Below are 72,089 nucleotides of genomic sequence, written 5' to 3' on the forward strand. Positions count from 1 at the left end.
CCTGGATGACCGGATCGGTCTTGGATGGGAATGGTCGGGTATTGGAGGAGTTGATCTGGACCGTGTGGACTGGATTTGGGGCGGGTATGGGCTGGTTTTTGGGCCAGGTTTGGCTGTGTTTGGATCTGGGGCTTGGCCAAATTGGCCCAACTAAATTTTCCTCTTCTTATTCTTTTTTTTCCAATTTTCCTTTTCAACAATAAAACTAAAAATCCTAATAAAAATTATAAAATCGACAATTAACTAAAAATATTAACTCTTAATAATAGCTATCACATGAAATTTAAACATCGAAAAAAGTTAAAATCACACAATTCAGACATTAAATGTAAAAATGCAAAGTACATATTTTTTATGATTTTTCCATTTTGTAAAACAAACTTGATTGTTTAATTAATTCCTAAATTGTAAAATTAAATCCTAAATGCACATGCAACACATATTTTTGTATTTTTCTTAATTAAAGTAGAAATAAACATGCACAGACAAAATACAAATAAATCACAAACAACACAAAACCATTTTATTTTGAATTTTTGGGAGTAGTTTTCATAGGGCAAAAATCACGTGCTCACACACGAGACGGTACCTTGTTGTGATTCTTGTTTTTTATCTCATATTGCAAAGAGTTATTGGTGGGAATACTTCTTGTTGTTTTGTTCTTCTTTATTCCATCGATTATTGTCCATATATGATCATTGTGGTTCTTTTCAATCGCTTCTTTTATGTTATCTCTATACTTAAGATCCTTTCATTAGTCTGTGTTATTAAATTGCTTCATATTACTTATTTCTCCATTTTTCATTATTTCTTGTTATTATGTTTTCATTCTGTTTATTATGTCCTAGTAAGTATTTTGACCTGGGCTCGTCACTACTCTATCGAGATTAGGCTTGATACTTACTGGGTACCATTGTGGTGTACTCATACTACGCTTCTGCACTCTTGTTGTGCAGATCGAGGTACGTCTGCTCGTGGTGGACATTAGGGATCGATTGTTAGCTGCTTTCTGGAGACTTCAAGATAAACTTGCTCGGCGTCCGTAGGCCTCAGAGTCACCTTCCCTTATCGTTCTTTTTCTGTTGTATCTTCCATTCAGACAGAGTTGTAATAGACATAATAATTTATTTAGTAGAGCGTAATGACTTAGTTCCACCAGTTTTGAAAAGGTTGTGATTCTGTTTTGGAAGTCTATATGAGTTTTGTTAGTTCTATTTTAATTTTTTGTGTTGATTATTCTTATTAAGTTATTATTAAATGTTAGGCTTATCTAGTTTTAGAGACTAGATAACATCACGACATCCTACGGAAGGAAACTGGGGTCGTGACACTTATGGCATACGAAGTCAGAAAGTATGCAAAATGGGTATGCTCATGATTAATTGTTGGTACCAAACATAGTCATATATGATTAGTTTCTTATGCTCCATCATGATGCGGTCTCTTGAGTTGTGTGGTTGAAATAATAAAGTTTAGATTACTCAAGGACGAGCAAAATTTTAAGTGTGGGTAGTGATGTTGGGCATATTTTGCATATGTTTTGATGTTATTTACTCTACTTTTTTTGTTTTCTAATTGTATTATATATTGTATATTCCAAACTTAGCTTGGGTATTGAGCTTTAAACTTATTTGAGCATCTATATATAAATATAATTGAGGGGCATAAGAGAGGTGATGTGGCACCATTCTCTGTTCAATAAAACTATTTATTCTTTTTATCCTTTTTTGATTTTTTTCTGTTTAAAATATTTTATTTCCATGTTAAAGAATATTTTATGTTAGGGCAGTTGAGCCGTTAAGAGTTACAATGGCTGAATATAATGAGGTAAAGATTAATTCCAGAATGAATAAATTGAACAAAACAGATAGATTCTTATGCATCTGAAGCCAATCAATGTCCATAAAGTACCCTTAAATGCGGTGTCAATGGAGAAGAGTATTCTTCAGCTTTTTCTCATATTCCCTGCCACCCTAAAGAAGCTTCATGTGATCTCTTTTGACTGCATATTGTATCCATTTTGTTTGAGTTTCTTTTATACTTTATTGTTATATTTTTAATCAACTTGAAGTTTTCCGACAATACATAAGTCGGTGCTAAATCTGTAGCGAACTTCCCGGCTGGTTTAAGAGATATATTGACAAAGAAAACGTCGGGGGTGTATTGACAAAGAAAGAAAAAGAAGGTAGCGATAATACAATAATAGAGAGATAGACAGCAAATCTGCTTAAAGAGATTGCAAATCTGCTTATAGAGATTCTGTTGTTGATCGGTTTGAATAAGTCTGCATAATGATATGATTATGAGACTTTGTACTTTGTTGTGTGGATATATAAACAATATTCCCAATTTGGCAAGATGGAATCGCTGGTATGGTTCATTATTTAATTTATAGATTATTAGCTCCATCAGATATTTTAGTTCGTAAAGTATACCTATGCTGGAGCAGGCATGGAGGATCATGGCTTTGCTTACTTTGAGCGCGCTAAAGAAGATTGAAATCAATTCTTAAGTGTCTTCATATCTATAGCAGGGAAATAATTATAATATCACAACTACAGTTTCTGATATCCTTTCTCATGCTGTTAAATTCCTTTTCAATGAGCTTGGTCAAATTCATCAATTTATTTGTCTTGGTGAGATTATCAATATCCTTTAAGTAATTTATAAAAGTTCATAAAATGTGAATGGAAAATGACTATCTGCTATATTCCTCCTTTTGTTTAGCGAAGCAAGATCGATGCAACTTTGTAAGTGGTGTGTATGCAGTATGCTTCCCATTCTTCTGCTTTAGGACACAATGAATGTTCATTTAAAGAAAATAATGACGTCAAGCATCAACTATGGCTCATGCTGATTAAAAATTATTTTTTTTAGAATTTTGGCGGGAATAAATATGATTTTAACCAGATTTTTTGAAGAAAGAATATAATGACAATTACTAAAAATACATTTAACTTTATTTCGTTGGTTATAAGTATTTATTACTTTAGAACGGGAATATACGTATGCAATTACATTTATCAAAATAAACTTTTTTACATTAACATGTTTCTATTCTTGGTAAGAATAAATATCTTTTTCCTTTTGGAGTTGGATAACATGAAAGATGATTGGACTATGGGATTCTATCAATACAAAGAAAAATAGGGCAACAAGTATTAGAGTGTTACTCATATATTTTCCTTTATCATGTCTAAATTTATAATTAAAAAAGTCATTTTGTAAGTTCACTAAATTCTTTTACCATCGCGTAAAGCGCGAACCATTTAACTAGTTAATTAATAATGTAGGTATATTGGAGAAAGAAGGCGGAATTTTGGAGCAAAAAGAATGAATTTCAAATCATCACATAATGATTACTTGGTGAGTAATCATTACATGATGATTAGTTGGCTAATAAGTTTATAAGCAGATTGGAAATTAGGCAGCAAGCGAGGAAATGAAGGTGAAGAATGTTCTAGTTCCAGGGCTGCGTTACCCCTCCCTCCTATGTTGTCTTTAGGTTAAAATCCCTGATCACTTAAAGCTACCTCGTGAGCCAACGAGATCTTCTCTACAATAATGAGTTCACTAACAAAAGCGCCTTTTTTCTCAATTATTTTTGTAGGGAGAATCAAACTAATTCTTCGAACTAGAGAGAATTTTATAGAAAAAGTTAAAAATCTCATATCCCATAAATAAAGGTAGGTCGGAATTGGTGAAAATTAGAAGGATTTTAGACTTTCGGAATAATAGCAATTAAATTAAAGCAGGCATTGAACGAGAGGAAAGAGACCGGCCTTAGGCCTCTTCAGCTAATAGATGCATCAAAGACCGTTGCCAGTTACTATTATTCGCAAACAAGCCATTGCTAGGAGTGAAATACCCTCGATCGGCTTGGGGCTAAAAGCCCTAATGAATAATTGTCCTAAGATTTCCTACTTAATCTGGTACTTTCTTCTTCCCCAAAAACAGGAAGGTTTTGTCCGGATTCCTTACTATCTTGAATTTTTTCTATTTTACCCGGAACAAGGTTATTTTGGCCCTACACGGTCCCGACTCGTATAAAATGCCTTCTAAACCTAATTTGACGGATATCTAGCATATTTTGGGGGAAAAGAACGTAGACCACATTGGGAGGAGACTTCTAATTAGTTTTTCTCTCTTCTCTTCTCTTCCTTTAATCTCATAGTTTATTAGTTCTAGGGTTGTGGGTGCTACATGAACGTTGTAGTTTGAAACTTGAATTATTCTTATTATTTTATATTGTATTATTTATGCAATCATGTGCTTAATTATTTGATTGTTTGATCACTAATTGAATACTATCTATAGATCTAAGATTGAACCATGAGTTTGATATTCAACGTGTTGCGAGTTTGATATTCAACATGTTATTGAGGAAGCATCCTGGTATTGTTGTTACACATGCTACAAAAGGAAGAAGATATGTAACAAGTACAATTGTTTCACTCTGAGTTTTAGATTCAATTGCATGATCTTCCTACGGGTTACATGTTTGAGGCAATTGCTAAATAAATTGACACTTTTATTGGGTCCTTCTTAGTTATGATGCTCGGAAAATTACTGAAAGACATAATGTTTTATGCGAATAAGGGTTCGGAATGATATTCGAGAGCCGTTGAAATGTTCTAAGAATATTTCTAGGCGTGGAGAAAATATTGCTACTATCACTAATTTTTTATAAAATACTGCTATTGTTTTACCTTATTTCTGGTTGTTTGCGACATGGAGATAGCACTTGTGAGACTAATTTCATGTTACCATAGGACAAGATAGTTAAAAATTAGAGGTCTTCGCTCATGGCATAGCTCCAAAGTAGAGGGTGCAGGCGATAGTGCCATGGTTAGATGAAGATGATGCAGATAAATGTTGCTGTATTGATCCTTCCTTTTCTTTTCTTGATAAAATTTTCAATTGTGCTCGGGTCATCAAGGATTAGAGCAAAGGGTGATCATAACTCTGGGAAAAAATTGAAAGAATTCTATGATCATCGTAAGAGTATTCATCCTAGGTATGATTTGATAACATAGAAGTAGTTAGTAAACTGAAAAATAATTTTAATGATGTCTTGCTACAAGAGAAATCTTTTTTGAAGAAGAGAGCTAAAAATTTCGGGCTATAATTTGCTGATAATAATGCCATATTCTTCCATATCCAAATATTAAAGCACAGGAGGAGAAATCAAATAGATTCCTTAAAAGATGAAAGCGGGCACTTAACTAGTAACTCAAAAAGATAATATTCACGCGTTGATTGTCAATTATTACTCTAATTTATTTGACTCAAGCTCCAAGAATTATGCGCTAGTGATTAGCATGGCGAGTAGAAGGATTTTAGGTGATGATAACAATTTGTTATTGGCTCTATTTTCTCATGAGGAGTTTCACAAAACTGTTTTTCATATGCATTCAGATAAGCCGCCACAGCCTGATGGTATAAATCCTAATTTTGGTATTTGACTGGGCATGAGTTTTCGGAGGCTTGCAGGTACCTGATTAAAAAAAAATCTTTTCCCGCCTCACTACATGAAACCATTATTGTCTTATACCAAAAAAGCAGGATAGTTCAACTCTTAAGACTTGCATCTTATTGCATTAAGTAATATTTTATACAAATTTATTATTAAAGTACTTGCTAATATGCTGAAGTCTCTATTTTCAAGAATTACCTCGTTAACTCAGTCAGCTTTTGTGCCTGGACAGTTAATTTCCGACAATGTGTTAATAGCTTTTGAAGTAATTCATCACATGAAATGTCAGAGGTGGGGTGACAAAGATGAGATGGATCTGAAAATTGGTATTAACAAGGCTTATGATAGAGTAGACTCGGGATTTTTTAAACTATCATGTTAAAGTTGAATTTTGATCCAAATTCGGTTCACCTTATTATAATTTGCATGACTTCTGTGAGTTATAAAATTTCTTTTAATGGGGAGGAGATTGAGATGATTATTCCAAGGAGAATCCTTAGGCAAGTTGATTATTTATCTCCTCACCTATTTATTGTTTGTACGAAAAGATTGTCCGAATTATTTATTTTGTTATACAGAAAGTTCAGGTGTTATCCATGATAGTCGGATCTGCAGAAGAGCTCTTAGTGTATCTCATCTTCTGCTTTCAAATAATTTTGTTTCTTCTTCCGTGCTACAAACAGGAAAAGTGATAATATTAATAATATTTTATCTATTTATGAGAAAGCTTCGGAAGTTGAATTTTGATAAACTTGAAGTTTTTTCAGTACTAATGTGAGGAAAGATGCATAACTTGCTTTATCTACTGAATTATAGTTTTTTTTACCCCAATGATCATAACATTTATTCGAGCTTACCTTCACCAATTGGTAGGATTAAGACTCTAGTTTTTTCTTTTCTTAGACATGGTGAGGAACACGTTTTTTTGTTGGGATATTTTTTTTCTAGGGCAAGAAAAGAGGTTTTAATTAAGTCAGTGGCTCAAGCTATTCCTTCATCATGGTTGTGTTCCTTACTCCACCCTCTTTATGTGATGACCTGAAGAAAATTATAAACTCTTTCTGGTGGGGTTCAAAGATTGGGAAGCAAAGAAAGATGCATTGGCTGTCCTGACAGCGCTTTTATAGGGAAAAAAAGATTTGAGGTATGAGTTTTCGTAACTTGCACTGTTTTAATATCGCTCTACTTGGGAATAAGTGTTGGAGATTTCTCACTATCCCGAAAGATCTTCTTTGTCAAGTCCTTAAAGCTAAATATTTTCATTTAGAGAATTTTCATGAGCCCAATTAGACCAGAATTCTAGTTACTTGTGAAAAATCATATTGCATTCTAAGGAGCTATTGCAAAATGTATCAGGTGGAGAGTGAGAAATGATAAAAAAATAAATTAGTATTAGTAATGACCCTTGGCCGCTTTAGATGATAAATTTTTTCCCAAAATCATTCTATGCGGAAACTCAAAATATGCAAGTCAAAGATCTGTTTTGTGAAACTAGCAGAAGGTAGGATTAAGATAACATTTTTTCTATATTTGACATAGAGGAGCAAAAATAATTTGCAGTATTTCGTTTAGTGTAAGAGGTGAGGTTGATCGCTTAATTTGGCATTTTATAAAAAAAAAGACGATCTTATATGATTAAATCAGGTTATCAAATTTGTTATTCTCTCTCGAGCTTTTGACCTTTGTTGGTATTTGTTGACGGGAAGAAACTTTGGCACTTGAAGTTACCTCCAAAGATATTATTTGAAGGTTTGCCCTTAGTGGTTCAAGACACCCTTTCGCTTGCGTAAGCAACGACCCCTAGCGTCCAGAGCAAGCGCTTTTAGTATTCCCGACCGCCTGCCTTTCGGCCTTAGCGTTCCAAATAACCAGTAGTGTGACCGATCTGTGTTCAAAACAATCGATGAGGCTAGCGACGACTCGTGGTTTGCTCGAAGTATTCTGCCTACTATTTACTAATTTTGCCTACTAAGTCCAATTTACTAGCTATATGATTAATCCTATTGATATTACTAACTTGAGTGTCGAAATACTCGAATCTGATCAGCATATTATTTATTTAGCAAAAGATGCAACGTCATATAATTGCATCAATTGGACATTGGCTACACTCCAATTAAAGGGATGAAGTTATGTCAAATACTTTTGGAATCATAAAAATAATAATATCGGGACACCTCTTTTTGGCATCTCAAAATCCTCTTGTTAGTAGGCATTTGGACATAAAAATTAGTAGTATGACTTTTTGAAAAAAGTAAGAGTTAAGTTCAAAAATAGTATTTGAAATTTGAAATTATGTTTGAACATGTATGTCATCGAAAAAATATTGCAGTTTGTGTTCAAAAAACTCATCTTAGAAAATCTCAAAATACTTAGCAAATTTCATGGACAAACAAGTTTCAAAATAATTTGAAAAAAAAGAAAGAAAAATAATCTACGGATAAACGGGTCCTAGTCTCCAACGTTTTTTAAGAAATAGTCAAATAGGGAAAGAAAAAAATCTTATCGAAAGGAACCGACTAATGCCTACATATTTTGCATGCTGAACTATTAGCCTATTTGCTGGACTAGAACTAGCTTTATAAAAAAAAATTATTTTCTCTAATTGTGGAGCATATACTTAAGTATTAGGCAATTTATTTTCTATAGCTACTACTTTCTGCTGATACATTGTTAATGTAGCAGTTTTCTTCTTGACGCCGTTGGCATTGATATCTTCCATATCTTTAGGGAGATAAATGATATAGGAGACAAACTTGCACAATATGGAAGAAGTTCTATTCCGCTCAATTTGAAAGAATACATTGTCATATTCCGCTCAACTTGCATAAAGACTACGCTGAATTAACTATTGATAGGCTATCAATTACAATTATCACATTCAATTATTTGTAATAACCACATTTTAGATTCCTAGTTTCCCGTTTCTAAGCAAGAAAATAAAATAAAAATTAATGTAAATAAAAATAGCAGATGCATTTTTGATTATGGTTGTTATAATATGGCCAGCTTGCAAATTTAAAAGAATCATATCGCACATACTCAAATAACTTGTACAAAACTGCCACTTTTACTTTCTGTATTCAGAAATACAATGGTCTCCAATAATTTTCGAGAAATAACCAACTAGGAATATACAAAAGTATTGTCTAAAAAAACAAACTAAATACTCCAAAAATAAAAGAATTTTCAAGATAATGAGTATTATAATATAAACTTACTCATATTGGATATTCACATAAAACCATACCAACTCATCATAATTGAGTGATTTATGGAATATATTTCAACTAATCATAATTAAATTAAAGATTCTATCACCATCTGGCAAATTCATAACGGACACATACCTCAAATAGCTGGAAGTGCAATATAAAAAAGCCAGTACAAAACTGCCACATTTCACCTCTCTTTGTTCCTCTATTTCTCTCATTTCTCTTTCCCTTGGCTTTTTTCCCTCTCGCTTTCCGTCCCCATTTTCCGCACAAAACTCAACACAGCCCTAAATCTCAAATTCCACTTGAAACGCCATTTCCACTGTAAGAAGTAAGAACTAATACCTTTCACCGCAAATCTCTCTCTTTATATTCAAATCATTCTTTTCCTTTTTGCGTTCTGTTTTATCTTACATTTTTTGTAATTTCTTTTGGCGATTTCTTTGTTTTTGTTTTTTCAGGTAAAATCAATAAGCATTTAGGGTTTTGAACACCAAATTCGCTGATAACGAATCAAAATCAAATCCTTCTTCGGGAAATTCTCAGGTTAGTTGTTGAATTCCACCAATTTATAGTAAAATGGTTAAATATTTTTTCACTCATTTTGAATTTTTTAAAATTGTGTTCTGCCTTCTTATTGCATATGCTGATGATACATGTATATGTTAGGTGTATGGGCATGTGTACGTGTAATATATACTTAGTATGTTTGTTCGTACCTATGCATTATTTTTTTCCTCTCCAATTTTCGGTGGTTGATTTTTGTGATGTCAGCTTCATGTTATTTTAATGTTGAATTATCCTCTCCTAAAAACTAATTTATTTGTGGAAATTTGACTTTAGTTTATTTCACCTTATATTCCTAATGTGGATAGTATTTTATACTTAGTTTTTCTTTTTTCTCTTTTCTAATGTGGATAGTATTTCACCTTATTTTATATTCCTAATGTGGATAGTATTTTATACTTAGTTTTTCTTTTTTCTCTTTTCAGGTTGTTGTTACGTTTGTAAATTTAATTCAATTTGAGGTAAAAGGTTAACTTTTTTTTACTGCTTTTGAATCTTTTTTGATTGCCTTTTTCTGGTTTATGATATTTCTGACTGCGTATGCAGATGATACATGAATATAGTGTATGTGTGTGTGTGTAGATAGATAGACATATATAACGTGTTACTTCAATTCATGTTCCATAATGTGTAGTAGTTAAAACTTGTCATCTCATCTTTTTCCTTTCTGGTTTTTTTTCAGTTATGGTGAATGGTCAGGTTCTCTGATAAGGCTCCTTGGCTCTTGAGGAGTGGAATATACTAGCCTGCCTCAGTCTGTAACTAATTTTTGTAGTAAACTGGAGCTCATTTCACTATGTCGGGATTCAATCGCAATGGAGTCAATTTGATCAACTGCTTCTTTCATTTTTCTGAATGGCATCCACTTGAATAGCAAAGTCAACAGGGGCTTGAAGCCCATATCAAAATTTTCCCTTTTAAGAGTATCATACTACTTTTACCTTTCTTTATAATCAAGGATCATACTGCTTTTATCTTTGGATTGGTATGTGAATTGAGTTGCATATTGATTTGTAACAAGATGCATGCTAATTTTCAGGTGTGGGGATCAAATTGTTATCGGGTTGTATAGTGTAGTCATTACAACTTTCTGTAGTTTCTTGATGTTTGTGAAGGGGCATTCTGTTGCTAAAGTGACAGAAATGGGGTGCTGTGGGTGTTTTGGGTTCTGTTTTGCTAGGAAACCAAAGAGGGTGGGAAGGCCCAATTTGGGATTGTCAAATAACTGTTCTCAGGAGTCTTTGCTATATGAAGAGGGGGAGGAAGAAGATGGTTGCTCCTACAATGGTGATGTAACTGATACTGGTATTGGGGATGATGGTGAGTATCGCTGCCCAGTCAAACGCTCTGAAGAGATTCTCATGTACAGAGCTCAAAATGGGTTGGTTTGCAGGGAGATCCCTGTCAAGGAAACCCACAAAGTCATACGGGATGAGGTAATAGGAGAATATAAGATCTTTTTAACACTTACGGCAAACAAAGTATCCGTGTATAGCTGGAAAATGGAAATGTTTGAACCTTCATTTAATTTAATAGACGTGAAAATGATGGTTACTAATCCCCTCCACTCGATGCTTCCACTTCAGCTCAGCTTCCATCGAGCTATAGATGAGTAGGTTTGGCTGTCCTGATAGGTGCTTTTTTTCTCCCCTAAAGTCAGGACTAAGAGGCCTTCTTGTTTTTCTTTCTAAGACATTCATATATTAAAGCTTCTCCTTTTGGGAAATTCCTCCGATAATTGATGTGAAGCATATCTTTTTACTCATACAAAAAAATCAAGCCCAGAACAGACAAATGAACATATTAATTTTTAACATCTTAAGATATCTGATAGGAGAAATATACTTCCCTGATAGCATATGCTTACCTATTAAAAAAGGTAAACCAGAGCAGGCATTTTAATTTTTAATATCTCCAAAGATGTCTGGTTGGAGAAATATACTTACTTATGTTGCTATTAACTTGTTTTTGATAAGAAAAGGTTGAGTTCTTGCTAGTGCACCCACAACACCTTTTAATTTGCTATTAATTTTTTGTAATATACATTTGTATGTTGAGCCAACTGAAGTGGCATGCTCTATTGCATGGTTATCCTTTTATGCAGCTATTTTATCGCATTATTTATCTTCTCTTGTACAAATGCAATTATTGAAGTGGCACGCTCTATAAGCTTTGTATGGTCAACCTTCTATGCAGCTTTTCTAAAAAGAAAAAGCGGTTGACCTTCTATGCAGCTATTTTGTAACATTACTTTTCCTGGTGTTACTCATGGATGTAATTGTTCCAGGATGAAGATGGGAAAAAGATGGTTAATGAGTATGTACGTGAATATAAGATTGGTTCTGGTAGCTATGGAAAAGTGGTGAGCTGATTGCTACTGGTGTTATGTTACCATTTTTAATTGAAGGAATTTCGGTTAAATATCTTGTCACCTTGCAATGACAGGTTCTATATCGGAGCCGTACTGACGGAAAACATTATGCCATTAAGGTAACATTATACGATATTTCAATTTAGTAACAAGAAGTAAATTTTTATGATTTCATCTTATTTGGCTGTTGATACATGACTTAGCTTAAAGCATGCATTTCCTTTACCTGCACTCTTGATCTTATGTACAACTTCTGTTCTCATGTGTAAATCAGATTGCTTTAAACATAGAATTTGAGGTTTAAAATTTAATATGCCTTTTTGTTACAGTTCTCTTTAATGGGTTGCTAGATTCATGATGAAATTTGTTAAGTTATACTAGAGAATACTCACCATCAAAGTCAGGTCATTTTCATCCTTTCATTGATCGCTGGGAGGGAGGGATTAATTAACTATTTTATCCATGACCACTAGTTCTATTAGTAATTATTGTTGTGGAAGAATAGATGGAAAAAGGATAAGAAGTGAACTATTTTGTATGAATAGGTGGTTTTAGAATAATGACTGTTTGTCATTGATATTGGCTTAGTTGGTCTCTCAAATAGTGGTAAGTGCTTTCAGTAATTTATGCAGGCCTTTCGCAAGTCTCATTTATTAAAATTGCGTGTGGCACCTTCAGAAACTGCTATGTCAGATGTTCTTCGTGAGGTACATGCTCTGTTCTTCCATTGAATTTTTGTTACACCTACTTTTGGGTTATCGCCAAACTTTATTCTGTAATTCGGCTATACAATGTTGAACGTGAATCTCTTGCAAATTTAGGTAAAGTGGTAAACAATATTCCATTGTGAAAATAGAAGAGGAGATTAATTTTTTGTATAATTTCTTCAGTTATATGAACACACAAATTTGTATAATCTTTAGTTATGATATAATCATTAACATCTTCCACAATTTTTAATTGCTCTATAGCATATTTGTTAAGGATAGCCCATTAAACAACAACAACATACCCGGTGTATTCTCACAAGTGGGGTATGGGGAGGGTAAAGTGTACGTAGACCTTACCCCTGCCCTTAAAAGGCAGAGAGGCTGTTTCCGGAAGACCCTCGGCTCAGGAATGAGAGAGGGGAGGGGCAATAACAAGCAAACCGATCAGACAACCAAAGCAAAAAAAATACAAACCTAGCAAAAGGTAATGCAATCAGAAAACCGAAACACAAAACCAAGGATATCATTCAATGTTTTTAATGTTTATCCCGGCTTTCAGCAACCTTACTAAACTCAAGGGGGTGAAGTAGTTTGAGTGTGCTTATATTGAAATCAGGAAACACTACCAAAAGCACTGAAATAGTAAACTACCCCCTAAATAGCAATCAATCACAGGAAAGAAAAACTATGTTTGACCCCCCCTCCCCAAAGTGGTCGAACTGCTTGCACACGTGATAATGAATCTATCCTTGATCACTATAAAGAAGTATAGTGATACAATTCTCCATACCATCATTAGCGTAGTTTGACCGAAGAAAAAGTGGTCGCAGTGACTAGTTGTTCAATGCTTGGAGACGGGTCTCAATGCGCAAATTCTAATACGATGATGAAAGGAAGAAGTCCTCCCTGAAACAGTGATCGGAAATTCAATGTTCAAAAGAGGGATTTAATACCCAAACTCTAGTGCCATGAAGAAAATGAAGAGGAAAACTTTTAGAAACATTGACCAGAATTCTTATTTAGAGGAGGGACTTAGTATCAGGAATCTGATACATTGAGAAAAAACAAAAGAAGTTTTGAAAATGTTTTGCTTGAAACATCGCTTGAAGAAAGCCCCCAAGGAGGTGGCCTAGCGGTCGAAGAGTTAAGAGTGATAATTTTGGGAACCAAGTTTCAAATCCCAGCAGAGTCGATACTAGGTGAATTCTTTTGATTTGCCTAAGCTTTGGTGAACGACATCTATGCTGGCAGGAGGTAGCAGGTATCTGGTAGATTAGTTGAGGTACCTGCAAGTTGTTGTCCCAAAATAAAAAGTTGTTAGAAGAATAAATGTGATAGTCGTCAGAAGAGATAGAGATGGTGCTGATAGAATGATCACTATGGAGTGGCTCTATATTATCGGAGTGGTAATTAACAAGTGGCGAAGTTAAACAATTACTAAAAAGAAAAGTGGTTCTTCTAGAATGCTCACTTGAAAGATGCAAGAATAGTAAACTTATTTAGAATCAGAAAAGTTTGGGCTTGGTAAGCGATGGAAGGTCACCTATCAGTAGGCAGAAGCTCCTTATGTCTCTATCAAGATTGTAGATTCTCTGATATCATAAAAAGTGAAGAAAAGAAAATTCTCTTGTTAAAATTGGCTGACTAAAGACATACACGGGGCTCTATTTATTTTAAATAAGTACGGCATAGATACTTATAGGAGATCTTAGTTATATGAACTATGAGGTAAGAAATGTTTTTCTAATTCTTGGAATTCTTAATAATGAGTAGTGACCTAGTCATTAATGATAAATTCAACTGTTGTATGTCTACATTCTGCATAATATTCTTAATTTTTTCTGATAACAAGTGATATTTACACAATCTTGATGATTCTCTTGACTTTGAACCTTGGCCATAGATGAACTTGAAAATTTTGACTGTTCTACTCTATCCTTAGGCTTCTCAGTTTGATTTATCAATAAAGAACAAAAATGACTCCTCACTGTGTAAGATTTGGTAGTATTAGTCTTTATATTTGTTAAGAATGTCTGATTACTTTTGTTTTACTGTGTGCCAACTAAGTTTGAGATGGATTGATGGATTGCCCTATGTCACTCCTGTTTTATTATATGACTCAGCTACCTATTGCATTTTCTATTCTCATAAACTATTATGGCCTAAATGTTTATTCCCATTTTTACAGGTTCTGATCATGAAAATGCTGTGCCATCCCAATATAGTTAATCTTATTGAGGTGATTGATGACCCAACAACGGATCACTTCTACATGGGTATTCCTTGAACATTCCTTTTCCTATAAACCAACCTCGTTTAAATCAGTCAGCCAAGGCTTGCTCTGTATATTGAATCATATTTTGGTGAATGGAAAGAGGGAACCAAAGTATCCCAAAAAAAGGGGAATCCCAGAAAATCCTAAGCTTTTTTCCTTTTCTTTTTTGGTTTCAAACAGTTCTTGAATACGTTGAAGGAAAATGGGTCTGTGAGGGTGCTGGTCCGGCAGGTGGTCTCGGAGAACATAAGGCACAGACGTACTTGCGTGACACGGTATCCGGCTTGATGTATCTACATTCTCATGTATGACCTAGCCTTTTAGTCATGTCTTTGAAAGAAATATATTTTCGTTGAATCACGTCTCATGAGGTTTTCTGTGCATCATGACCTTTTTGTGGATTTTTCTTATTGTGATTGATCTTAAAGGCTTCATCACTAATTTATGCTAAGGGCATTCTTGAAGGCATATACTTGTGAGAAACTCCACTTCCAGTTATGTATTGGGTTAATTATGTTATCCTTGATTGACTGTTGAGTTCTAATTTGAAGTATTGGCACACTTTGACTAAATATTTATAATCTTGGTGTATGGGATTGGTAAGTTGTTCCTCATGTACAATTCCGTGCTCTATTTTAATGTGTTTGAGGAATGAAATGCTTACCTTTAATTTCTAGGTTGTTTTGGCTTGATAAAACTAGTGAAACTATCAACCAAAAGCACTCTATACAACAAGGGGGTCGTTTGGTTTATGGGTTAGAGAAAATTTAAACCATGATAGAATTTTTGCGAAATACATAGATATACCCTCAAAAATTGCCACCAGTGACTATTAACCCCATACTTTGCTTGAACTCTTCATCAAAAAGAGATGTGTTGCAAGAGAAGTCTTCCCATAGTTTCCTGATACCCTTCCATAACCCAGTACCATTAAGTGATCTAACAACATTGGTACACCGGTGACTATTAACCCCATACTTTGCTTGAACCTATCTCCTTCCAAAGGCCAACCTCTTCTTGGTTATACCTCCAGTGCCATTTCATTAACATGCTCTTGTTGTGAAGTGCTAGGTCTTTGACTCCAAGACCTCCAAGTGATTTGGGAAGTGTAACTTTGGCCCATTTGACTAAGTGGAACTTGTGGTTGGAGCTATTATCTTCCCATAGGAAAGATCTCCTAATCTTGTCAAGCTATCTTTGCACTTTGACTGGAATTGCAAAGAGAGACATGAAATAGGTAGGTATGTTGTCCAAAACACTATTGATGAGTGCTAATCTGCCACCTAGAGATAGGTACTGCTGCTGCCAAGAAGCTAATCTTTTCTCAGACTTTTCAACGACTGCATTCCAGATTTCAGTTGACCTTTGTCTAGCACCCAAAGGAAGACCAAGATATGTGGTCGGGAAGGGACCAGTGTTGCAATACATAATATCTGCCAGCTTTTTCAATTCAGGGACCACATTAACAAGGTAAATAATGCTTTCAGACATGTTAATGTGGAGACCTGACATAGCTTCAAAAAGCATAAGAGTGAGGTTAAGTTACTGAACTTGAGATTTTCTGCACCACAAAAAATTAAGGGTGTCATCTGGGAATAATAAGTGATACAGAGATGGTCAATTTTGAGTTGCTACCCACATCAAAACCTTGTAACCATTGTAGCTGCTTGGTCTATTCGAGCATTCTACTAAGCCCCTCCATGGCTAAGATAAATAGAAAGGGAGATATGGGATCTCCTTGCCTGATCCCTCTTTTAGGAGAAAAGAAGCCTATACATAATACTTCATTGTGGTGAAGCTATATCTGATCCATTTGATCAATTTCTCTCCAAATCCCATTTGCCTTAGGATTGAGATTAGATATTGCCAATTTAGTTTGTCAAAAACCTTCTCAATATCAAGCTTGAATAAAAGGCCAAGTTTCACCATTTTTTTTGCCTCCAATCTAGGACTTCATTAGCATAAGGGCAACATCAGTGATCTGCGTACTTTTAATAAATGCATTTTGGTATCCTGAGGCCAGCCTCCCAATCACCTTTTTAGACTGTCAATTAAAACCTTAGCCAGTATCTTGTAGACCTTGAATGGGCTACTCTATGGTGAATATTTAAAGTGTTGAATATCATGAATTAAATCGTAAATGATAACTTGTTGGACATGTTGAGACCGTAAAATGTTGTTGGTACGCCAAGATTTAGGTCAGTGGAGAGCTTACATCTTAAGGTGTTTTTCCTAAATTGCATGCTTTAAATACTTTCGAATAGGTTTTGAAATAGGGACTTATGCTTGTGGGTGTGCGTTGCACCATGTTTTGCAAATATGTGTGATAAATGGACCTTGATCCTAACTCAACCTCAAAAGCTAGCTTGTGAGGTGAGGATTGCCCAAGACCATATAAGGAGACCAAAGACCTCAAATCCCACCGATGTGGGACAACTCAACAATGTGCATGTGCATCAATGGACTATCTTATGAAATGATTTGTGTATCTTGAATTACTGTCATTTAAAATTATGAATATTGAAAGATATCATGTGTAACAATGCCTTAATTATTAAACACTGCATAACAATCCCTTTCTCATTAATCACCGCATAAACAGTCCCTGCATTATAATCTTGCATGACTAGTAAGTGAACCAAATGACCCTTTAAGTCATATAAGCCTTGATAAGCAAGAGATTTGCTTGTCCTCCATGAATAGTACATGGTGAAACTAGGTAAGCAGGGAGTTGCCTCGTCCACCATGGAGAGCACATGCTAAAAATAATTGGTATAAGCTCCGGCAAGCGGGAGGTTGACTTGTCCGCCATGTACATCACGTGATGAAAATAATTGGTCCATGTCCCGACATGCGGGAGTTTGGCTTGACCGACACGAACAATACATGGTGTAACATGTCGACATAAGCCTTGCTGATCGGGAGGTTGGGTCAACCACATTATATGCTTATGGTGAATTTAAGTAAGGATCTAAGTAGAACCGCCCGTAGAAAGGGAGTATGTTTATGCTTGAGGCCTAAAAAGAGATTATGTTTACACTTGAAGCCTAAGAGATAAAATATGTTTTAAAGAATTATTTCAATTGTATTAACAAATGTGTTTACCATGGCAGCTACAGCCGCAATAAAATGAGAACTGTTTACGAATTATAATATTGCTATTAAACATCTACTTTGGGTTGTGATTGTTAGATACTCTTATGCGTGTTTTCTGAAAGACTTGTCTCACATTTTGGAGGGAGTCTATGAGACTTGCTGAGTACATCATGTACTCACGTCTCTGTTATTGTATGTTTTCTTCTTTAAATTTACCGATGCAAGTGTGCAGTGTGACGGTGATACATTAGACTCAATCTTTTCCTATTCTTTGTTTGATAAGCCCCATATGATGAATTCAGTGGCGGTATTTGTATTAGTTTTTCATTCTCTTGCCTTAGCGGGTTGCATCCCGATGATATGTTGTATTCCAATATGTCTTTAGAAACATTGATCCTTCTTGTAACTTTTGCATCTTCTTGATGCTTGCAATGAAGCAACTTATTTCATAAAAAAAAAAAAGAAACTCCATGGTTACCCCGTGGGTTTCATAGTTAAATTTTGGTTAACTGCTTTGAACCCATTTTGAAATTGTCTATTCGCTCAGGTTATAAGCATAAAAGCAGCTGGTTTTCAAATTGAATACCTCTGTGCGTCCACATTACCACGGGTGGGAGTGTCACTTATTTGAAGAAGTAAAAGTTCTATCAGTGGTCCGAGTGGGATTAACATTTCTTTTCTGCACATTCATTGAGTTTTGAAAAATCCCAACAATCTCAAATATAGATAGAGAGCTAGGAATTTCGTGAAAGTCAGAAGGTGCAAGTAGCACATAATAGAGGATAAAAGTTAGAGAAACTGGTTCATTGGTGTGAAATCATTTGGAAGGAAGTTATCTTGAAAGACCTACAATCTCTGGGAATCCATGCTGACTTAATACAAAGTAGAACATAATGGAAGAAAAGATCCAAATTGGCGTGTAACCAATAGGTGTGATTAAGGTTTTGTTTGATAGGAGTCTTTTGTCGCGTTAATGATTTGTATTTCTGTCCTTTACCTTATCAAAAAATGATTTGTATTTCTGTGAAAAATGTAGAAAACTCTAGTGCTAAAGGGCCTAAATCTTCAAATTTTATTGCTGCAGGTCTAAATGGAGTGACATGGTTTTGTGAGGATTCACATAGCCTATCCTTAGTGGAGCATTATGGTCTGTAAGGATTCATATAGCCGACCCGAACTAGCTTGAAATTGTAGTGTAGTTGCTGCTATAGTTGTTAGGCTTGTCAACTACGATTAGTCTCCTTTGCAAATGGCCTTTTACTTTTGAATCTTCTTTTGTGGCCTTCTTCCCTCCCTCTTTCCCATTTACTGGGGAAGGTAGCTATTTTGACCTCAATCATGACATTGTTCATTTTAGAAATTGTTTGTTCAGCTAGTTGTAAGCATGTCATACTGCCTATGAGATTCTTTGCATAAGGGCAGGCCTTTAACTTGAGGTATTAGAAAGTCGGGGACCCAAGTGAGGGGTCACTTTCTTTCCTGCAGGGTTTATCGATATGAATACTATGTTAAATGTGAACACGGAGATGAAACCTTTGGACACACGCATTTTCTTTAGATTCCTTAAATCACGTATCACTAATTTTAAGGTTTAGCAGATACCTATATGTCATTGATAGATCACTGTAATGTGCTTTATGCAGTTTAACATATATATTTTTTCTTCTCTTGAACAGAATATAATCCATGGGGATATTAAGCCAGACAATCTTTTAGTTACGGCCTCTGGCAGGGTGAAGATTGGTGATTTCAGTGTTAGCCAAGCTTTTGAGGTATGACCTTTTTCAACAATGGTTTTTTTGGCTTTATTAATTAAAAAGGAGCAATGGTTTTCTTCTGAATTTCCTTTTATGTAGATTCATGTACAAGGGTCTGTTTTTTAGTTTTTTTCTTCTTCATTTTTCCCACTGGGGAGGTAGGCTGTGGGTCTTTCAAAGTTGCGTGCTTCCCTTGACTTATTCGGCACGCAGCAAATGTTAGTCACTGTACTTCTGTAGTTTTGTCGTATCTGTTCTGCACTTACGGATTCTTGGTGTTTTCCCTGCATCTAGCTGTCGAAGACCTTGATCTGACTCCTTTCAATTTATTGTCCAAGCATCATTTTGTGAGCTGTTAGATATATGAGAGATGAATATGTATCTCAGGGATCACTGGCTCTGTTCAGCACATTGTTTGCATGGAAGCAGGGAGTGTGAATTGTGGGTCTAACTTCCACCTGCCTGCTTTCCCTGCTTTCTCTTTCTCTTTCTGATGTGATATGTTGCTCGGACCCTTCAAAATTCTTGCCACACCATCGATCCGACATGATTTGAGTGTCAGTGCAGGATCTGCACTGAATTTGGTGACCCTAACTTTGGTATTTTGACTACACCTGGGGCCAAGAAATATAGGCTGATTGGGTATTTGGTTTGATTTTAGGTTTGTCATATGTAAATTCAGTAAAGTACTAGAACACTTTGCTATTATACGAGATAATTTATATATAAAATATAAGCGTGTACAAAAAATGTAACTATACTAGCTTTAATTTAATAACTTCAATTAATTGTCAAATATATACTTTAAATGTCGTAGTTACATTTATTCTTGACTACATATTAATACCCCTACTCCCGAATCCGAAGATTAAAAAATACTAATACTATACTTGTATCAACTTATAATTACTAATAGTCATCTTTTGTTTAACTTAGTTAACAATAATGGATTCAAGTCACCATATTAATCAAAAAATAATTTTTTTTCCAACAATCTTAAACAACTAATTGTCATATATATTATTCTTATATACTTATTGGTCGTATCATAGCGCCCGCATCCATACTTTGACCCATATCCCCGAATCTTAAAATTTATGAGATAACGAATCCGACCTCTAGATCCATACATGTATCATATACCCCTACCCGTATCCGAGTAACATAACTGCCCTCAGGTTTTTTCCTGTCACCTTCATTGTTCTCTGGCAGCCTCTGCTGTACTCATCAATAATATGCATAAATTCCTTTTGCATTTGAAGGCCCTTGGGAGAGGGGGGCTCTTGATGCTGTTTATTTATATCCTTTTGTTCTAAATTCTGGGGCTGAAGGGTTTAGGGTGATTGTTACGTTATATTTGCCATTATCTTATATTATTTTTTTCTCTTTCAGTTAATTGCTGACATTAGTGAACTGTTTTTTTGTAGGATGATAATGATGAGCTTAGGCGGTCTCCTGGCACTCCGGTTTTTACTGCTCCTGAGTGCTGTTTAGGTTAGAGTCTCCGGTCCTCCAAAATTGACATTTAAATAATCTTTTTACTTACTGAAGTGTTTTCTTCTTATTAATAGGACTAACATATCATGGAAAAGCTGCTGATACATGGGCAGTTGGTGTCACCCTTTACTGTATGGTTTTAGGAAAATACCCATTTCTCGGAGACACACTCCAGGACACATATGACAAGGTGAGGCCGTGAGGGTCAACTCTTGTTCCAGATGTATTATACAAGGTTAAGTCCTTAGTTTTCAAGCTTCTTTTAACAGTCTTCATTTTGTATTCCCAGATAGTAAATAACTCCCTCTCGCTCTCCCTGATGGTATGAATCCCCCGCTGAAGAATTTGCTCGAGGGGCTTCTTTGTAAAGGTTCGTCTCTCATGCCACTGGCATTTGCCTTCTGCTGTCTTATTGCGGATGCTTTGAATTTGTAGAAAAGCATTCGGGTCAAGTTTTTATTTCTGTTATAATAATATATTGGGATTAAGGCGGGCTTAAACAAAGCTACATGGATCGTAATGATTCATATAGCCAACCCAACTAACTTGAGATTGAGGCATAGTGGTAGTTATAATATGTATTTTTTTCCCTCGGGGTTTTCCTAACAAGTACTGGCTTGTTTAGATCCAGCAAAAAGGATAACACTCAAGAGTGTGTCTGAGCATGAATGGGTTGTCGGAAATGAAGGTCCCATCCCTCAGCATCTATGTTGGTGCCAGCGCAAAAAATTACAAAAGGAAGAATCTGATGGGAGAATGGAGGATCAGAAAGATGTTCTGTGATTTTTAATTTATGTTTCTAGTTTTCGAGTTGTGTTTTTATGGAACGGGAGCTAGGATGTTTCTTCCAACAAGCTTTGTTTGTGAAAGCAAAAGAATACAGTTATACAGGCAAAATAACACAGGATAATAGAGCATGAGAGGTAAGAGGTCAAGTAAATTCTGTGATATTTCTAGTGTAGTTAGTACTGGAAGACAGACGACTTGTGCCTCAAATGCAAGAACGCTTTTTTCAGTCAAGAAGACAAATTATTAGGTGTTTCCTCGTTAAGAGAGAAGAAGAAAAGAAGGGGAAAGCCAAACAATCAAGTTCTCCTTTTGCTTTATCATAATCCCCTTGAAAAACATTTGGTTTCTCATACTCCCTCAGCCAAAGATCAGAGAAGGATAAATTCTACGAACATGTAAAGAAGGGACAACATTGTACCCAATAAATTTATAAGCCCAATATAGAATTCATAATAAGTTTTTTCTAATCTCCCTCTAGAAATGAATTCAAAAGTTAGAAATTATTAAGCTCTCGTATGGTCACAGATTTTGGCTTCATATTTTTTTTTAAAAAAAAAAATTGAGAACATTGTTTGTTTATGAAATATGATAATATTTTGGGAAAATAATTCAAAAAATTTCAAGTTATCAAATTCTGGTTTAGGGCAGTTTTTGGGTGAAATTTTTTCTTCCATTCACAAAACTTCAACTTTTCTTTAAATAAAATGTATGTTCAAACACAATTTTAACTTTCAAAAATTATTTTTCAATACAACTTTAAAAACTTTTTTTTCAATTTTTAATCAAATATATGTCCAAATGTTAGCTAAGTTTTGAGTTGAAAGTGTGGATTCTAAAATCTTTTTATCTTATTTTACTTGTAATTGTTTTACACATTTTTATAGAGTACAAGTCAGAAGAGGAGCTTGGAACAACATTAAAGTCGTTTTCATGTGAGCTATACGAGTTCACGTCGTGGAAACAACCATTAATTTTGCATTAATTATGCTGCCTATGATATTTCTCTATAGTTTCTGTGGTCAGCATTTACAGCTTTGTATTACTATGTGCTTTTAGAAATTATTCTGCACAATAAGACTACCAGATTGACATTTACTTGCATCAATGGACCACTCAACATAAAAGGTGAAGAAGGCCTTCAGTATCTGATATTATTTGCCTTCCCTTTCACTGGTGGGGCCGTTTAGAAATAAACCACCTGACATTACTATCATTCATATTGACAGAAAGTTCCTGTTTGGAAAGTTTGTTCTCGAAATTCGATTTTATCCTAAGTTCAAGATATGGTCTAAGTGGACGTTTGGACATAAGAATGGTAAAATTCCAAAAAAAGGTGAATTTTTTTTCAAGTGAACATGATATTTGAAAATTAGAGTTGTGTTTGGACATGAATATAATTTTGGGTTGTTTTTGAATTTTTGTGAGTCATCTGAGTGAAAAATTTGAAAAATAGCTTTTTGGAGTTTTTCAAATTTTTGAAAAAATCCAAAATTCATTTTCAAGTGATTTTTTTTTTTTGGCCAAACGATGATTTTGAAAAAAAGTAAATTTTTTTTGAAAACTTCTTATGTCCAAACGGACTCTTAACATTGCAAATTTTGTTTTACTCAAATTCAGTGTCTGCGCCAAGCAAACTAATACTATCACAAATACAACAACAACAAACCCAATGTAATCTTATAAGTGGGGTCTAGAGAGGATAGTGTGTACGCAGACCTTACTCTATCTTATAAAGGTAGAGAAACTGTTTCCGATAAATTATCGGCTCAAGAAATCGTAAATAATATCACAAATTCATCTTTTATATAAAAATTTATCACTTAATCATAATATATATCTTCATTTTAATTTTGCAACTATGATATTGCTAAATTGTTTTTCTTGGCATAAATAAGGAATCCGGATTAATATTTTCCTATTGGTTTACCTTTTCCCAATATGCAGTTGGTGGATAAGTTTTTAATGTTCTCAAAATTGGTGCCATTTGAATTCCTTATTGAATGAAGAAGCTATGTTACAATGGGCAATTTTTGAATGTACTTCATGCACAGGATTGGATGTCTCAGTCAATGACTGCATATTTGCCTGCCTCTGATTATTACTTCATCAGAAATGCTACATTTTTTTATACTTAAAACCAATTTAATCTTTATTATTTTCAACTTATTCTTAGTGACATGACTTGGTACGACCAATTTGATGTGAAACTATGCATTTTTATGTAGGGGGTAATATGAAAAACATGTGAAACTCTCACTAAGTCTCATTTAATTGTATGATGGGAATGACAATATTGGTACTTTATTCTTTAAATTTCGTTTAAGTACTGCCACCTAAAAATGGAATGGCATGTTGACCAATTTAATCATTGCAGCCTGTCTTGTCATTTGCATTCTTCATCTAATCTTACTTTTAAGCCTAATTATGTGAATTGAGTACCTTTTTAGGGTTGATGAAGCTTCTTATCAAGAAAGCTCCTTGCTTCTTTGCTTTTTCTTGCATTGCCTTTTCTTCCTTTTTGCTTTCTCTTTCTTTTTTCTACCACTGACAGGTAATATGACTCCCCCACAACCAAAAGAAAAGAAAAAAGAAAGATAAAGGAAATATTGAATTCAGACTGTACCTATTGAAGTAATATTTACTTTGCACAAAACTTAACAAGTAGAATCGACTTCAGACTTATCGGGTGTGAAGCTCAAAAAAAAATTAGTCTGAAGTGCAATGCATTTAAAGTCAATTAAGTCTAAAGTGTAAAAATTGCACTAAATATTTGAAGCCAAGTAAGTCTGAAATGCAATAAATATTTTCATGCACTTAAGGCCAAATATGTCTGAAGTGAAAAAAATACACTTTAGATGCACTTAATAGGGGTGTGCATTCGAATCGGTTTATCGATAAATCGAATCGATTATTTGTTATCGGTTTATCGATATCGGTTTATCGATATCGGTTTATCCATTTATCGATTTCGATTTCGAAATTTTCCTTATCGAGTTATCGATTTCGATTTCGATTTTGTCCTCTTCGGTTATCAGTTTATCGATAAACCGATAAGATATACTAAAAAAAATTTCTTTTTTTTATCCTTATTCTATAATACCCTTTCCTTTACCCTAAGTTCCTAACCCTATTATTTCATCTACCACATTTAAGGAATGATCATATTTAAAGCTCAAGGAAATGAAGTTCAAATTAATGGAAAATAGAATTAGCCGTGATGATGTATTTTTATTTTTTTTATACGGTTGGAGTGTTGGTGGTATATATTTGATCCCTTACTTTAGTTTTGTTGCATGTGCATGTTGACACAATTTTTATGTTATAAACGGTGTTCGTCTTATTTTAGCTTCTTTTTGTCCATATTAGTTAGGCGTGTTTATAGCAATATACTTCCCGTTGAATCCCGCAAATTTTCTTATTGGTGTAATCGATAACCGAATCGATAAGCCCCAAAAATCGATAAATCGAAATCGAAACCTTATTGAAACGATAACGATAAGCATATGTACAAATCGATAATCGATAAGTAATTATCGGTACGGGTCAAAATCGAATCGATAAATCGAATGCACACCCCTAGCACTTAAGGCCAAATAGGTCTGAAGTGCAATCAATGTTTTCATGCACTACCAAATAGGTTTGAAGTGAAAAAATTGTACTTGAGATGCACTTAAGGCCAAATAAATTTGAAGTGTAATCAATGTTTTCATACACTTAAGGCCAAATAGATCTGAAGTACAAATTGCCCAAAAACAGAAACTTGATCTTCAAATTTCAATAATCCTATATACGATTTAACACCTAAATTTACTCCAAATGAGCTTAAATTTGGAATATAACCCCCAAATATTATTAAGAACAAATTTCAATCATCAATTTGTCAAAATAATAATCAACAACAACGACAACAATAACAACATCAATCTAATCCCACATATTGGGGTTTAGGGAGAGTAGTGTGTACGCAAACCTTGCCCCTACCTTGTGGAGATAGAGATGTTGTTTCAAATAGACCTCGCTTAAGAAAGTAGAAGCACCACATTAATGAAAAGAAATAAAAAGGGACATCAGCGAGAAACCATGTAAAAGGTTGCATAAATAACAACATGATAGTAAGATGAATTTATCAAAATAATAATAAATCTAACAAACCATTTGCAATTAAGAAGAATTGGAAGAAACCCCAAGCAGTAGTTTAAAAAAAGCACCATAGCAACTCACCACTATAAAATACCATAAACCATCTTAAAACTGCTCACAAACACCATATAAATCACTGTCACCTTTATTTTAAGAAGAAGAAGAAGAAGAAGAAGAAGAAGAAAGAAGAAGAAGAAGAAGAAGAGGAAGAAGGAGGATGGGTAAGGGCCTGAAGTTGTTTGTACTTTGCTACTAATAAATAAAATTGTTTTTTTAAAAAAATAAGTACAAATTAAATGGGGGCGGCCAAAATAGAGCACCCCCCTCCCCCGCAAAAATTAGTTTGTAGCTATATCCACAACCACAAGCCCAAGGGGAAAAAATTAATGGTTTATTAATTTCAAACATAAAATACAGAAATATATTTTTTATATATAATTTATCCGTTGCAATTTCAATATTTTTTAAACTTATTTTCATAACCTAAAAATCAGTACAACTGTTGGAAATTAAACCAAGATTATGTAGTATTCCTATATTGTCTAGGATTTGGTATTTACTAGTTTATTTAATTTATGTCTAGTTAAGTTTTATTAACCATTATCATGTAGGAATAGGTTTTCTAGATTCTAGTCAAATTTGATTTTGTAGTATTATAAATAGGGGTACTATTACATATTTTCTATTGTGGAGAGGTAGCTACGATGTAGAGAGATTCATGAGTTTATGAGTTGTGAAAAAACCTCCTACCACGTTCTCTCCCTAGTTTAATAAATATCTTCTATATAGTTTTTGCTGAATTTTTTGCTTGTGCCTAAATTATTCTTCGGGGTATTTTAATCCTTTAAATTGGCATCAGAGCCTGCGTGAGATCCTGTCAGCCAGTAGGAGATCCAAAAAAAAATTATGCATACTCTATTATTCGATTATCCCATTTTTGTGTTTGATAGCAAAAATAATTTTGAAATTTGATATCAACTGATGAAGAATTTTTTTAAGGATATTGGATTATGGTCCACCATTGATAAAGCATTTGAGGAACCCCAAAAGGTACAACGTTGACGGTTGATGCAGCTACACAATTGGAGAAGAAAAGACATTTAGATTATAAGGCACGCTATTATCTCGCTATTAAGGTCGAATTGTATGTATCTAAAAAATATTTGCATGCAAAATCATCAAATGAGGCTTGGACAATATTGGTGAAGTCATATAGAAAAGTTGCTGACATAAAGAAGGAGAAACTTCAAGAGTTTAAGAGTCAATTTGAGTTGGCTCGTATGCGACCAATAGAGTCTGTCAAAGAATCTTTTACAAGAATTGAAGAAATAGTCAATGGTTTATGGGCCAATGGAGAAGCATTGGAAAAAGTTAAAAATTATTGAAAAAATATTACAGTCTCTAAGTTTAAAGTTTAGCAATAAGAAAGTTATTCTTGAGGCTACCAAAGATTTTAGCACTTTCGGACTTGATGATTTAGAAGGTGAATTGGTAACATATGAGAGATTATTGAATCAACAGAAACATGAGACATTGGAGGAGGCATCACAAAAAAAGGATTATCAGCCAAACGAAAAAGAAGACACATCAAAGATGACGAAAATAAATCAAGAAGGCCAAAATTTAGAAACAGCGGAGAAAAGAAGAGAAGGTACATGTAATTTTTGTTGTGATAGAGATTCTATTAAATGCGCAGGAAATCAAATAATATTCAGCCAAAAAGTTTTCCGGTTGATAAAAAGGAAGATTTGGTTGCAAGGGATGTCCGTCCAAATGAGGTTGGTGTTTCACTAGAAAAATTATTTGATGGTATTGAAGATGAATATAGTAATGAAAAAAAGCAAGAGAGTTCATCAAGAGAATGTTTCTGATAATCAACACAAGATTGAGGCAGAAATGGCTTGGGATCCAGAACTACAACAAAATATGATTATAGATATTGAGGATGCAATAAATTTTGTGCCATTGCTCGAGATTACTTGTTTCAAGAAGCATGACGAAATGTTTATTGGTGGCATAACTATACAACCTATAGTATATTCAATTGGAGTTGAATAGGTGTACAAGTCCAACTACAAGGCAACTAGAGAAGTAGATAATTTCAAAGTAAGAGAAAATTATATTGATGATATTTTGAAGGGATTTACCATGAAAAGAGAAATCATATATGAGCAATATTCAAGATAAATTGAAGTTGACTAAAGATAGTACTCGTGATTTTATTGATGCTACATATTTTAGGAAATTGGTGAAGGGTCTAAGGTACTTGACTTCTACAAGGCTTGATGTTACTCATAGCATGCCCAAGTTTGAAGATCTTGGTTTAAGGGAGGCTGTTGGAAATTAAACCAAGATTATTTATATTCCTAAATATTCTAGGATTTGGTATTAACTAATTTATTTAATTCATGTCTAGTTAGATTTTATTAACCATATTCATGTAGGAATAAGTTTTATAGATTCTAGTCAAATTTGGTTTTGTAGTATTATAAATAGGGGTGCTATTACATATTTTCTGTTGTGGAGAGATAGCTACAATGTAAAGAAATCCAAGAGTTTATGAGTTGTGAAAAAGCCTCCTACCACGTTCTCTCCCTAGTTTAATAAATTTCTTCTATATAGCCTTTGCTTAATTTTTTACTTGTGCCTAAATTGTTCTTCGGGTATTTCAATCCTTCAACAACTCTTAACGGTTCAATTAGTTTAATCAATTTTTGAATATTCATTGATACCCTAAAATAAATTATCCTACCTTCACATATTATTTTATTTGATAATAAAGGAAATGAAAAAGATAACAAGATCAATGACGACACAAAAATTATTTTGACATAATTTTTGAACAAAATCAATGACGACACAAAAGAAAATGAAAAAGATAACATAACAAGAAAAGAAAGTAGTGTTTGTGCTAACAAAATCGAGTATAATGCGTTACACGTGTATAGCTAATCAATCTGTTGACTAATCCCAAACACAAAAAGAGTGTTTTGACAGAGATGAGAGTATAACAGATCACTGCATATCCCTTTCTTTGGAAATAGACTTTTCTTGTCCATACTGTTCTTTTTCTTTTGTTAAAGGATAGATATATGATACTCCCTCGGTCCACAAATAAGTAGATTACTTTCCATTTTTCTAAATTTTTTTAGTAATCTTTTAAGTTAAATTAGATTAGATTAATTTGAAAATTTTATAAACTAAATTTAAATATTAAAAGTTATACAATAAGTACTATAAGATGCAATTTTTTTCGTGCCAAAAAAATAAGCTATATTAATTATTTTCTTTGTTTCAATTTGTTTGAACCTTTTCGCAATGCGAGAGTTAAATTGACTAATTTTTGGTATGAATTCGGACGCGAATTCTTAAAATATTTTAAAATTAAATTTATATATTTAGAAAATATATAGAAAATACTTTAAGTCACAATAGTTAACCATTTAAAATGTTCAAAAACTATTTGCAAAAAAATGGTCGAAGAAAACCTTATCTGACCCCCTAAATAGTATTTCCTCTGTTTAAAGAAGACTTGAGCTATTTTCTTATTAATCTGTTTCGAAAAGATTGACAATCTTTCAATATTTTCTTAATATGAAACAGTTATAGCCACACAAATATTATGGTAGGTTTTACACCATAAGTTTTAAAATTTTTATAGTCATACAAATGTTATAACTTATTTAAAATCACACATATCAAAAGTCTTTTCTTATTTATTAAAATTTGTACCAAGTCAAAACTATGATACACGTTTGAAGCGGAGGTAGTAATAAGTTCATTCTTTGTGATATGGGAGAAGTATACATAAAATTAAATCTCTAATCCTCCTAATCAAACACGTGTATTATTTTATACAAAAGTTTATGTTATAATTATTGTTTTTAATTCCACCAACCAAACATTATTTAGAAGGTGGCATTATTTATTAGTTGCATGACTAGCCCCATAGAAATTTGAGTGAGCATCAAGTGATAGTGATGAGTGAAGTAAGAGTGCACTTTGTGGAGTGGATGAGACCCGTGGCTGTCGCATAAATATGTCGTGTAAGGCTCTTTACTCTTCCCTTTCTCATTGATGTGAAAGGACTAGGCCATATTTATTACTACAAGTATACCAACTAACTAACATTCTATTATTATAAAAACCTCCATCACTTCTTTTGCTTTCATTCTCTTACCTCCAACTTGTTAATTCTGAGTTGCTACTAGACTTAGAAATATCACAACTACCATCTTGTTTTTACAAACTATGGTGTTTTTTCATTTCTCTGAATTGGGTTCTGTTTCTTTTTAGATCATGAGCTGTGAAGAGAAGGAAAAGTCCATGGCTGAGGTGTATGATGAGTATGTGAGAAGTAAGGCTTGTGAAAGAGTTGTCAAACCAATCCCTAAGGTGAAAGACAAAGTAATTTCTGCTTTATGTTTGATCTGTCTTCATCCCCCCCCCCCCCCCAATTACTTGGCTTATTGTTTTCCTGTTCTTTTTGGTTCGGGAAGGGAAGAAGATGAAGGGAAAATGGAAAGGGAACTTATGCGGTTCTTGTTTCTTTATGCATTTTGTCATTATTGTGTTTTACTTATATTGAATAACAGGTAAAGTTACCCTCCATAGGACCAGGAGGTCACGAGTTAGAGCAGTAGAAACAACCTCTTGCAAAATTGCCGTAACCCTGCACATAACGAGAGCTTAGTGCATCGGGTTGCCTTGTGTTTTCCTGAGATAATAGTATACAATGTAATTTTCCGGGCAGAGGTATGCCTTCGAGACAGAAGGGAGGGTGGAGAGTGAAGAGGGAGAAAGAGAACCTTCTCTGGTGGTGAACCTCCAAAGTCAATGGGTTACAATTGTTAGAATGTACTAAAATAAGGTTCTTGGTTAAACTCATCATTGATTAAAATGAGTATTTATATAAGACATCCATTTTAACTACCATATTAGATTATTAATTACTTCTATCTGAGATGAACCTTGTGAGTTCTCTTCATCAAGCGATGGAGAGTGAATATACCTGCCTTCATATGTTGTAATCTGGGAAAATCTTCTGTACAACGATATTGCTCCTGCGAGAGTCCCTAGCATATTAGCATAGACTCTAATTATTTAATTTGTTCAGTATAGGATAACAAGAGAATTATTGGATTAATTCTGCAAGTTGGCCGTAGAACTCCAGTATAGCAAATAAGCACGAAATAACTGCTTAGAGAGTTAAGGTTACTATTTTTCTCCAAAAAAGACTGTTTATAAGGGAAGGATTTGGTGATGCTGTAGGAACAGAATGTGTATTAGTATATCATATAAATGATTTTTTGTACATTGTCTTTTGAAAATTGAGTATTGTATCTTTCTAAAGTCTTCTTAAATGTGAAAAATTACAGGAGAGGGTGAGCTACATCAACCCTTTGCCTAGGAACGAGAAATCACGAAGAAACATATCTCTTCCTTTGTTTAAATTCAATTCAACGGCATTGAAACATCCCAATGTTATATTGAAAACATATCCTTTTTTCAAATAGGTGCAATACTACATAGCCACAATGATGGATTGTGGTTCTGTTTCTGCACATGCTTGTACATATAATCTGCTCTTGTTTCTAATACAAAGACCAACCAATACAAAGAACATACCGCTCTTGGTTCTCCTGGAGTGATGTCAGAAAGCTTCTATAATGTGGAGCAAAGCGTGGAAACAACTCTTCTCAATCAAGATCTCAAGGCCTTGATCAGAAGCGGAGCCAGGATTTGAAACTTATGGGTTCAAGATTGTAATCCTTTTAAGTTACTGAGTTCTAAATAATTATTTGTAGCTCCACCCCTGGCCTTGATAGAGATTAGAGCTACAACTCTCACATATCCATAGGAAAACATTTTGTGTCATCGAGTTCTGGAATTTTTCTTTCTGTTTCCTGATAACATAATGCTACGGAGATTTGATCTCTGGTAGTCTGTAAGTCGTACCAGCTTTCTTTAGTCTATGTTTTTGTTCGCTTTAAATGTGCTTGTTTACTGAGGTGGATCCTGTATAGAGGTAGTAGTGTAACGTACTCCTGCTGTCTCAGCGTCGGCGTATGGATTTGTACAAATAATCTGAGGAAATTTTTAAAGATGCGTATAGATAATAAATGGTGCATCCACTTTCATTAATTTTGCAGCTGCCTCTTTTTCTTGTAAGACAACTTATATAAGAAATCATCTGAGTGGTGACATACCACTTCCAAACCATTCAATGCTGAAAGGAGATAGCAACTATCACATAACACCAACTAGATGTTTCTTTAAAAATTGGTCAAGCGAGGCTCGTTCATCTGCAGAAATTGAGCCGATTCTTGGATCAGTCTAAATCTTTTAAACTAGTAGATTGTCTCTGTATTGGAAGACTTCTTTCTGTTATGATTTCTTCAAAGTTGCACATATTCGCTAATGTAGTTTGGAGCGTTATGATTTTAATTGTCAGTGGAGATGTTGACCATGGTCTTTAAGAGCAATGCTTCTGGTCTCATAGATTGATAGGACTACTTGTTAGCTTATGCACCACTTCACTGACAATAATATGTGCGTCTTTCTTTTTCAGGGAGAAAGTTCCTCGGGGATTACTGAAGAAGCAACACATGGTAAACAATGGAGGAGACCAAATCTATTTGTGGAGATACCTTCCAAATCATCGGATGCCTCCAATCAAGAGTTCGTGCAGGTTAAAATGCTTCCAACACCGACACCTACACCAAAAAGGGTGAATTTCCTTTTGACACCTAGTTCTTCTAATTCAAGAGCAAACGCGTTTCCTAGTCCCTCCTCATGCAGAAGCAAATCATCCATTAGGAATCTTTTGCCGAAACTAAGCTTCAAATCACGTAATACAAATTCAGATACAGAAAAGGCAGCCTTATCAGATGAGAAGGTGTCCATATCAAGGTCTTGGTCATTCTCTAAATTATTTACACCACGAGTGAAGAGGACTTCATCTTTACCCGTTACACCAATCGAACATCCAAATCCAGAGTCTGCTAGTGGAAGTATCAGCAGAACCATGACATTTGGTGTAAGTTCTCTGTGCAAAGTTGATTGACTTCTTATATATTGTGTTATTGGTAATTTCTGGTTCTAATATTGGAAGTTGACCATAGAATGACTCCGACCAGAGACTGCTGCAAAGCACAAAACATAAAACCAAGTACCTAGTTTAGTTTCATGACCTATGTCGAAAGAATATTACTTATGGAGTTTCATGTAGAAAATCTCCCAGAACTATACACTGTCAATTAACGGAACCTTAGCAAGGTTCTTAGACTTATCAACATTCATGATAACCATGCACTAGGAACACATAATGGTGAGAGTGTCGAAAGGCCCCAACCATCGAAAAGCAAAATAAGGAGGAACAATAAAACCTTTATCTTGGATGTACACTGAGGTTGTCTACAGAATGTTTCATGTAGTACTAGCATATGTGCTGATATTCTAGGAGATGGTGCTGCTCATTCCTTAATTTATTACAAGAATCAGGGCATCCATCTAGATACTATTTTAATCTAAAGCTAAATGCAGTGACTAGGAAAGAGTTCTTACATGTTTAAGGCCTGTAGTTGCTGTTGTCTGCTCTCAACGATTTTGTGCAATCTTTTGAAATATGATTTGTCATTATTGTAGACAAAAGAAGCACATATGCGCATTTCTAGATCACTTTCTCTCCCGGTCATTAACAAAGAACGAAGGACTAGGAGAGTAGAATCTTTCTTTCGAGTTGTTTCAACCCCTCAAGTGAAGGATGGGAATTCCACAGTTCCAGCTGCAACTCCAACCAAAGTATCTGGTAAACAACTGCTTATATCATCCAGTTTATTATTGGGATAATTACCTTAATTGGGCTGTCCTCCAAAATAATAGCCGGTAAATGTATATATTTTGTATATGTTGGCTAGCTTCTGGAATTAATTTCGACCGACAGGTCATAAATGAAAAAAAATCCCTTTATTATTTGGTTTATAAGCAATCACGAGCTCTGGAAGTTGTGATAGGGCTTCCTCTGTTCTCATTGATTTCCATCTTCTGCATATATGAGCACTACACGTGCCGCCACCAATATCTAATGTATGTGGTGTTTCTCAGACGATAATGAATCAAATGGTGAAGATATACCTGAAGAGGAAGCTGTTTGTCGCATATGCCTGGTTGAATTGTGTGAAGGTGGGGAGACACTCAAGATGGAATGCAGCTGCAAAGGTGAACTTGCTTTGGCTCACCAAGAATGTGCTTTTAAATGGTTCAGCGTAAAAGGTAACAGAACGTGTGACGTCTGCAAGCAAGAAGTTCTAAACCTACCTGTCACACTACGTCGCATCCAGAGTGCAAATGTGGGATCTAATAGGTTCCAGCACTTGGAAATAAATGGGTACAGGTGAGTGTTATTTGTTCTCGTCTTTATGGGCTAAGAGAACCGAGATATCTCTTCTAGTTTCTTGTTGACACGAGCTACTTATACAAGGGGCTAAAAGATTAATCCAGCTTCAGTTTTCTCTTCACTGGGAAGATGATTTACTATAAGCTATATCTACTGATGACTCATAGCGTGTTTAATGTTGAATTAAAGAATCGTGTCTTATTAGTACTTTTATTGCTCAGCGCCGACAAAGAAGACTATTTCCTTTTGAAATGGACAAAGCAGACTACTTTTGTTGTATTTTCTGGTTCCTCTCTTTTTATCCCAGTTTTTTCTTTGGACTAGAACTAGTTAAATCTGAAACTATGGTAAGATTAGAGTGTAATATTTTTGAGACCTAAAAATTAATATTCTTGTTAACAAATTACTCAACTGATTCAGCTTCTGAAATTTGCTGCATTATACAGGGTTTCACAGGAACTACCCATTCTTGTCATTGTCAGCATGCTTGCCTACTTTTGCTTTCTTGAGCAGCTTCTGGTAATTTTATAAGGTCTTCATAAAAGAAACAGCCCGTCATCAATATCGTATTGATTTACTATTGTCCCATCTGCAGGTTGGAACAATGGGTACCGGTGCAATTGCTATATCAGTTCCCTTTTCTTGTGTGCTAGGTCTGCTTTCGTCTTTGGCATCTTCAACCTTGGGTATGTCGTCCTCTGCTTAGGTGGATCATTTTAAAAACTTTGATCAAAGTATATATATAGCTTCAAAGGATGTATAAGTACTAATCAGTACTCCCTCCGGACTTTTTATCCATCACTTTAGCCAAAAATAAATTGTTCCAAAATGTTTGTCGCTTTCGAAAACCAAGAAGACATTGACTCCTTTTTTTTTTTTCAATTCCACCTTTACTACTCTACGAAGGCATATAGTCATTAATTACTAATTTAAGGAAGAGACACGGGCAATTTAGTCAAATACCCATATGATTAACGTTTTAAAATGATTTTCTTAAAGGGTGTGCCAAAACTTTAAACAACTGATAAGGAGGATCCGAAGGAGTATAATTTCGATTGGTGTGGGGAGGATCAACTGATTGTTGCTTGATATAGTCTCTTTAATACAAAAAAGCAATAAGGTAATTTGAAAATCTATTAGTTTGTGTTTATAAGACTTAGATATAGTTGAAAATGTATCTGAGACATGGCAACACCTTAAAAAGCAGCAAAATACAATCTTCACTTGGCAATTTCATGACAAATGCTGCTAAAAAATCTTATGCTCGGTGTCTTTCTTTTTTGTATACTGACATAATCTTTGTTTTTTTTTGGCAGTGAAGAGAAGGTTTGTCTGGGTTTATGCATCAGTTCAGTTCATCCTCGTGGTATTCTTTGCTCATATGTTCTATTCCTTGGTAAGATATTCCTAATCACATCATTCTTAAATGTGAGGATCTGAATGAATTACGGACATTATGTTGGACCAGAGGCCGATTCAGAATTTAAATTTTATAGATCAAACTTCAAGTTCTTACTATTGAATCCATTTAACTTTTGAAATTTTGGATTCAAAAGTTGACACTTATTTAAATTTTAGGTAAATTTTTAACATACGCATATTTATGTTCCGTGTCAAAAATACTGGAATATGATCAAGGCCGCATCCACCTATCTGGACCTGTAAAATGTTATTAGTATATGTTTTCAGGTTCATGTACAAGCAGTTCTTTCAATACTTCTCTCAACATTTGCTGGTTTGGGGGTTGCAATGGGTGGATGTTCCATAGTTGTCGAGTTCCTTAGATGGAAAAGGCGGCGACAACTATTATTAGATATGCAGCAAAATTCTCAGCTGAATCAAACAGCAGCATCGTCCCACACAGATCGTCAACATAATCAACCGGATATAGAAAATCCGGCGACATTTAGTGGGAGCTAGATAGTCAATTATGTCATAGCAGCAGTTTAAAAGGCATTTAAATTCATAGTTGTTGTAGGAAATGGCTTGTTGCGTATATTTTGAAATTTACTTATTCTGCACTGAGAAGTAGAAATGTTTATTGTACTACTCTGGAAGCTTAGATTGAAAAAAAAGCTTCCATTATAAGCAAAAGAAAAGATATAAAGAGCAAGAAAAAATTGTCAGGGTTCCACCTGTTTTTTGCTGTGTGTTTTGTACAAGAAAAAACATTTTGTAAAGCCCTGAGTTTTCTGAACTTTCACGTGGACTAATTAATGTTACATGTAATTAACAAGGTATGGAAGGATCAAATTGGTGTCTTATTCCATGTGGTGATACATATATATTGTTACGTAACGCCTTCCTGATATTCTTTGGAAGGGCAACGTAAGGCTAAGCAACCGATGTCAGTGCGGTTGCTGTCCGCCAATGAGGTCCCCTCCGCACGCTAGACTAGATTGTCAGTGCCGTGCGGGAAAACCAATGTCACGAGCAATTGCGGAAGCTGAGAAAGAATTGAGTTTTGAATAATGATGATGATTTTATTGATGACTGAGATGCTGATTACAAAAGATGCGGTGTCGAGGGGGAGAGACACCAGAAAATTGCTTGCTTGAAAATGTTTGATTGTTTGGTCCCCCTTAATAATGCTTAAAAAAAATAAAGCAACATTACATGACTCGTCCTAATAAAGCTGTAGAAGCACACTGAATGAAAATGATGTAAACTAGCCTATAGTTACAATGAAAAGGACTTAGTTTATTACAAGGTAGAACTAAGTCCGATGGCAGCAACTTTGTCTTGCGGGTCAGGGTCTGCGCGCGCGCGACACTTGCTGTGTTGGCCTGAGGCTGGGCGCTGGTGCTTGGCATCAGGGTCTGTGCGCGAGGCGCTGCTGGAATGGGCCTGCAGCTGGGCGCTGCCGAGGCATCAGGATCTGCGCGCGCGACATTGTCAGGGCGCGCGACGCTGTTGTCATTGGCCAGCTCTTGGGCGCTGGCGAGAGGCATCGATGGGGCGACAGAGGCGCATGCGCGCTTGTCACTTGGCGCAGCCAAGACCACTGGGCCGATCATGGCTCTAGGCATTGTGAGGCTTGCTAGGCCGCCATGGGGCACGGCCAAGGGGTCATGGGGCGTGTCTGGAAAGCAGCCCATGACAATATACATGTACATCAGGTGCTAAGGAAAAAAAATAAAAGAGATTCCTACAAATCTGCTATCTATATATAGGTTATGTACATGATGATAGGCTATAATCACGTATGTTAGTCGCTTATTACACTCAAATTTACTGCACTTTAGTTGAGTTTGCGCTTTAATCGCTAGTGTTTTGCACTAACGGTGTGTTTTATGCCTTGTAGGAGAGATTCCGAGCTATATAGATGTTATGAAATGAATTCAAGTGATTTAAAGCTTTGAAGTCCGAGTAAAAGCCCAAGGAATTAAGCCGGGATCGTATTCGGGGATCAACGGATGATAGAACAACAAAACGAAGAATTGAGTAGGCATATTGCGAACTGTCTAGTAAAATGCACATAACTTTTCGCGCAGAACTTCATTTTGGCTCTACAATATATGGATGGAAAGCTAACTCAAAGGCCTACAATTGTCATGTTTTACGTTTTTCCAAATTCTAAATGGAACAGGATGAAAATTGCGGTCGAAAACGCGACCGCGGAACTGACACGGACAAAAACAGTAGCCTTGCAATGTACCGCGCCCGTACCGCGGTTAACCGCGGCCGTCCAGACGTGAAAAACTGTCCTTTTTCGCGTAGGAGAAGGTATAATTGTTTTGGCCCGACCTTACTTGTTATATATACATGGAAAAACGGTATTTTAAGAGTTGGGACACACTTTTGACATAATTTAAATCTAAGGAGGCGGAGGAGACCAATTTTTGACACAGATTCGACCTAAGAGGCAGAGACACAATAAGAGCAAGGCGGAGAATTCTTCTACGAGTTTTACCTTCCTCTTCCTGTTTTTTCATTGTTGGTTATGACTTTTAGTAGTGTAGTTTTACATACTATTATGAATAACTAATTTGTTATCTAGGGTTTTGATAAAACCTTTTGTAGGATAAATTCTTGTTATGTTTTTATATAATTGAGCCGTTGGATTTCTCTACTTGTTCAACTACGTGTTTGTTGTTGTTGATTGAATGACCATCAATTGACTGTGCCTATTTAGTGTGTAGTGCTCGAGAGAGAGTACATATTTAGGTAGTTTTCGAACAACGTCACTCCTAACGTATGTGAGAAATCAATACAGTGGGTTTAAAGGCAAGTTTAGAAATAACAAAGCCTTGACGTGGTCATAATGAGCGGTTAGATAAAGCCAACTAGCGTAGTTCGAGAGAATATGTCTAGTAAATTGTTGTAGTTGCTCGAGAGAGAATTCCGACATCTAAAGTGCTCACGATCAGTAGAAAATACATTGGCAAAATTGTAGGGAACATAGCTAGAAGGATTCTGACAATTGGGGAAATCATAACTCTAAACCTCCTTAATTTAGTCTCCAACTCTTTGTCTCATTAGTTGATAATTTTACCGTTTTCTAGTATTTGCTAGTTAATTAGTTAGAAATATAAATATCAATCTTTTTAATTTAGAAAATTGTTCAAACTTGTCTTTTTAGTGATATTAAACAGATATAGCTAAGCCTTAGTTCTCTGTGGGATTCGACTCCGGGCTTTTAGATCAAATTATATTTGCAGCGACCGCTTATCCTTTTTAGGACTAGAGTTGGGCGTGATCAAATTTTGGCGCCGTTTCCAGGGAACTAACGGTGTAGTTGTAGCTGTATATATTGCTAGGGTTCAAGTTTGAACTTTTTTTTGTTTTGTTTTGTTTTTTGTATTTTTTTATAACTATTGATTTGAGAAACATGACATCTTGGAATTATGGAAATTTAGGTGTAGATAATTCTACTATTGATCTCCATACATATTGTGAAGGAAACCACCTGTGGCAAAATTTTCAAAACGTTCCTAAGAGCGAGTTATATGTACCAACTCAATCTTATTTGTGGAATGTGTGTGGTGTATGGTTGTGCTTATATTTTTTATCTTCCCCCAACCCCTTACTATAATGGTTCTACCTTTTCTTGTGAAGTTAACACGAATAAAAAACCTGGAGATGCAGAACTAAAGGAGATCAATGATATGTTAAAGTGCCTTCTGAAATAAAATAATGAAAAACAATTGCAGATAGAAAGACAAGAGGCAACTATTCGTAAGTTGGAGGCTCAATTGAGTCAAGTGGTTGGAGCTTTTAATGCTCAACAAGTCAATATTGAAGATAGTAGCCAAGAAAAGCATGAATTTGAGGTGTTAACTGGGAAGGTCAGAGTAGAACATCAACAACCTAGCCAACTACAATTTGAGGATGTCAATGTTGAAGAAGTGAGACTAGAGTCAGCCAAAGACATTGAGGATACAAATTTTGTTAACTCTAGTATCATTGATGTTGAGGATGCTGAAAGTCCTGAAGTTCATGTGTGTGAGCTCATTGGTCCTCACTCCAAATATTTTTCTACATTGTGCTTGGATGACGATATGGAAATAGAGTCATCCGAGCCGATTGAGAAGTCAAGGAGAGAGGAACAAGGTGCCTACATTCTGGAATTTTTCTTGTTAGAAAGACAGGACTACATACCTCATCTAAAAGCCAAGGAGTGTAGAATAGTAAAATGGTTGCTTGGGCTAATTAGATTTGTTTCTCCACCCCTGGAGCATAGCCGAAAACTTGATGCCAAATTGGGGGTTCAATTCATAAGCTCGAGGTGGAGGCAAAAAGTGATTCGCATCGTGCCGCGACGTTAAATCAAGCGCTTGTTGAGAGGAAACCAAACTTTATTGCTTTCTTTATTTTTATTTTTATTTTTAATTGTATTAATTTTGTAGTGTCAGTTTTTTATTTTCTAAGAGCATGGAAAGAAAATGTATTGGAAGGATGCAAAAGCAAATCAAATGGTTGGAACTAAGTGTGAGGTACCTGCATGAAGGACCAAACTTGGGAGAAGTCTGAGTACCCAATGAGCTGTTAGTGCTTCGGCCTTTGGCCTACCGGGGAGTCTTTTTTAACCTTTTATTAGTTATGGTGTGCATTGGGGACAATACACAATTTTAAGTGTGGGGTGAGGAAATTGTCTGGGTGACTTTCTATGCTATTTTAGTTGTGTTAGTTTAATTGAATATTTTTTTTAAAATAGAAAAGATTGGACTTTTCCCTACGATGGATCTATTAGAAAATTTTCTTGAGGGATTTAAGTCTAAATAAAAAATAAAATAAAAAGATTTTCTTTTATTAGGTAGTGTAGCAATTCCCCCTTGGTTTTTCTTTGAACCGCGTTTCTTTTCCAAGGGTTTTATTTGAACCGGGTGTAGTTAGTTTTTTTTAGGAATATGAGCCATTGTGTTGTGTTTTGAATTGAAGCAATATCTCTTGACTTTGTTATGCCTTGAGAATAGTGAGTACTTTGGTGGTGACGCTTAGGCTTAATTTTTGACTCTTGTAGAAGTACCTTAAATTGTATGATCTTACATTCACTTAACTGCTTTGACTAGAGTGTCTTGATGAATCCAATCTTGAGTGAGTTATGTGCCATGTGTGTGTGAGGTTTGGGTGTCATTTTGTGCATTGCATTTGATGCCTAGAACTTGCCCCGTGTGTTTGCATAGCGAAATAGTAGTTTTGTTCAGTCTTGGAAGTGATATAGGCATTTCTTTGTTGAGCCAGATATGTATATTTTACCCACCTAATTGTTATGTATCGTAGTTAACCCATTTGAGCATGTAATATTGTTTCTTTGGCAACCACATTATAAGCCTTACCCATTTGTTTGAATTAACCATCTATTTGAACCATTGTAACCTCTCATGAGCACTTTAATTGTTTATGAACTCTGTAAAGGTTAAAGTGTGGGGTGGTTGGTTTGGCTTTTGAGTGGAACTAATTAAATAAGGAGAAAGGTGCACTGTTTTGAAAAAGTAAGAGCCACTTGAATTGAAAAAAAATAGCTGGATTGTTATGAAAAAAATAATTCCTTGATAAGTGGTGGCTCTTGATGTAAGTGTGCTTAAAGAAATATGGGGTAATAACATTGATATGAAGGTGGAATTTGGTTTGACATAAGTATGGGGTTTGAATGTTAAAATATATGTATTAAAGTGCTTAGGGAGGTGTAGTCACTCTTATATCTAAATGTATCCTACCCGTCCCGTAGCCTACATTATAACCAAATAAAGTCCTAATTGATCCTAGATTGAATGAGCTCGATTAATGGAGTAGTACACTACGGACAAGCTTATGGTGCATCTTTTATAGCATATGAATGTTATTTATGAGAGTGAGTGAATTCTTTCTATCTTGAGTTCCTAAGTGTTCTTAAATTTTATTGTTTGGAACTACTCTCTTTTGTTGTATGAGGCACTTGATTCATGAAGGAAGATAATGTCGGTGACCTCTATATTAGAGTAAGTGGGTGAGTTGTGAATAATGCGTGGTACTTGTGAGTTAAATCTTGAGGTGAAGATGTTACACTTTTGTGCTTAGTCTATTTCAAATACTCTTGGTGTGATGAGTTAGGAGAATTGTTTAAAAATGTCATGTCTATAAAAAAAGTACAGTTTGATTGCTCGAGGACGAGCAATGGTTTAAGTGTGGGGTGTTGATGATAGGTTATAATTATGTATTTTAGTCGCTTATTACACTCAAATTTACTGCATTTTAGTTGAGTTTGCGCTTTAATCGCTAGTGTTTTGCACTAGTGGTGTGTTTTATGCCTTGTAGGAGTGATTCCAACCTATATAGATGTTATGAAATGAATTCAAGTAATTTAGAGCTTTGAAGTCTGAGTAAAAGCCCAAAGAATTAAGCCGGGATCGCATTCGGGGATCAATGGATGATAGAGCAACAAAACGAAGAATTGAGTAGGCATATTGCGCACTGTCTAGTAAAATGCACATAACCTTTCGCTCAGAACTCCATTTGCACTCCACAATATATGGTTGGAAAGCTAACTCAAAGGCTACAATTGTCATGTTTTACGTTTTTTCAAATTCTAAACGAAATAGGGTGAAAAATGCGTTCGAAACCGCAACCGCGGACCTGGCGCAGATAGAAACAGTAGCCTTGCAATGTACCGCACCCGTACCGCGGTTGACCGCAACCGCGGTTGTCCAGACATGGAAAACTATCCTTTTTTCACGTAGAAGAATGTATAATTGTTTGGGCCTGACCCTACTTGGTATATATACTTTGACATAATTTAGACCTAAGGAGGCGGAAGAGACCAATATTTGACACAGATTCGACCTAAGGAGACAGAGACACAATAGGAGCAAGGCGGAGAATTCTTCTACGAGTTTTTCCTTCCTCTTCCTATTTTTTCATTGTTGGTTATGACTTTTAGTATTGTAGTTTTACATACTATTATGAATAGCTAATTTGTTATCTAGGGTTTTGATAGAACCTTTTGTAGGATAAATTCTTGTTATGTTTTTATATAATTGAGCCGTTGGATTTCTCTAATTGTTCAATTACGTATTTGTTGTTGTTGATTGAATGGCCATCAATTGACTGTGCCTATTTAGTGTGTAGTGCTTGAGGGAGAGTACATATTTAGGTAGTTGTTGAACAACGTCACTCCTAACGTATGTGAGAAATCAATACAGTGGGTTTAAAGGCAGGTTTAGAAATAACAAAGCCTTGTTGTGGTCATAATGAGCGGTTAGATAAAGCCAACTAGTGTAGTTCGAGAGAATATGTCTAGTAAATTGTTGTAGTTGCTCGAGAGAGAATTCCGACATCTAAAGTGCTCAAGATTAGTAGAGAATACATTGGCAAAATTGTAGGGAACATAGCTAGAAGGATTCCGACAATTGGGAAAATCATAACTTTAGACCTCCTTAATTTAGTCTCCAACTCTTTGTCTCGTTAGTTGATAATTTTACTGTTTTCTAGTATTTTCTAGTTAATTAGTTAGAAATATAAATATCAATCTTTATAATTCAGAAAATTATTCAAACTTATATTTTTAGTGATATTAAACAGATATAGCTAAGCCTTAGTTCTCTGTGGGATTCAACTCCGGACTTTTAGACCGGATTATATTTGTAGTGACCACTTATCCTTTTTAGGACTAGAGTTGGGCGTGATCAGTACACTACTAAAAAACAGTCTATGTTCATTGTGTACAGTGTCTAGGTTCATTCTGTAACACTCTCCCTCAAGTTGGAGCATATATATTGATCATGCTTAGCTTGTTACAAAGGTAACCAACTTGAGTGCCATTCAACGCTTTAGTAAACAAATCAGCTGGCTGCTCTCCTATCTTCACGTAGCCAGTGGAAATCAAGTTCTCCTGAATCTTCTCACGAATAAAATGACTGTCAACTTTTGTTCTTTCATGATACACTGGATTTGAGGCAATATGGAGTGCAACTTGATTATCACACCAAAGTTTTGATGGACTAGGATGCTTCAACCCAATTTCAGTTAAAAGGTGATGTATCCACATTGTCTCACATGTTGATTGTGCTATAGCTCTATACTCGGATTCTGCACTAGACCTGGATAAATATTTTGTTTCTTACTTCTCCATGATACCAAGTTTTCACCAACAAATACACAGTAACCAGTAGTAGATCTTCTATCAATCTTGGATCCAGCCCAATCTGCATCTGCAAAACATTCAATGCGAGAATGACCGTGGTTGCTGTATAATATGCCAAGTCCAGGAGTTCCTTTTAAGTAACATAGGATCTGCTCCAAAGCCTCCCAATGTTTAACTATGGCCGCGGACATGAACTGGCTAACCATACTCACTGCAAAAATAATATTTGGACGAGTCATAGTGAGATAGTTTAATCTCCCAACTAACCTCCTGTATCTATCTGGATCATTAAATGGATCACCATCATCTTTCATAAGATGCAAATTAGGAACCAGTGGAGTACTACAAGGCTTGGCAGCCAGCTTACCAGTTTCTGCTAGTAAGTCAAGAATATACTTTCTCTGAGATAGAAAAATTCCCTTCTTTCTTCTAGTTATTTCTACTCCCAAGAAGTATTTTAGTTGTCCCAAGTCTTTTGTATGAAACTTAGTATGCAAGAAAGACTTGAGAGAAGAGATTTCAGCATAATCACTCCCTATGATAACAATGTCATCCACATATACAACAAGGAGAATAGATCCAGCTGTTGATTGCTTGTAGAAGACAAAATGATCACACTTGCTCTTTTTCAGCCGAAATTCTTGAATTGCTTCACTAAATTTACCAAACCAAGCTCGAGGACTCTGCTTCAAGCCATATAAGGATTTTTTCAAATGACAGACCTTGCCATACTCACCCTGAGCAACAAAACCAGGTGGTTGCTCTATATATACCTCTTCATGTAGATCACCATGAAGAAAAACATTCTTAATATCCAATTGATACAAAGGAAAATTCTCAAAAGCAGCTAGAGAAATAAATAAGCGGACAAAAGTAAGTTTGAAAACCGGAGAGAAGGTGTCTAAATAATCCACCCCATAAGTCTGAGCATACCCCTTAGCCATAAGTTTGGCCTTAAGTCTCGCCATAGAGCCATCAGAATTAACTTTAACCTTGAAGATCCACTTGCATCCCACTGCTTTCTTTCCACTGGGTAAATCCACTAAATCCCAAATGTGGTTTTTCTCTAAGGCATGTATTTCATGTATTTCCTGAAGCATTGCTTCAGACCATCCAGGATGATTCAAAGCCTCCTTCACCGTTTTAGGTATAGAAACAGGGTCTAGAGACACAATCAAAGATCTAGATGCAGGGAACAAGTGGTCGTTGGAAACAAAATTATTAATAGAATATGTGGATTTGCAAGTGCGTATACCTTTACGAAGAGCAATTTGAAGGTCAAGGTTTTCCGGAGGGTTAGGTGGAGGCAAATCTGATGATGAAGGAACTGATGACGAAGGAACTGGTGCAAAACATGTATCATCCGCGAGTAAACTTGAACAATTGGCGGTTTTGCTAACATAGTTGGAGCAGGTGCTGAAGGCAGAATAATGGATTGGTGCTCGATAGAATTAGGAGATAGAGGAACATCATCTCGTTGTTCTGTCAAAGTACGAGTAACCCGATATACTAGCCACTCATCTTCCTCCCCTTGACTTGTAGAAATGGGAGGAGCTTAGAAGAATGACGTAATATCTGAAAATACCACATCAGTTGACCCCAAATATTTGCCAAGTTCAGTAGAATAACACCGATACCCCTTCTGAAGGCGAGAATAGCCAAGGAAAACACACTTCAATGCCTTGGGATCCAACTTGGTAACAGATGGTCGAACATCTCGAACATAACATGTGCTTCCAAATACCTTAGGTTCCACCGGAAATAATGCCTTGTTTGGAAAAAGGACACTGTAAGCACATTACCACCAAGCACAGTAGATGTCATGCGATTAATCAGAAAGCAAGCCGTAGAGACCGCTTCAGCCTAGAACTATTAGGAACCTTCATTTGGAACAAAAGTGCCCAAGCTGTCTCAAGTAAATGCCTACTCTTCCTCTCAGCTACTCCATTTTGAGAGGATGTATCAACACATGAAGACTGATGTAGAATACCATGTTGTCTCATGTACGACTGAAATAACTATGACATATATTCTTTAGCATTATCACTCCTTAGAATACGCACCAAAGCGTTAAATTGAGTTTTGATTTCAGCACAGATGGCAGAAAAGTGAGTAAACACTTCAGAGCGGCTCTTCATAAAGTACATCCAAGTCATTCGAGAAAAATCATCTACAAAGGTGACAAAATACTTATGCTCAGTTTTGGAAACAACGAAACATGGTCCCCAAACATCAGAATGAACTAACTCAAAAGCTGACTCAACTCGTTTATTAATCTTTAGACTTAACGAGATGCTATGGTGTTTTACAAATTGACATGACTTACAATCCAATGAAGAAATATTCTGAAGCTGAGGACAAAACTTCTTCAACAAAGGAAGAGCGAGGTGTCCCAATCGACAATGTGCTTCAAAGGGAGACATAACACTAATGCATGCAATAGACCGTGACTCCCATTCATCAAGGATGTAGAGATCACCAGATAAATATCCTTTACCAATAACCTGCTTTGTTGTAAGATCTAGAAACAAACAATGATCGGGAAAGAATGTAACACAATAATTAAGGTCTTTAGTGATTTTACTAACAGAAATCAAGTTAAAGGCCAAGCTTGGTAGACTTTATACAAATGACAGGGTAATAGAGGAAGTTGGTTTAACAGTCCCAAATTAACACTGCTATAAGTTGATCCATCAGCTACAATAACTGGAGAGGGTGTTTTATGTGAGCGAAAGCTAGAAAAAATATTTGGATTACCTATCATGTGATTTGTGGCACCTGAATCAATCACCCATTTATTGGAAGATGTGATAAGGCATGTTTTATCTGATTCAACAAAGGCAGTAACTGAAGAAGATTCCTTAACTGATTTATGATTTTGAAGGAATTTTAGAAACTCACTGAAACCAAGATTGTTGGACTAGGTATTGTTGCACTATTATTCTTTACCATCATTTTTTCTTTGAATAACAACCTATTAAATTAACAAAGGTCCCTAAAGCTATAAGATACCAAAACAGATCTCTGGTAAACACGAAGTCAACAATCTATTTAACAGAACTCTACTCTAATAATCCACTCAACCAAATCAGAGAACCAAACAAATCTATCCCCAAATCAAATAAAATCAGAGAGCAATAAAGTTTCTGATAAGGGAATACCTAATAGATAATATCAAGTCTGAAATTGTAACAAATCGTCTTACACGGAAGGCTCAACAAATACCAATTCACAAGACAAGTAATCAGATGCAAGAATATTGTTCCACGACTACTTCAGTATCCCCAAAATAAATCAAACAGTAGAAGAACTCAAACCTGACCAAAATTGGTGTAATACAACCTTGTCCGAGTCTATTCTTCACGAAAATAAGGTTATGTTATTAGAGGATAACCAACAATAGATCGAAAATATCAAGCTGATCTCGGAGAATAAAGCTGGATAGAGAATGGACCACACACGCACCTCACGTGTCTGCCGAAAAGTTTTGGTCAACTCCGGTGAGACAAACTCAACTCCGGCGAAGCCACAAATGTGGCTCTGATACCATGTAATTAACAAGGTATGGAAAAATCAAATTGGTGTCTTATTTCATGTAGTGATACATATATATACATGTACATCAGGTGCTAACGAAGGAAAGAAAATAAAAGAGATTCCTAAAAATCTGCTATCTATATATAGGTTATGTACACTACTAAGAAACAGTCTATGCTCATTGTTTAAAGTGTCTATGTCATGACCCCGGATCGCCCTCCGTGAACCATTATGAAGGCGCCAAGTCTCTACGATTAGGTAAGCCTAAAACGCAGAAGATAAACCAATTTGCGGAAGAATACAATTTAAACAGAAATAATGTAATAAAACAACGTTTTAAAAGTGCCGCTTGGCATACAAAATATAACTCTCAAATCCAATATATATCTCTTCCAAAACCCGAAAACCCATGAATCACAAGCTAAGGATATTACATAGTGCTCTAATTCCAGAATAATCTAAAACAAGTAAATACAGAAGGGCTGTAACTACAAGAGAGAATAGAGAGAGACTCCTCAGTCTGCGGACGCGGCAGATATACCTTGAAGTCTCTGAAGGGTCGCCTCTCCTCAAGGATGGTAAGTCTTAGTCAAGGTACCTAGATCTGCACATAAAAAACATGCACAGAAAGGGCATGAGTACACTACATCGGTACTTAGTAAGTGTCAAGCCTAACCTCGGTCAGGTAGTGACGAGGGAGGTCGGGGCCCTACTGAGATAAAATAAAAATATAAGATATGACAGTATAAGATAAGCAGTACAGTCGAAAACTAACACTAAGAATTTGATACAGGAAAACAAGGAATTCAATAACTGAAATAGAGGCAAAACAATCACAAGGAAATAACCGGGGATCTCTCAGTATCCCGAGGATCTCTTAGTACCCTCAATATATACAAGGGATCTCTTGGTATCCCGATGATCTCTCGGTATCCTCAATATGTGCTAGGGATCTCTTGGTATCCTGAGGATCTCTTGGTATCCTCAATATATGTGCCAGGGATATCTCGGTATCCCGCATCTCAGTTCAAATCATAAATACGTACACGAGATCTCCCGGGATGCCGTTCCGTAGTCCCAAAGTAAAACACACAGCAACAACACAAGAATACTCAATTAAGCTCAATTTCGTATCAAGCAAACATGTACTTCTAATCTAACATGCTTCACATAATTCAATTAAGGCAGTTTAAGCAAATAAACAGTTAAGTCAATTAGACATGCTTTTTCTAAGTTAACAACAAGTTTAAGTTGCAAGTAAAATGAAACCGGAAAAGGAACACAATTGAAATTACTTAAAGAAAACTAGATTTTCAACAATTAGCTCAAGTACGCACTCGTCACCTCACGTACAAGGAATTTCAAACATCAAATATACCAAATCCTAAGGGGAAGGTCCTCCACACAAGGTTAGACAAGCCACTTACCTCGAACCGACTCAATAATCAACCCGAGACCACGTTTTTGCCACGAGTACTCGACTCTAAATGGTCCAAATCTATTCAATTCAATTGCATAATGTAAATAACACTTCAAGTAACTGATTCTACAATTAAATTCTAAGCTAATACGCGAAATTAGGTAAAATGACCAAAATGCCCCTCGGGCCCACGTCTCGGAATCGGGTAAAATTTATAGTTTCAGAATCCTCATACTCTCACGAGTTCATGCATACCAAAATTATCCAAATCTATGGTCAAATTCTTAATCAAAAGTCGAATTCTAGGTCTAAAAACTCTCTTCCAACTTTCCCCCAATTTTTATCTCCAATCCGAAATTAAATGATGAAACTAACTATAGATTGATGGAATATCACTAGAAAGGGTTAAAGAATTGTTACCTACTGATCTCCTCTTCAATTTCCTCCCAAAATTGCCCTCTCCCGAGCTCCAAATCGAATTTCCAACTTTTGAAACTAAACCTTCGAAATTTCATATTTCTACCCAGCTGTTACCGCTTCTGCGGTCCTAGGACCGCTTCTGCGGTCCCGCTTTTGCGGATTGCTGGTCTCATCTGTGACTCCTCACTTAAAACCATATTCCGCATCTGTGACTCACCATCCGCAGATGCGGTACCGCTCCTGTGGAAAGACTACCTCTTCTGCGGCTCCTGCTGAACCTCCCCATTTCCGCTTCTGTGATTGATCCGCCGCTTCTGTGGCTCCACACCTGTGGTCCCACACTAATAGGTGCGGTTATGATAGTAAAACAGCTAAAGCTGCAACTCCAAATCCCAAAAATCTTTCCGTCGACCATCCGAAATCATCCCGAGGCCCCGGGACCTCAACCAAACCTACCAACATATCCCATATCTTTATTAAAACTTGTTCCAACCTTCGGAACGCTCAAAACATCTATTGTTCATCGGGTTCAAGCCTAAGAATCCCAAAAACTCTAAAAATACTCTTTCGATCAAAAAGTCTATCAAACCTCGTCCGAATGACCTAAAATTTTGCACACACGTCACATTCAACACTACAGAGCTGCTCCAACTTCCGGAATTCCATTCTGACCCTCGGATAAAAATCTCACTATCGAACCGGAAACTTCAAAACTCGACCTTTCGGTATTTCAAACCTAAATTAGCGACAGACCTCCAAAACACAATCTGAACACGCCCCGAAGCCCAAAATCACCCAACGGAGCTAACGGAACCATCAAATTTCCATTCTGAGGCCGTCTTCACACTGTTTCGACTATGGTCAACTTTCCAACACTTAAGCTCTCATTTAGGGACTAAGTGTACCAAAACTCCCCGAAATTCTAAACTGAACATTCCGACAAATAAAAATAGCAGAAATAAACTCGAGGAAAGCAATTAATAGGGGATCAGGGCGTAAATTCTTAAGACGACCGGCCGGGTCGTCACATCCTCCTACACTCAAACATTCGTTCATCCTCAAATGAGCATAGAGACATAGAAGTAGTGAAAAAATGAGGGTAACGCCTGCGCATATCCTGCTCGGTCTTCCAGGTCACCTCCTCGACCGGTTGAGCCCGCCACTGAACCTTTACCGATGTAATGTTCTTTGATCTCAGCTTTCTAACCTACCTGTCCAATATTGCCACTGGCTCCTCAACATAAGATAGATCTTTGTTCAATTGGACCAAACTGAAATCCAACACGTCCGACGGATTGCCATGATACCTCCGGAGCATCGAGACATGAAATACCAGATGAACTCTTGCCAAGCTGGGATGTAAGGCAAGCTCATAAGCAACCTCCCCAACACGCCTCAATATCTCAAAAGGACCAATAAACCTCGGACTCAACTTTCCCTTCTTCCCAAGTCTCATAACGCCCTTCATAGGCGAAACTTGAAGCAAAACCCGCTCTCCAACCATATAGGAAACATCATAAACCTTCCGTGTCCACATAACTCTTCTGTCTGGACTGGGTTGTACGGAGTCTATCCTGAATCACCTTGACCTTCTCCAAAGCATCCTGAACCAAGTCTGTGCCCAATAATCTGGCCTCACCCGGCTCACACCAACCCACCGGGGATCTACACCGTCTATCATATAAAGCCTCATACGGGGCCATCTGAATACTGGACTGATAACTGTTGTTGTAAGCAAACTCCGCCAATGGTAAGAACTGATCCCAAGACCCTCCAAACTCGATCACACATGCACAGAGCATATCCTCAAGAATCTGAATAGTGCACTCGGACTGTCCATCCGTCTGAGGGTGAAAGGGTGTACTCAACTCTACCCGAGTACCCAACTCATGCTGAATGGCTCTCCAGAACCGTGATGTGAACTAAGTACCCCTATCTGAAATGATGGAAACTTGAATACCATGCAGACGTACAATCTCCCGGATGTAAATCTCCGCCAATCGCTCCGAAGAATAAGCAGTACACATAGGAATAAAGTGAGCGGACTTGGTCAACCGATCCACAATCATCCAAATAGCATCGAACTTTCTCAAAGTCCATGGGAGCCCAACTACAAAGTCCATGGTGATCCGCTCCCACTTCCACTCTAGAATCTCTATCTGCTGAAGCAATCCACCCGGTCTATGGTGCTCATACTTCACCTACTGACAGTTGAGGCACCGAGCTACAAATCCAATTATGTCTTTCTTCATCCGCCTCCACCAGTACTGCTGCCTCAAATCCTTATACGTCTTTGCGACACCCGGATGAATGGAATACCACGAGCTATGGGCCTCCTCCAGAATCAACTCTCGAAGCCCATCAACATTGGGTACACAAATCCGACCCTGCATCCTCAATACACCGTCATCGCCAATAGTCACATCTCTGGCATCACCGTGCTGAACCTTGTCCTTGAGGACAAATAAATGAAGGTCATCATATTGACGCTCCCTGATACGATCAAATAAGGAAGACCGAGAAACCACGCAGGCTAGAACTCGATTGGGCTCCAAAAGATCCAATCTCACAAACTGGCTGGCTAAGGCCTGAACTTCCATCGCCATAGGTCTCTCCGATGCTGGTAAATAAGCCAAACTCCCCAAACTCTCTGCCCGACGACTCAAAGCATCAACCACCACATTGGCCTTGCCCGGGTGATACAAAATAGTGATATTATAGTCCTTCAGTAACTCTAACTACCTTCTCTGGCACAAATTTAGATCCTTTTGTTTAAACATGTGCTGCAAGCTTCGATGGTCAGTATAAATCTCACAAGGAACCCCATATAAGTAATGACACCAGATCTTCAAGGCGTGAACAATGGAAGCTAACTCAAGGTCGTGGACAAGGTAATTCTTCTCATGTACCTTCAACTATTTGGACGCGTAGGCAATCACCCTACCGTCCTGCATCAACACCACTCTGAGGCCAATCCTAGGCATCACACTAGATTGTATAAGACCCCAAACTTGTAGGCAATATCAAAATTGGGGCTGTAGTCAAAGCTATCTTGAGCTTCTGAAAGCTCGCCTCACACTCCTCCGTCCACTGGAACGAAGCACCCTTCTGGGTCAGTCTGGTCATAGGGGTTGCAATCTATGAAAACCCCTCAACAAAACGGCGGTAGTAACCCACCAAGCTAAGGAAACGACATATCTCTATAGATGAGGATAGTCTGGGCCAACTCTGTACAACCTCTATTTTCTTCAGATCCACCTGAATACCCTTACACGACACCACGTGGCCTAGGAATGCCACTGAATCCAACCAAAACTCACATTTTGAGAACTTAACATATAACTTCTTCTCTCTCAGAGTCTGAAGCACAATTCTCAGGTGTTGCTCATGATCTTCCCGACTCCGGGAATACACCAGAATATCATCAATAAAGACAATGACGAACGAGTCAAGATATGGCCGGAACACACGGTGCATCAAATGCATAAAGGCTGCTGGGGCATTGGTCAACCCAAATGACATAACAAGGAACTCGTAATGACCATACCGAGTCCTGAAAGCAGTCTTCGGGATATCTAGCTCCCGAATCTTCAACTAATGGTAACCTGAGCGCAAGTCAATCTTAGAAAACACCCGTGCGCCCTGAAGCTGGTCAAACAGATCATCAATACGAGGCAAAGGATAACGGTTCTTAACTGTAACTTAGTTCAACTGGCAATAATCAATACACATACGCATAAAACCATCCCTTTTCTTCACAAACAAGATAGGAGCACCCCAAGGTGATACACTGGGCCGAATAAAACCCTTATCAAGCAATTCATGTAACTGATCCTTCAACTCCTTCAACTCGGGAGGAGCCATACGATACGGAGGAATAAAAATGGGCTGAGTGCCCGGAAACAGATCAATGCCATAATCAATATCTCTATTAGGTGACATGCCTGAAAGATCAGCCGGAAACACATCGAAAAAATCCCGTACTACTGGAACTGAATCAACTGAAGGGGTATTAATACTAACATCTCTCACATAGGCTAAATACGCGTCACACCTCTTCTCAATCATACAATGAGCTTTAAGAAAAGAAATAAGTCTACTGGGAGTGTGATCTAATGTACCCCTCCACTCAACACACAATACACCTGGCATAGCCAGTGTCACGATTTTGGTGTGACAGTCAAGAATAGCATAATGGGGTGACAACCAGTCCATGCCCAAGATAATATCAAAATCTACCATGCTGAGCAACAATAAATCGGCTCTAGTTTCAAAACCACTAAGAGCAACCAAACACGACCGGTAAATGCGGTCCACAACAAGAGAATCTCCCACATGAGTAGAAACATAAATAGGGGAACTCAAAGAATCCAGAGATACACCCAAATGTGGAGCAAAATAAGAAGACACATAAGAGTAAGTGGATCCTGAATCGAATAGAACCAATGCATCTTTGTGACAGACCAATATAATACTTGTGATGATAGAATCGGAAGCAACAGCCTCGGTACGGGCAGGAAGGGCATAGTATCTGGCCTGGCCTACCCCTCTAGGGCGACCTCTACCTCCCGACCTCCACCTCTAGATGGCTAAGCAGGTGGGGTAGCAACTGGAGCTGTAACCATAGCTTGAGAACTCTGCGGGGCGCGCTGTGGCTGAGAAGTCTGTGGATGCGCACTCCTCCCAAGTCTAGGGCAATCCCTCACCACATGACATGTGTCACCACACTCAAAGCAAGCTCTGGAAGGACTTGGTGGCTGTGACTAGCTCGGTCCAGGTCTGTTGGACTGACCTCTGAACGCACCCCGCGCAGGAGGCATGCTAGATACCGAAGGTGCATAATGAGGCTCCTAAGGTCTAGGAGGAGCTGGAATACCGCTGGCTACTGGAAGAGCTGAATGGACAGGGCAACTCATATAACCCCTACCATGACGACCTGCTGCTAGGGCACGAGCACCAGAGAAATGGCCCGACTCTCGAGACCTCTTGGCCTCCCTCTCCTCTCTCTCCCTAGTATGCATTAGTGTTGTGTGGTGGGCCGGGCTGGGACCGGGCCCGCGGTCCTAACGGGCTAAACGGGCCTGGTGGGCCGGTCCTTAATGGTGCAAAAAACCCGGGGCGGGCCGGGTATGATAAAATAGCCCACGAGCCCGGCACCGCTAAGCCCGGGACCGACTGGCGGGCTTAGGCCGGTCTTACCGGGCCTAACGGCTACTTTTAATTTTTTTTTAATAGCAACGGTCAAAAATTAAAAAAGTAGCCGTTGGGCTGCAATTTTGACCGTTTGGAACTTTCAAAAATAGCCATTTGGCCCCCAAACTTTATTTTAACCCCAAAATTTATATAATTACACTTTTTCCCAATTCTCAACTATAAATATCCCCTCATTCTTTCATTTTTACTCACCAATTCATCAATCTCTCTACTATAATTGCTTATTTTATTGTTGAAATTTCGTGAAAAATTGTGAAGTTGGTGAATTGAAGTATTCAAGTCTTCAACGATTTTCAATTTTCAAGAAGTTGTTCGGCAATTCGGTAAACGCATTCCAACTCTTAAGTTTTAATATTATAGTTTTGTTAGTTTTATTTAGTATAATTATAATTAATATGGCATTTTCTTGAAAAATATTTTTGGTGGTAAGGGTAAAGCTAAAACTGGTGAAAGTAGTGGCCAACCTACTACCCTTCCCCCGGCTCCCCGACCTACACCTGGTAGACGTCCTGCTGCTCCTATTATTCTTGATAGTGATAACCCCTGTTTTCAATTTTCCGATAGTCAATTTTGCCATAATGTTGCACCAGGTCAAAATTTAGATGATGAAACTATGAATGCTCTTTATCCTAATCAAACTATCTTTGAAAATGCTGAGGAAAATGAGGATGAAGATGAAACCCAACCGGATTTAGATGATACACCTACTAGTCCTGTTAATAACCCAATTGATGTACCGCCCGACCCACCTGTAGAAACCCCTAGTTTTACTAGACAACCTCCTAAACGCCTAGAAACATCATTAGTTTGGAATTTTTTTACTCAAGTAAGAGAACAAAATAAGGCTAAGTGTAAAACATGTGGGAAATTACTGGCGCATAAATATACTGGAGACCGTAGCGGCACGGGTAGTTTGACTAGGCACATAAAAACACACCCTAGAGATAAAGTTAGATATTTACAAATGAAAGCGCAGCTAGAGGGAACACATGTAGATTCTGATGTTAACCCTAGTACATGTTCAAATCTAGTTCAACCAGGAATTAACACTGTGACCGGAGGTATTTTATGTTACGATCCAAATAGAGATCGTGAAGAATTAGCAAAGATGGTTACCGTTATGTGCTTACCCTATTCTTTTCCTTCTAATCCTAATTGGGTGCATTATATTAGAAGAGTTTTTAATCCTACTTATAAAGGTTGGCCTCGCGCAACAGTTAAGAGCGATATTTATAAATATAAACATGAATATGAACAATATTTGCGGTATTTATTTACTCATATAACTAATCGGATTTCTATTACTACTGATATTTGTAGAAGTGGTAATGATTGTGATTATCTAACTGTTACAAGTTTGGATAGATGAAGAGTGGACAATGCAAAAACGCATTATTGCATATAGAATAATTAATTCATGTCACACAGGTAAGTTTATAGCTAACACTGTTGCAGATATTTGTAGATATTTTTGCTTTAGAGATAAAATAATGGCAATTTCTATGGATAATGCTTCTAGTAACACTAGTGCTATAGGCATACTTACAACAACACTAAATCCTGCATTTAGGAATATATTCCATGTTAGATGTATTTGTCATATTTATCATTTAATTGTCGGTGATGATATGCGAATTTTAAATTTAGAAATTGAAAACGTTAGAATGGCTCTTAATTGGATTTTTTATTCAAACCGTAGAAGTAGACTTAGAGAATATTTTAAAAAATGTGATGAATATGGCCTTAGAGAAAGAAAGGTTCCTAAAGCTTGCCCGACTAGATGGAATTGTATGCACGAAAGTTTAGTAGTTGCATATGAATATAGAAACCCAATTAATGCAACGTTTAATGCTCGGGTAGGTGGTGAGGATAATGATGAAATGCTTACTACTCAAGATTGGACAAATGTTAAAATTCTTATAGATTTTTTAGAACATTTTCAAATTGCTACAAATGCATTTTTTGGGCAATATTATCCTACTATTTCAAACTGTTTAGTTTATATTGCAGCACTATGTGATTTGTTTGTTGAATTTTCGGAGGGTGGGGAAATTTATAAACTTGCTATAAATAAAGTGAAAGAAAAGTTTAAAAAATATTTTTTCCCTATCCCTCCTATTTATGGTGTTGCTGCAATGTTAAATCCTACAATGAAATTAGGAGGTCCTCATTTTTGGTACTCAAATATTTATAAGGCTTTAGATCTTTCAAATGAGGAATTTGCTACACTTGCAGATGCAAAAGCCTCAATTAAAATCAATGCTCAAACAATTTATAATGATTATCAACTTGCCTTAGAGCATGCTAGGCAAATGTTCCAACCCCTACTTCGGCTAGTTCACAATCGTCTAAAAGAGCTGCGTGCTTTAAAGCACTTAAATCTTGGACGGAGTTCAGGGGTTCTCAAGGTGATAATTATGATGAAACTTCACATCTAAATGAGCTTCAAGTTTATTTGTTGCAGGGACTTGAAAAGGAGAATCCAGACAACACTTTTGATCTTTTGGAATGGTGGAAGGCAAGGGAAAAACATTTTTCGGTTCTTGCAAGGATGGCTCGGGATATTTTATCTATTCAAGCTTCAACTGTTGCATCAGAGAGCGCTTTCAGTCAAGCAAGACTTCAAATAGGTGATCATAGAGCGTCAATGAGGGAGAACTTGGAAAAATCTGTACTGTTCAGAGATTGGATCCGCTCGGAAAGAAGAAACTTTGGAATTGCGGAATCACAACCGGCGATAGATGAAGCTTATGAAGAAATGATGGCGGAACTTGCGTAGGATGTTGCTTCGCCCAGAAGTGGTGATGAACAAGCTTCTTTTCCACCACCACCAACGCAACCTCCTCCGAACCTTGAAGGATTTATGAAATTTGTTAGAGATACAATGTAGATTATGGTGTAACTTGTACTTTGGCATATCTTCTTTAAGTTTTTTTCCCTTTTAATGGTGGTATTAGTACGTTGTTGTGCTCATTCCATTGGGGGGAGAAAGACTAAGAAAGATATGCCATTTTTGGTAATAAAAATTATAAGACATGCCCTTGAATATCTTTTTGCAATATTTTCTTGTCTTTAACTTGCAATTATTTATAAGCTATAATATATATACATAACATACAATATATACTACAAGAAAATATATAAGGGAATATATACACATAACATACAATATATACTACAAGAAAATATATAAGGGAATATATACACATAACATACAATATATACTACAAGAAAATATATAAGGGAATATATACACATAACATACAATATATACTACAAGAAAATATATAAGGGAATATATATACATAACATACAATATATACTACAAGAAAATATATAAGGTAATATATATACATAACATACAATATATACTACAAGAAAATATATAAGGGAATATATCTATCTATATCTATATATATATATATATATATACTACAAAACATTATAAGAAATTATATTTGGAAATATATATACATAACATACTATATATAGTATACTATACTAGTATACTATATATACTACAAAACAAGATTTTTCAAAATTCAAAATGAGGGCCCCACCCCCAATGACCACCAACGGCCATATTGCACAAATAGCCATTTTTTTTCAATTTACAAAACTAACCTTCTCTAACACTATAAATACCCCCTCCCTCTTCTTCATTTCAATACTCAATACTCATTTCTCAATCTAAATTTCTCTCAATCTCTCAATCTCCAATTTTCAAGACTTCAAGTCTCAATCTTAATTTTCAAGTTACATCATGCCTCGTTCGGAAAGAGTGCGCTTATTTGTTTCGCACTACTATGAAGTGCTTGAAGAAAATGAAGAAGGCCAAATATTAAAATGCAAGAACTGTGGAAGAGTCTTAAATTTTTGTTCAGGGTGTACCACAGGCATTTTAAGGAGGCATATAACGTATTGTGTTGATGGTATTTATCCGCAAATTCGTCTTTAAGATTTTTCAACAATTTGTGTTATTTTAAAATTATTAGACGTATTTATGCTTCATGTTGTACTTTCTTATTAATTTATTATGCATGGCAATTTAGTTTTACTATTGTTTTGTTATTTTACTTTTTCGTCAAGCACTTTAATAATTAGATTTCTACATATATATTTTTTATATAGCCATGATATGGTTTACAAGAAATTGCCTTAAACAAAAAAAATTTAAAAAAAGCCTGGAAATAAAAAAGCCCGTTAGGCCCGCTAAGCCCACGAGCCGACCCGTTTAGCCCAGGACCATATGGGCTTAGGCCCGTCACGGGATGGTTCCACCCGTTGAGCCCACAAAGCCCGGGGCCGTGAGGCCCGGGACCGCCAGAGCCCAGGTCCGCTAAGCCCAGGCCCGTTAAGCCCGGCTCTTTTGGCCCATTTAGGTCCGGGCCCGGCCCAGAATACAACATTAGTGTGCATACCCTCAATCCTCCTAGCAATGCTCACCACCTGCTGATAAGAAATATCCATCTCCAACTCACGAGCCATGCTAGACCTGATACTGGGAATAAGGCCCTCAATAAACCGACGAACCCTCTCGCGAACAGTAGAAACCAAGGCTAGGGCATGTCTAGCCAAACTAGTGTAACAGATAGCATACTCTGAGACAGTCATAGCACCCTAGTGAAAATGCTCAAACTCTGTGTGCCATGCGTCCCTGAGGCTCTAAGGAACATACTCTCTCAGGAACAGATCTGAAAACTGAGTCCAAGTTAGTGAAGTAGCCTCATCCGGACTGTCTAACTCATAGGTGCGCCACCACTTATAGGCGACCCCTCGAAGCTGGAAACTAGTGAAGGAAACCCCGCTCGATCCTGATATACCCATGGTATGGAGAATGTGGTAACACTCATCTAGAAATCCCAGAGGATCATCCGATGCTAGACCACTGAATATAAGAGGCTTGTACTTCTTGAACCTCTCAAGCCTCAACTGCTCATCCTCGGAAGCCGCTGCCCTGTCCTCGGGCTGATCTCGGACTGCAGGCTGTACAGGAATAATCTCAGGGACCTGCTCAATATACACTCGCTGCTCAGGAGTGCGGGCGGCGGGAGTTTGTGCTCCTTCCCCGGCCTGAGACGTAGCTACAATAAGGGGAAGCAACCCTGCCTAAGCCAAAGTGGTGTACATGCTCATGAACTGTGCTAGAGTCTCTTGAAGAGCTGGAGTAGTGGTAGCAGTAGGCGTATCAGGTGCCTGGACTCCAGCTGGAACTGTTGGTGGTACCTCGGCAGTAGCTCGTGTAGGGGCTCTGGCTGTACCATATGCGCGTCCTCGGCCTCTACCCCGACCTGACCTCTAACAGCTACAATAGGGGCGTGGGTGCCTGATCATCTCGGGTAGCACGTGTCGTCACCATCTGTGATGGAATAGAAGATAGAAGTTTAGAATTGTGATATCAAAATCTCGCACGACAAGGAAATCAAATGAAGTGGAAATTTCTTAATGGTTACAAAGCCTCTCGTAGATAAGTACAGATGTCTCCGTACAGATCAACGAGACTCTAATAAACTGGCTTGTGATCCATGACTCCTATGAACCTACAGCTCTGATACCAACTTGTCACGACCCCGGTTCCCCCCTGTGAACCATCGTGACGGTGCCTAGTCTCTACGACTAGGTAAGCCTAAAACGCGGAATATAAACCAATTTGTGGAAGAATACAATTTAAAACAGAAATAATGTAATAAAACAGTGTTTTAAAAGTGCCGCTCGACATACAAAATATAACTCTCAAATCCAATATATATCTCTCCCAAAACCCGAAAACCCATGAATCACAATCTAAGGATATTACATAGTGCTCTAATTCCAGAATAGTCTAAAACAAGTAAATACAGAAGGGCTGTAACTATAAGAGAAAATAGAGAGAGACTCTTCGGTCTGCGGACGCGGCAGATATACCTCGAAGTCTCCGAAGGTCGCCTCGCCTCAAGGATGGTAAGTCTGAGCCACGGTACCTGGATCCGCACATGAAAAACATGCGCAGAAAGGGAATGAGTATACCACAACGGTACTCAGTAAGTGCCAAGCCTAACCTCAGTCAGGTAGTTACTAGGGAGGTCAGGACCCTACTGAGATTAAATAAAAATATAAGATATGATAGTATAAGATAAGCAGTACAGTCGAAAACTAACACTAAGAATTTCATACAGGAAAACAAGGAATTCAATAACTGAAACAGAGGCAAAAATAATCACAAGAAAATAACCGGGGATCTCTCAGTATCTCGAGGATCTCTTAGTACTCTCAATATATACAAGGGATCTCTTGGTATCCTGAGGATCTCTCGGTATCCTCAATATATGCTAGGGATCTCATGGTATCCTCAATATACGTGCCAGGGATCTCTCGGTATCCCGCACCTCAGTTCAAATCATAAATACGTACACGGGATCTCCCGGGATGCCGTCCCGTAGTCCCAAAGTAAAACACACAGCAGCAACACAAGAATACTCAATTAAGCTCAATTTCGTATCAAGTAAATAGGTACTTCTAATCTAGCATGCTTCACATAATTCAATTAAGGCAGTTTAAGCAAATAAATAGTTAAGTTTATTAGACATGCTTTTTCTAAGTTAACAACAGGTTTAAGTTGCAAGTAAAATGAAACAGGAAAAGGAACACAATTGAAATTACTTAAAGAAAACCAGATTTTCAACAATTAGCTCAAGTACGCACTTGTTATCTCACGTACAAGGAATTTCAAACATCAAATATACCAAATCCTAAGGGGAAGGTCCTCCACACAAGGTTAGACAAGCCACTTACCTCGAACTGGCTCAATAATCAACCCGAGACCATGTTCTTGCCACGAGTACTCGACTCTAAATGGTCCAAATCTATTCAATTCAATTGCATAATGTAAATAACACTTCAAGTAACTGATTCTACAATTAAATTCTAAGCTAATACGCAAAATTAGGTAAAATAACCAAAATTCCCCTTGGTCCCACGTCTCAGAATCGGGTAAAATTTATAGTTTCAGAATCCTCATACTCTCACGAGTTCATGCATACCAAAATTATCCAAATCTAAGGTCAAATTCCCAATCAAAAGTCGAATTCTAGGTCTAAGAACTCTCTTCCAACTTCTTTTCATCTCCAATCCGAAATTAAATGATGAAACTAACTATAGATTGATGGAATATAACTAGAAAGGGTTAAAGAATTGTTACCCACTGATCTCCTCTTCAATTTCCTCCCAAAATCGCCCTCTCTCGAGCTCTAAATCGAATTTCCAACTTTTGAAACTAAACCCTCGAAATTTCATATTTCTGCCCACCTGTTACCGCATCTGCGGTCCTGGGACCGCTTTTGCTGAACACTGGTCGCATCTGGGACTCCTCACTTAAAACCAGATTCCGCATCTGCGACTCACCATCCGCAGATGCAGTACCGCTCCTGCGGAAAGCCTACAGCTTCTGCGGCTCCTGCTGAACCTCCCCATTTCTGCTTCTGCAATTGATCCACTACTTCTGCGGCTCCACACCTGCGTTATCACACTCGCAAATGCGGTTATGACAGTAAAATAGCTGAAGCTGCAACTCTAAATCCCAAAAATCTTTCTGTCAACCATTCGAAATCATCCCGAGGCCCCCGAGACCTCAACCAAACCTGCCAACATATCCCATAAATTCATACAAACTTGTTCCAACCTTCGGAATACTCAAAACAATATCAAAACATCTATTTTTCATCGGATTCAAGCCTAAGAATCCCAAAAACTCTAAAAATACGCTTTCAATCAAAAAGTCTATCAAACCTCGTCCGAATGACCTAAAATTTTGCACACACGTCACATTCAACACTATAGAGCTACTCCAACTTCCAGAATTCCATTCCGACCCTCGGATCAAAATCTCACTATTGAACCGAAAACTTCAAAATTCGACGTTTCGGAATTTCAAACCTAAATTAGCTACGGACCTCCCAAACAGAATCCAAACATGCCCCTAAGCCTGAAATCACCCAATGTAGGTAACAGAACCATCAGATTTCCATCCCGAGGTTGTCTATACACTGTTCCGACTACGGTCAACTTTCCAACACTTAAGCTCTCATTTAGGGACTAAGTGTCCCAAAACTCTCTGAAATTCAAAAATGAACATCCTGGCAAATTAAAACTGCAGAAATAAACTCGGGAAAAGTAGTTAATAGGGGATTGAGGTGTAAATTTTTAAGACGATCGGTCGGGTCGTCACAGTCTAGGTTCATTTTGTAACATTACACAATGAAGGTGGTATGCAAAAAAATGAATATGGATGTTGGAGCAAGTTAGGAATAAATGGAATATCTATGTTTGTACTATTATAATGACTCGGTGGATGTTTTTACCCTTTAAGAACAGATTTTACATTAAATAAAATTGCCATTTAATATTTTTTCTAATAATTAGACCTTTGAAATGAACTACCACAATTTTGCTTATTATTTTTTCCTTATATTTGAAGTATGGGAAATCCTAATGTTTAAGATTTTACATCATGTAAATTATTTCTTTATTTAATCTATGTAATGTAAAAAAAACTACGTCATATAAAATAAAAACAAACAACCGGTAAAATCCGAAAAGAATTAAACGAATACACCATGAAATGAGCAAGCGTATCCCACGAACAATAAAGGGCTAAGGTATTCAACGGGAACATATGAACATTTAAGCCAATTGATGGTAGGAACATGCAATCGAGTTAGTAGGTTGTTCTTGTCCATTTGTATACAACTAGTTGCTTGTAGCTCGCGCGCTGCACGGGCCCAACACTATAACAACAAACTTCGAAATGTTTAATGAATATGCAATCAATATATAATCAAGCTTTATTAACACCAAGTAGGTATTGATACATCGTTTGAGTTACAACAATACAAATCGCGGGAAAACAATAGCAGAGTTCTCACAGATCCTGAATAGTGTCTAAATTTTTTGAAGGAACTAGCACTACTAAAAATCCGCTTAAAACTGTCCGAAAAAAACCAACCGAATTCTGTCCATAATGGCCAATAACCGTCCAAAATGCAGCCGTTTATGTGTGGTCGGTAATTTAAAGGTCAGTAGAGCCTACCGACCAAAGTCAGTCGGAAATTACCGTCCAACTTCGGTCGGTATGCTCTACACGACCATTTGACAATTTTATTGAATAACCGAACAATATTGGTCAGAATATTATTTTAATAATTTAATTTTACCGACCAACATTGGTCGGTGTGCTAAATTTAATAATTTTAGTTATCAACCAACGTTGGTGATCATTAGAACATATATATATATATATATATATATATATATATATATATTAAATAATCAAAAACCATTTCGACTAATGTTGGTCGGTAATCTGGACATGGCAGCCACCTTACCGACCAAAGCTAGTCAGTAATGTTGAATTTCTGGGAATTCAATGTGCACTAACCGACCAACATTGGTCGGTATTTTGCAGTATAATATTTTTTTAGTACCGACCAAGGTCGGTAAATTTTCTGGGAATAAATTTAGCAGAAAATTTCTATTTTGGTAGCTACACCACCTGCCAAATAAAAACGTAATATTAATACCCAAAATTCAAATCAAATAATCCCCAATCCACCACAAAAAACCCCTAATTTACCACAAATCCAACCAAATATCCAATTAATACTTTAAAACTAACAAGTTCAATTAAACATCAAAATTCAAAACCAAGCAAAAACTAAGTAATTACAACAAGTTCAAAAATTTCAATCTAATTCAATACTAATTCTATTAGTCTAGTTCAAAGTATATCAAAGTATTGGTCAAGGGATGTATTCTATAGCATCACCACTATCTGATGATCTTTCATCTACAAGACGATATAGAGAACAGTCCTGCGGAGGACAGGAAGAACGATCAGGGGGAGGACAGGAGAAACGATCACGGGGAGGATAGGAGGAACGATCACGGGGAGGACGGGAGGAATGATCACGTGGAGGTGGAGCCTCTGGTGATAACTCATTGGATCAGGGCAACGGAAAAACTCCAATAGAAAAGAGAATTCTGATCTGAGCTTGCATGCCAAGGAATTGAGCCTCTCTAAGCTTTTCTCTTTCCTTTGCTGCTTCTAGCTTGGATATAAGACTTGTCATTGTCTGTTGCATAGCCGAGAGGCTATCCCTATTAAGTGCCTTTCCAAGTGAGGAACTCCCTATTACTTGCATTCCACACATGTAGTGATGGAATCTTTTCTCAAGAAGCCCGTAGACCTTCCCCTTTTTCGGACCGCCAACAACCTCTCATATTCTTTCAATATTCTCGTCCGAAGGTTGGGTTGGCTTGCCCGATTCACCAGCTGGATGACTACGAATAAAGTCCTCCATGTTACTTTGGTAGTGACCCTACATTATTTTAAATTAAATTAGTATATAAAAAATCTTGTAAAAGTAAATTATAACACTTAAGAAAAATTGAAAGCTTACATATGTAGTCTCTGTCCGGTTCTCGACCCAGCTATTTGTATCCCCCTCTTTCTTCTTCTTTAAAATATGGGTCTCCTTGAATAGCTCATCATGGTGTATTAAACGCCCATACTTCTTTTCCTGAAAATAAATTAATTTGGTTAATAAATAGAATTGATATTAATTTGGTTAATACTTAGAAAAGTAAAGACGTAATAATTTAAGCAATTATCAATCTTCTTCTTATTGTCCCGATGCTGATAGCACCTCATTGTGCAAAGAGCCTCCCTTCTCAGATTAGCGAGTTTTCTTCCCTGGTTAGCTCTTCTATAAGAATTCCTCGTCTGCTTTTGCCTTAACAAATCATCCCATAAATGTTGCAGACACCAGTCAGGCTTCTTGTTCTTCTTTCTACCATCCGAGAAATGATCCTCCAATCTCTAGCAGTCTTTAAGATGAAAATTTGCATCCACTTCCTCGCTATAGCGGTCTTCCCATACACACTTACTATGCATTTCAAGTTAAATATTAGATGGAAACATCATAAATATAAATTATTAAACTTCTTAAAAGAACATTTATACCTTAAACTAGTTGAAAATTTGCTCCTTTAGTGAGTATCGAAAATCACTCCAAGTCACATAGGGGCCATCATAATGCTTTTTGATTGCATTGGTGATTATCTTCGTAGTTTTCTTACCCGTACTAAACGTATAATTTAACAGTAAAAATAAATGAAAATATTATAAAACAATAAATGCAAAAATAACAAATAACTCTTACCTGTTACCCTCAAGGACTATGATGATCTTGCCATAGCGATCATAATGCACTACCTCTGGATCATCATCCTCAGCATGTGTATCAGAGGCATGTGTAGACGGTGTAGATGGGGGCTCATATCTACGGTCTCGCAGGCGAAGTCCTTAAATGGATGGAGTCAATGATGAAGATGGTTGCGATCCCTGTGACTGCGACATAGTTGGATGCGTTCCATGTGGGTGTGATACAGATGGTTATGACCCATGTGACTGAGATATGGATGTTTGCAATCAATATTGCTGTGATATGTAGGGATACGATCAATGTGGCTATGATACAGATACATGCGATCCAGGTGGATGAGAGGCAACTGGACTATTTGACGGACGTATAGTCCTATGGCCTTGTGATGGAAGACCCGGTGTCTAGATAGAAGTATAGTCCTGGTGATGCTTTGGCAACTCAGTATAGCCGTGTGGTAGAGGATAAAACGCATGCATCTGTGAAGAGGGTGGAAATGAGGGAGCAGTATTATCCCCAGATTCTACCCTCCTCTTTCCCTTCCTAGCCTTTTCTCGACTCCAAGAACTAGTAGGGTCATTGTTACCTTGATCCTTGCCTGCCATCTACATAATATAATACATATTTAGAATGACAAATTAAGAAACTAGTTATAACACGAGAGTGCTTTTAAAAAATCAACTTGTTAATCCTCGTCGACGTATTGTTCCTCGTCCGAGAATTATTCATCCTCACTTGTTTCAATTTCATCAGTTGATTCTTCGTCCTCATTTTCTATAATTGTTACTTCATTTATATCAAATTCATCCAATATGCGTTCAGGCAGTTCCAAATCATTTTCTAATTGATCGTCCACTATTTGATGAATACTGGAGGTATCGTTTTGATATACGACATCTAACACGTTCTTGACTTTCACCCTACCTACAAGCTTAGTTTTGATTATAACATACCAATCAGACTTATTCCGTCCTAATGGATAAGGAGCATAACATACTTGCCTAACGTTATGCGCAATTATGAATGGATCTGTGATGACCCAAAAGGTCATCACTTGTGTTGCAAGTGAATTCAGTGTTTCGAGGTCTAAAAACCTCCCTTCTACCCCACCTTAATTTACGTGCGTGGTCCGGACCTATATCCGAAAAGCCTTCTATGTGAAAATATGAGAAATAGAAATTTTAGAGTTAAAAATTTGATTTTGGTTAACTTTGGTCAACATTTTTAGCAAACGGACTTGGATCCGTGTGCGACGATCCCTGGAGATCTGCAGTAAAATATGTGACTTGGGCGTATGCCCGGAAATGAATTCCGAGGTCCCAAGCCTAAAAAATCAATTTTTTGAAAGAAATTGTTTTACTGAATTATCTAAGAAATAAAGAAAAGCATTAATGTTTGAAACCATTGTTATCGGGCCTGTATTTTGGTTTCGGAGCCCGGTATAAACTTTTTATAGTATTTGAAAGATAACTGTGAAATTTGGTAAAAAACGGAGTTTATTTGACGTGAGTTGGACTTCCGGTTGAAGAGTTATGAACTTTGAGAGTTCTTGATGAAAATGTTGAGTTTTGAGGTTTAATGCATGATTTTACATGTTATTTTGATGATGTGATCACACGAGTAGGTCCACATGATGTCTTTGAGTTAGTATGCACACTTGGTTTGGAGTTCCGAGGGCTCGGGTGAGTTTCGGGTAGGTTCCGGGATGTCTTAGGCTTAAAAACATAGTTGTTGCAGGTTCAGAGAAGTGGAAGGCCTCTGAACAGACCAGTGCGGTCCGCACAAAAAGGAATGCTGCTGCGGAGGGGCTTGTGCAGCCGCACTGGATTTTGTGCGGACCGCGGTGAGGGCTTTGCGGCCGCACTAGATTCTGTGCGGTCCGCGGTGAAGGACATTTCACTGGTCTAACTTTGGAAGCCTATATCTTTTGATTTACAAGGAATTTTGAGATGATTCAAAAACAAAGGTTGTATCCCTTCGTATCTAGTTTCCATAAACCTAAAGAAATCATAATTTGGATATCTGTAGAGAAAGTTATGGCTAAAATACCAAAGCATATCACTTCAGTCCACATGGGAGCTGTGCGGCCGCAGTTCATTTTGTGCGGTCCGCACAGGGCAGCTGAAAGTAGTATATTAAGACCTGATTTTCAGTAATTTTTTATTTTTGAAAACCCCAAAAACATAAGAGACAATTTTTCAAATAACCTTTCTTCTCCAAAGCTTTGGTAAGTGGTTTCTAACTCGTTTTCTTCAATCATTAACTTCTTTTAACATGATTTAAACTCAAAATCAATGATTTTCATGGGGGAAATTGGGACTTTTGGGTAGAACCTAGGTTTTTCAAAAATTGGGGATTTGGAACTCAATTTGAGGTCCGATTTCAAAAAAAATTATATATTTGGGTTCGTGGGGGAATGGGTAATCGGGTTTTGGTTCGAACCTCGGGTTTTGACTATGTGGGCCTGGGGGCCATTTTTGACTTTTTGGGTAAAATGTGTCTTATTTGCTACATGTTAATTGTGGAGTACGACGTATAGGCATGGTGACGAGTATCTATACGTTGGTTTCAAGCATGTCCGTGAGTCTTGCATTATAATTTTTATTACTTTGTTGTGGTTTATTGCGCTTCATATGTTATTATCACCACTGTTCCCTTGCCGGGATGTTTGTTTTGATAGTATTATTCCCTTGCTGGGATGTTGTTAAATATCATTGTTCCCTTGCCGGAAAGTTGTTATATTGCTCTTGTTCCTTTGCCGGGATTCCTTGTGATTATTGTGACTTGTAAATTGGAGCGGGTGGTACGCCTACCACAAGATATAATGAAATGGGAGCGGGTGGTACCCCTACCACAAGATATAATGAAATGGGAGCGGGTGGTGCGCCTATCACAAGATATAATTAAATGGGTGCGGGTGGTACGCCTACCAGAGGACATAATGAAATGGGAGCGGGTGGTACGCCTACGACAAGACATAATGAAATGGGAGCTGGTGAAATGCCTACCACAAGATATAATGAAATGGGAGCGGGTGGTATGCCTACCACAAGATAAATGAAATGGGAGCGGGTGGTACGCCTACCACGAGATAAATGAAATGGGAGCGGATAGCACGCTGCCACGAGATTAAGGAAATGGGATCGGGTTGCACGCCTGCAACAAGATGTGAAAAGAAAGTGAAATCTACCTTTGTTTTCCTTATTCTTTTTAGTGGTTGGATTTTTATTCCTTTATAGTTCTCTCGATATTCTATTTTACCTATTTTCCCCGAAGCATGTTTCCCTTTCCCATCTTTATTTGTTTATTCTGCTTTACTTTTCGCTGTATATTATATAATTGCACAGGTTTATTTGGTAGTCTGGTCCTAGCCTCATCATTACTTCGCCGAGGTTAGGCTAGACACTTATCAGCACATGGGGTCAGTTGTACTGATACTACACTCTGCACTATGTGCAGATCTCGAAACAGCTTTCGGATCGTAGTGTGGAGGCTACCTTCAGTCCACGCGGAGATCCAAGGTAGACCTGCAGGCGTCCGTAGGCCCTGGCGTCTCCTCTATTCCTATTTTCCTATTTCATTTTCCTTTTATTCAGAAATAATGTATTGTCATTTTCTTCAGACTTTGTATGTAGTAATCCCTTAGACAGTCTGTAGCACTTTGACACCAGGTTTTGGGTGGTTAAGGCTTATGTATTTGTAATAGATGCATTTTTCATAAATCTTATTGATGTCTTCCGCTTAAATTTGAATTTCTGTTGTTACCACGTTATCATCTTATATTTGTTAAAAAGAAATAATTTGTTAATGAAGTAATTAGATTAAAGGTTTGGCTTACCTATCTCACATTAGTAGGCACCATCACGACTCTCGAGGGTGGGAAATTGGGATCATGATAAGTTGGTATCAGAGCTCTAGGTTACATGGGTCTCACAGTTCACAGACAAACTTAATAGAGTCTGAAGGATAAGTACGGAGACTTCTGTATTTATTCCCCAGAGGCTACAGAGTTAGGAAGAACTTCACATTTATTCTCTCTTATCATGCGGTTTGGTTCCTCAATGCTAATTGAATTTATACTATGTTCTTTCGTAGATGGCGATAACATGTGCTTCCTCATCCACTGACCAGCAGCTCGAGCCCCCAACAGCAGCTTCCACGAGGGGTAGAGGGCGAGGCCAAAGCCATTCTAGAGGCTGAGGTAGGGGCAGAGCTCAGCCCCGTGCTGTAGCACTAGTGGCGGAGCCTCAGGTTGATTTTGATGATGAGGTTCCGGCCCCAACAATTCCAGTGGGCCCAGCTCAAGTCCTAGAGGGGTTTATTGTTACCCCAGTTCTTCAGGATGCTCTGGTCCGACTAGTGGGCCTTATGGAGAGTGTCACCCGGGCAAGTTTGCTTCCTGTAGCACCACCCATCTCTTAGGCCGGAGGAGGAGCCCAGACTCCTACTACTCGCACTCTGGAGTAGGTAGCTCCCCAGATACAGACTCTAGCGGTTCAGCCAGTTGGAGTAGTTCAGCCGGGTGTGGTAGCTCAGACCGGTGATGGAGCAGCTATGTCTGCCGATGCTTTGTGGAGGCTGGATAGGTTCACCAAGCTCTTCACTACTACTTTCAGGGGTGCATCTACTGAGGATCCTAGGATTATATAGACAGTTGTCGCGAGGTTCTCAGGAACATGGGGATAAGGGGTCGATTTTGCTACTTTTCGCTTTTCTGGATCCGCCAAGACTTGGTGGAGGGATTTCTATTTGGCTAGACCAGCTGGATTGCCAGCTTTGACTTGGGAGCAGTTTACTCAGCTATTTCTGGAGAAGTTTCTCCCCATCACTCAGAGAGAGGCCTATCGGAGGCAGTTTGAGTGTCTCCAGCAGGGTTCTATGACTGTTACCTAGTATGAGACCAGATTCATCGACTTGTCTTATCATGCTCTTGTCATACTTCCCACTGAGAGAGAGAAAGAGAGAGAGAGAGAGAGAGAGAGAGGGTGAGGAGGTCTATTGATGGTCTTATTTAGCCGATTCGTCTTCATATTACTAGGGAGACTGGGAGTGAGATATCTTTCCAAGAGGTGGCCAATGTGGCCCAGAGAGTTGAGATGGTTCTGTCATAGGGAGGTGGTCATGGGTCAGACAAGAGGCCTCATCATTCAGGTAGATTCAGTGGTACCTCGTCTGGAGGTAGGGATTCATATGGTAGGGGCCATCCTCCCAGGCCTTTCTAGTCAGCACTTCAGGTTTCTCACGGTGCTTTAGGTAGCCGTGGTTCTCAGATGCAATATTCTGATCAACAGTCCTATAGTGCACCACCAGCACCTATCAGTGCACCTCCACTTAAGAGTTTCCAGGCTCGTCAGCCCGAGTAGTCGAGGTCTTGTTTTACTTGTGGCAACATGAGGCATATTTCTAGGTATTGCCCTCGAGCTTCGAGTAGTTCTCCGCATCAGGGTTCCCGTGCTATAGTTCAGGCACCAGGTGTTCCACAGGACCTAGCCAGCCAGAGGTGGGGGTATAGGTGCAAGAGGTGGAGGTAGAGGTGCTAGAGGTGGAGCTCAGACCGCTAAAGGTGGAGGCTAGACAACAACAGGCTGTCCCAGAGATGTAGTTCAGGGTGGTGTAGCCCAGCCCCAATATTATGCTCTTCCAGCCAGGCCCGAGGTTGAGGCTGAGGCTTCTGATGTAGTTATTACAGGTACGGTTCTGGTTTGTGATAGAGATGCTTCAGTGTTATTTGATCCAGGGTCTACGTACTCGTATGTGTCCTCTTATTTTGCACCATATCTGATCATGCCTAGTGATTCTTTGAGTGATCCTGTTTATGTGTCTATGCCGGTGGGTGATTCTATTGTGGTAGATTGAGTCCATCGTTCATGTATAGTTGTGATTGGAGGTTTTGAGACTTGTGTAGATTTGCTTCTTTTGGACATGGTCGATTTTGATGTCATCTTAGGGATAGACTGGTTATCACCTTACCATACTATATTGGACTGTCATGCCAAGATTGTGACCTTAGCCTTACCGGGTTCACCTCATTTAGAGTGGAGAGGGACTCTTGGTCATTCTACCCGTAGTGTTATCTCTTATGTGAAGGCTAGGCGTATGGTCGAGAAGGGGTGTTTGGCCTATTTGGCATATGTTTTTGATTCTAGTGCTGAAGTTCCTTCTATTTATTCTGTGCCCATTGTTCGTGAGTTTCCTGAGGTATTCCCTTCAGACCTGCCAGGTATGCCGCCCGATAGGGATATTGATTTTTGCATTGATTTTGCTCCGGGCACTCAGCCCATTTCTATCCCACCGTATCGTATGGCCTCGCCTGAGTTGAAAGAGTTGAAGGAGTAGTTGCAAGACTTTCTTGAGAAGGGTTTCATTAGGTTGAGTGTTTCGCCTTGGGGTGCGCCGGTGTTGTTTGTTAAGAAGAAGGATGGATCGATGAGAATGTGTATTGATTACTGG

General features: G+C 37.3%; 2 protein-coding genes across 3 annotated transcripts; both read left to right on the forward strand.

Moving 5' to 3' along the window:
- Positions 1-8,859: 8,859 nt before the first annotated feature.
- Positions 8,860-22,030, forward strand: LOC107799941 (serine/threonine-protein kinase GRIK2). Its single transcript, XM_016623084.2, is given in 16 exon segments — positions 8,860-9,022; positions 9,153-9,237; positions 9,684-9,719; positions 9,941-10,181; positions 10,298-10,694; positions 11,546-11,620; positions 11,704-11,748; positions 12,262-12,336; positions 14,528-14,615; positions 14,795-14,919; positions 19,387-19,482; positions 20,895-20,961; positions 21,039-21,154; positions 21,254-21,265; positions 21,268-21,334; positions 21,590-22,030. Coding segments are annotated over 12 exon segments (1,257 nt in total). The 5' UTR covers positions 8,860-9,022; positions 9,153-9,237; positions 9,684-9,719; positions 9,941-10,181; positions 10,298-10,361; the 3' UTR covers positions 21,748-22,030.
- A 7,993-nt stretch (positions 22,031-30,023) lies between these two features.
- On the forward strand, positions 30,024-36,517 carry LOC107799942 (uncharacterized). Of its 2 annotated transcripts, none has more exons than XM_016623086.2 (8): positions 30,024-30,288; positions 32,465-32,932; positions 33,541-33,703; positions 34,000-34,288; positions 34,738-34,810; positions 34,887-34,977; positions 35,608-35,687; positions 35,981-36,517. In XM_016623086.2, the coding sequence occupies exons 1-8, from the start codon at positions 30,193-30,195 to the stop codon at positions 36,209-36,211; spliced, it is 1,491 nt and encodes a 496-aa protein (XP_016478572.2). In that variant the 5' UTR covers positions 30,024-30,192; the 3' UTR covers positions 36,212-36,517. The 2 variants fall into 2 exon arrangements, with proteins under 2 accessions (XP_016478572.2, XP_016478571.2); XM_016623085.2 differs by having other exon boundaries at positions 30,026-30,300.
- Positions 36,518-72,089: the final 35,572 nt, after the last annotated feature.

This window comes from Nicotiana tabacum, chromosome 3, assembly GCF_000715075.1.
Source record: "Nicotiana tabacum cultivar K326 chromosome 3, ASM71507v2, whole genome shotgun sequence".
Taxonomy (NCBI): domain Eukaryota; kingdom Viridiplantae; phylum Streptophyta; class Magnoliopsida; order Solanales; family Solanaceae; genus Nicotiana; species Nicotiana tabacum.

Bases quoted from the DNA above. Each gene is read 5' to 3' on its own strand.
- LOC107799942 (XM_016623085.2), top strand. From the start codon at position 30,193: ATGAGCTGTGAAGAGAAGGAAAAGTCCATGGCTGAGGTGTATGATGAG. The intron at 34,978-35,607 runs GTATGTCGTCCT...TTTTTTTGGCAG, and splicing joins TTTGGCATCTTCAACCTTGG to TGAAGAGAAGGTTTGTCTGG. The intron at 35,688-35,980 runs GTAAGATATTCC...ATATGTTTTCAG, and splicing joins CTCATATGTTCTATTCCTTG to GTTCATGTACAAGCAGTTCT.